General features: G+C 34.5%; 8 protein-coding genes across 19 annotated transcripts in view; 3 read left to right on the forward strand and 5 right to left on the reverse strand.

Moving 5' to 3' along the window:
* Nucleotides 1-3,179, reverse strand: part of LOC112519458 (splicing factor U2af small subunit B-like) — a 5,032-nt gene extending 1,853 nt beyond the window's left edge. For 7 of the 8 annotated variants that reach the window (XR_003069923.1, XR_003069922.1, XR_003069924.1 and 4 more), the window contains exons 1-5: nucleotides 2,861-3,179; nucleotides 2,156-2,242; nucleotides 1,991-2,072; nucleotides 480-606; nucleotides 1-387 (exon numbers count right to left, since the gene is read on the reverse strand). The exon at nucleotides 1-387 is cut by the window's left edge and continues 82 nt beyond it. Coding sequence is in view for 3 of the 8 variants with exons in the window: in XM_025127586.1 (XP_024983354.1) it covers nucleotides 1-387; nucleotides 480-606; nucleotides 1,991-2,072; nucleotides 2,156-2,242; nucleotides 2,861-3,097 (920 nt within the window). In the remaining 5 variants the exon portion in view is untranslated. The remainder of the gene's footprint in view (nucleotides 388-479; nucleotides 607-1,990; nucleotides 2,073-2,155; nucleotides 2,243-2,860) is intronic. The other variant, XM_025127584.1, reaches the window with a different exon arrangement.
* A 1,671-nt stretch (nucleotides 3,180-4,850) lies between these two features.
* Nucleotides 4,851-9,220, reverse strand: LOC112519258 (enolase). The gene is made up of 17 exons (XM_025127283.1): nucleotides 9,155-9,220; nucleotides 8,329-8,392; nucleotides 8,029-8,093; nucleotides 7,822-7,869; nucleotides 7,611-7,697; nucleotides 7,449-7,529; nucleotides 7,255-7,356; nucleotides 7,094-7,174; nucleotides 6,911-6,985; nucleotides 6,755-6,817; nucleotides 6,516-6,593; nucleotides 6,198-6,392; nucleotides 6,030-6,080; nucleotides 5,865-5,953; nucleotides 5,729-5,780; nucleotides 5,466-5,522; nucleotides 4,851-5,231 (listed from the first exon to the last, which is right to left on the reverse strand). The coding sequence occupies exons 1-17, from the start codon at nucleotides 9,218-9,220 to the stop codon at nucleotides 5,151-5,153; spliced, it is 1,335 nt and encodes a 444-aa protein (XP_024983051.1). The 3' UTR covers nucleotides 4,851-5,150.
* Nucleotides 9,221-12,208: 2,988 nt separating this feature from the next.
* On the reverse strand, nucleotides 12,209-16,363 carry LOC112519544 (histone deacetylase HDT1). Its single transcript, XM_025127733.1, has 10 exons — nucleotides 16,268-16,363; nucleotides 15,321-15,391; nucleotides 15,019-15,242; nucleotides 14,848-14,864; nucleotides 14,713-14,757; nucleotides 14,429-14,619; nucleotides 13,883-13,948; nucleotides 13,715-13,805; nucleotides 12,746-12,875; nucleotides 12,209-12,517 (listed from the first exon to the last, which is right to left on the reverse strand). The coding sequence occupies exons 1-10, from the start codon at nucleotides 16,278-16,280 to the stop codon at nucleotides 12,463-12,465; spliced, it is 903 nt and encodes a 300-aa protein (XP_024983501.1). The 5' UTR covers nucleotides 16,281-16,363; the 3' UTR covers nucleotides 12,209-12,462.
* Nucleotides 16,364-19,398: 3,035 nt separating this feature from the next.
* Nucleotides 19,399-32,404, reverse strand: LOC112519832 (serine/threonine-protein kinase CTR1). 5 transcript variants are annotated; one of them, XM_025128129.1, is made up of 17 exons: nucleotides 31,702-32,404; nucleotides 30,205-30,506; nucleotides 29,968-30,112; nucleotides 29,297-29,397; nucleotides 28,626-28,834; nucleotides 27,374-27,532; nucleotides 26,767-26,807; nucleotides 24,567-24,638; nucleotides 24,334-24,434; nucleotides 23,686-23,770; nucleotides 23,256-23,354; nucleotides 22,690-22,758; nucleotides 22,471-22,602; nucleotides 20,482-20,576; nucleotides 20,337-20,391; nucleotides 20,222-20,260; nucleotides 19,399-19,663 (listed from the first exon to the last, which is right to left on the reverse strand). In XM_025128129.1, exons 1-16 carry the CDS (start codon nucleotides 32,326-32,328, stop codon nucleotides 20,234-20,236), a joined length of 2,319 nt encoding a protein of 772 aa, XP_024983897.1. In that variant the 5' UTR covers nucleotides 32,329-32,404; the 3' UTR covers nucleotides 19,399-19,663; nucleotides 20,222-20,233. The 5 variants fall into 5 exon arrangements, 4 of the variants coding, with proteins under 4 accessions (XP_024983897.1, XP_024983899.1, XP_024983898.1 ...); XR_003069952.1 differs by having other exon boundaries at nucleotides 20,222-20,391; XM_025128128.1 differs by lacking the exon at nucleotides 19,399-19,663 and having other exon boundaries at nucleotides 20,213-20,260.
* A 1,323-nt stretch (nucleotides 32,405-33,727) lies between these two features.
* LOC112519833 (heat stress transcription factor A-3) lies at nucleotides 33,728-35,855 on the reverse strand. Its single transcript, XM_025128132.1, has 3 exons — nucleotides 35,523-35,855; nucleotides 35,004-35,260; nucleotides 33,728-34,604 (listed from the first exon to the last, which is right to left on the reverse strand). Exons 1-3 carry the CDS (start codon nucleotides 35,635-35,637, stop codon nucleotides 33,807-33,809), a joined length of 1,170 nt encoding a protein of 389 aa, XP_024983900.1. The 5' UTR covers nucleotides 35,638-35,855; the 3' UTR covers nucleotides 33,728-33,806.
* Nucleotides 35,856-40,887: 5,032 nt separating this feature from the next.
* On the forward strand, nucleotides 40,888-42,381 carry LOC112520182 (PAN domain-containing protein At5g03700). Its single transcript, XM_025128484.1, has one exon. It carries the CDS (start codon nucleotides 40,888-40,890, stop codon nucleotides 42,379-42,381), a length of 1,494 nt encoding a protein of 497 aa, XP_024984252.1.
* Nucleotides 42,382-46,666: 4,285 nt separating this feature from the next.
* On the forward strand, nucleotides 46,667-52,727 carry LOC112519618 (3-dehydrosphinganine reductase TSC10A-like). The gene is made up of 4 exons (XM_025127829.1): nucleotides 46,667-47,210; nucleotides 48,885-49,032; nucleotides 51,101-51,392; nucleotides 52,395-52,727. Coding segments are annotated over exons 1-4 (975 nt in total). The 5' UTR covers nucleotides 46,667-46,676; the 3' UTR covers nucleotides 52,396-52,727.
* A 4,169-nt stretch (nucleotides 52,728-56,896) lies between these two features.
* Nucleotides 56,897-59,556, forward strand: LOC112518986 (fructose-bisphosphate aldolase 6, cytosolic). Its single transcript, XM_025126835.1, has 3 exons — nucleotides 56,897-57,001; nucleotides 58,057-58,284; nucleotides 58,510-59,556. Exons 1-3 carry the CDS (start codon nucleotides 56,974-56,976, stop codon nucleotides 59,328-59,330), a joined length of 1,077 nt encoding a protein of 358 aa, XP_024982603.1. The 5' UTR covers nucleotides 56,897-56,973; the 3' UTR covers nucleotides 59,331-59,556.
* The last annotated feature ends 6,020 nt before the right edge of the window (nucleotides 59,557-65,576 follow it).

Genomic DNA, 65,576 nt, shown 5'->3' on the forward strand with positions numbered 1-65,576 from the left:
TCTCCATTCTGTGGAGCACCATCATCATTGATGCCATCATTATTTTCGTTACTGGAAGCAGTTTTAGGACCTGTTTTTGATTGTTCTTTTTCTCTGTTCCATTGTTCGATCTTTGCCCTTCTTTCAGCACTCCCTTCCCTAACTGGACTTCGGTTTCTCTTCCCTCCAGGGCTTCTGCTACGCCCCGCTCCTCTTCGTCCAGGACTCCTACTTCTCGGCCTCCTGCCCCTACTGTCATGGCTACGATGATCAGAGTAACCACCTCCTCTTCTCCCAGAACCACGACCACCACCTTGTGGACGCTCGTCATAATTCCGATTCCTTTGAGGACTACGGCTTCTGCTTCGACTTCTCCTACGTCTCCCAAATAACTGCCTCCTCAACTCTCTGAAGAAAAATATGCATGGATCAACTAGTCAAACAAAAGGTTGGGATTGAATCTTGAAAGTGCTAGATGATAAATAAAAAAACCAACTCACTTGCTAATCTTTTTAAGATGCATGAAGTTGCAATAACCCCCTCTATTGCATACATTTTCTTCATACTGCCTACACGTAGCTTCACGAAAATCTGTCACTGGAGAGAAGTCCACAATAATGGGGCGGCCTGAAAGAATAAACATATCTTATGTTAGGGAGAAAATGTCCAACTATTACATTGTCCCTTAAAGTATTGAATGGAGAACTTGATGTCTTGGCAACTTGAAGAAATAAAGACCAAAAAAAAAGATTTAGACCTAGATGCAAGTGGGAGAAAGTTTCACATTAGACTAGGAAGATTCAAAATTAAGCTTGGTAATCACTTCGAATGGGGGCCTAGGATGATCTATGAAAAGAGTAGACATTTACACTATCACTACACAATATCAGTGGTGCTTATAAACCCAAGTAAGAACCAATGGATATTAGGAAATTATAGGGATGAAAAGCTATAAATCCAAGTAAACCTCAAATACATAGTCATTATAGTTGGACTCAATTGCCCTCTCGATAAAAGCTCATAAATTTTCAAAGAAGAAGGGAGAAAACATCCACAATTATAACAAGAGCTGACAATTGAGAATCATATGGATGTTGATATCGTTAAATTAGAAAATACTAGGCAGTTCACTCATCACTGTAGGCCTATCATTAGTGGTGGCAACTTATACAGGTAGCTAAGTTCAGTAATCTTGTGTCAGCCACATACAATGCAAAAAATGGGAAAGCGTTCTTAAGTTTACAGAAAGACCATAGATACATTTGCATATATGTAAGTTGCAATCCCTTTCATGGAACAACAAAATGGTTCTCTCAAGTTTGGCTTCATAAAAAATAGATCCAATGAATAACATAGATAGCAACATGATGTGATAGTTGTGTAAATATAAGCTACATTACAAAGGGGCCAAATATTACTGATAATGAAATAATAGCGTTAGACTGTGCACATGGTTTTGATAAGATTGTTTCGACCACCAGCCATACTACTAAAATACCCTTCTATGGTAGAGAAAAGTTGTGGAAATTAATATCATCAACAATTTGATGGACAAGAATACCACTTTAGCACAAAATTTAGAAAAAAAAGCAGTATTGCTATTACTACAAGACGTCTTCAAATTGAAGTTGTTGCAACACTCATGGGTTAAGAGTAGTAATTAATATCCCCTTGGTTAAATATAACAAGTACACTGTGACTTCTGAACTCAAATGAACTTGATGCTTAGCTACAAAATTTGAAATTTTTGACAACTAAATCCACAACATATACTAGTACTATATACAAGAAAATGATGGTCTTAAAATGCATTTAAATCCGTGTTTATATCAGCATTGAAAGGTTCGCTTGACATCAAAGTCCATGACCTCTTTGAAACAGATGCAAGGTAAGGATGGCCATGTAATAAAAAATAAGCAAGAATCATTGTACGTGACTACATTTATGATGTGCTCTAGAAGCACAGAAGCATATACATAGAAAATCACACAGTCAAGAAACAGGTATATACCTGCGTAAAATCTTCCACTTAGATTCTGAAGAGCAGCTGCAGCATGTTCTTCTTCCCTAAACTGTGCGTATACATTCCCCACCTACATATAAAGAAGAAACTTCACTGTACAGGCATTTTAAATAGCAAACAACCAACCAATTTGAAATGTAAAAACAAATATACCATATGGTCAGCCAAATTATCACATATGTTTAAGCTTTCAATCTCTCCATATTTTCCCAGCTCTTCAAACAGATCTTCATAAAAATCCTGCAATTACACACAAATTTAGAGGTAAACAAAGGAAGCACGAGCACGACAACTAAAATAATATTGAAACTGTTGATGACAAAATCAAGTTTGCACTTTGCACTTTATACAGGGATAAACATCACGATGGTGCAGCCATTGCAGGTTGCATGTATTCCTCATGTAGCAACACGTAAGATATAGTATACATGAATAATTCATGCTTAAAACTGGAAACTATCATGTTCTTTAGAACGCAATACGAAGAACCCAGAAACCGTCAGAGTTCAAAGTAACTCATAATCCATGGAAAACATCTAACAATCAATAGTGTTGCCCTCACCACCACATTAGTAACAGTTACCAATCTCTAGGAGACACCAATTACTGCCTTATTCTGAGGGATCAAATGCTTATCTTCGTCGAATTTCGTGATATAAAAGAGCAAGCATCAAAACAATTACGTATTCAAAAAAAATCTCGCCATCGGGTAAGATCTCATTATAAAAACGTAGACAAGTAAAACCAGAGCACAAGTTAACAAACAAGAAAGCAAATGGCAGCCAAGAACAACTTAATATACAAACATAACTGAATTTACAACGAAAAAATAAGAAGAATTTAATCAGGAATGAAAACCTCGAAGTGATCCTGGATTTTGCTAGGGTCAAGGGGCTGACCCTGAGGATCAACACCTGGAGTGATCATATCGGGACGCTGGTACATGTTGGACAGCAATAGGGTAGGGCTGATGCTTGGTTTGGTATGGAGCCTTGAGCATCGGTCTCCATGCCGACAAGCTCCGATCTTGAAGTAGAAAGGACAGTTGACTCGATCTTTTTCCGTACCGAATATGGACGCCAAGTGCTCCGCCATTCTTCTCTGCTTTCAAGCCAGCGGCTAGGGTTAGGGTTTCTTTGATATTTGGGGGAAAAGTGACCAAAAGAGGACAAGCTTCTGTTCTGCTCTTTATATATATCAATTTTATTGGGTTCAATTGAGAACAAATCGATAGCTTAATTTTGCCTCTTTTATGAACAAATTTCTTGTTTTTATAAAATAAATAAATATCTCAAAAACCCAACATTCTCGAAAAGAATTAAATATATACAGCAAAACAAATGAATAGTAACCAAACAGGTGAATCATATATAATTCTACACTGAAGTTACGTGTAAAACCAAATGTGATTCATGCGACTTTGGCTGCGACCGGGGGTCATAGGCTAGGTTGTTCGCTCACCCTTGTGTTATCGTGCTTCGTAATCGTATATGAAATCACATGTGATTTGATTGTTTTCTTATTATCTTATTTTGACTTTATTCTTGTTTGATCATCCATCTATACCATAAATACAACAAATAAATTCATATATCATTCTCATATATGATGATATTTGAACTTCTGGCCTTTCAAATGGCCAAATGCTCGGATATTAGCAGGTCAAAAGACCTTTAGTAATCTCGATTTATTTACAAGTCTCGTCACATATTTATTTATTAGTATTACACATTCCAACTAAAGATTTGCATATATATTTTAAGAGTATACCTTGTTCATTCTTGTATATAAATACTTGCATAAAACATTTGTTAAAATCTTGTTATGAAATGGTTACGAAATACTTATGCAACCTGTTACAAATTGCTTAAACGTTTATGAAACTTGTTATAAAATGGTTAGGAGTTATGGAAAACTTTGTACGTCGTGTTTGTGTATGTTTACAAAAGAATGTGAAAAGTTGGATACATCCATCTCATTCTCGTTTATTAAAATATTCAACAAAGTATATGTATTTTTCTAGCTCTATTGCTCTTTTTCCTGCAGGAACAAAAACTATGGATATTAAAACCATTGTCAAAGTTTTGAAGAAAGTTCAATAAATTATCATTCATATAGAAAATGACAATTGAAGGTGAAAGTCAATTGCAAGGGACAAAACATAAGGGACTAACGTCGAACATATGTTGAGGTAGGTAAATAGGAGTAAACTTGAAATAAAAATATTTCTGAAAATGTATAGAAAAAGACTACAACAATGAAATGTAATAATGTCTTTTTGATGTTATGATAGACATACGAACTTATATAATTATATTTCCTCTTGTATATTTATATTAATTTGAGGAGTTTGAATTATTTTCCTACTTATGAAAATCAATAAGATCTATTTCATATATTTATAATAAAAAGAAAAGAAAATGTATATAACTCGATATTATCTTTTTGAGGTTAATATTTATTTTCATATACAATCCAAAAATTTCACTTTTAATATTTTTAATTTCATTATTTTCATAAAACTTCTAATAAAAAAATATTTTTGGTAAAGTTTGTCACTGATAATCTAAAAAGGTTAGGTTTAGATTGAGGTAAAAAGTTATATATATAAATGAGAAATGGTAAATTTAAAAAAAAATATTGAGTTGGGTTTAATTGTCGATAAATATGATCTTAGGTTACTTGTCATAGTCATAAGTAAAATGAACACCACTATGTGATTATTAATGTCTTATGATATTGATTGTTAATTACATTTTATGTGACTATATATAATTTATGGTTTATTTCTATATGTTCAAAATTAATTTAGATTTGAATTTAAAATTGTTGAACTTATAAAAAGTCATGGATCAAAAACAGTAATTTTGATGCTTCATATACCACTGATGCAAATAAGTTGAACATCAGAAAAACAATCCAAGTTCCATTTTTAAACCACAAAACATGGTGTGACAAAAAGATCAACTACCACAAAACGAACTCCATTTTCAAATACAACTAACTAAAAAGTGAGAATTTCTCTCGTGTCTTGCCTCCGTCATCAAAAATCATGGATCTTTCACTGGTCATTGTCCATTATTTACGAGAGGAAAGAAGGGTCTATTTTGCACTTCCCTTGGTTTTTTATTTGTTGCATATACCAAATCTAGTAGGGTTCGACGGGCTTTCGGAAGTTGGCTCCGGCATAAACCGCCTCTGATCCCAACTCTTCTTCAATTCGCAACAGCTGAAACACAGATAAATTTTATCAACAAACTGCTTATAAAAAACACCACCATGAATACGTACTCCTTTTCCTTCACAGTGTTTTGCAGTGAAGATTCGATGTTATATGTGGTCTCCCAAGTCTTACGAAAACCGGTTGGTCTCACATGATCCAAGTCTATCTCTATATATTAATATTTTTTGATTGTGCAATAGTTCATTGAAAAATGTTGTATTTAAGGTGAGAAAAATCAACCTGATTGTACTTGGCAAGACGCTCGGACCTGCATGGTGCTCCAGTTTTGATTTGGCCCTGAAATGGGATGTATATAAGATTGTGAAGACAAGTGAGTTATTTGTTACCCTATATATCTGTACATGTAGATTGATGATTACAAAAGGGTCATTGCCCCAACCGTATCGGGTAACTCAACCTTCCTAGTTCCAATCTCACCAAAAGGTGAGCAGTGTGTTGGTTTCATTTGGCTTATATAAATATAATATACTATTGATGATTACCGTTGCCAAACCCACAGAGAGATCAGCAATGAAGGTGTCTTCTGTTTCCCCACTGCGATACAATAATTAATAAAACCAAAAATTATTATTCAACTGGGAATCGAATGACTAGTTACTGTTAATGGACTTATCATACCTGCGATGACTGGCCATCACACCCCAACCAGCCTGCTTGGACATTTTCACAGCTTCAATGCTTTCAGTCACAGATCCGATTTGGTTAACCTAAAGATAAGACCACAAAATGGGTTAGATTGGTGCGTCAATTATCAAGCAGATGATTGATGGCATATTGGCATACCTTGAGGAGAAGGGCATTGCATGTCTTCTCGGCAATTGCCTTCTTAACTCTCTGTAAACACAGTCCAAGAATGATTAAATTATGTCAGATTGGATATTGAGAAACTTTAGATCCTGACTTTTGGATTCTCATGGGTTGGATCTTTTGGAGTTAAGTGGGAAATCTAACCGTAGGGTTAGTGACCAAAAGATCATCTCCAACAATCTGTACTTTATCACCACATTCTGCGGTCATCTTGCCATAGTGCTCCCAGTCATCTTGGTCAAATGGATCTTCAATGGATACAATAGGGTATTCGTTCACGAAGGACTTGTAAAGATCTTTTAGTTGGACTCCTGAAATCTTTTGTGAACCATTGTTGTTCTGCATTAAAGAATCAATCAATCAAACATGAATCAGAAAACAGTTATAGATCTCTGTTACATCACAAGGCTTTATGTCCAAAAACAGGAATAAAACAACAATGACAATGAATGAGAAACCCACCTCTTCCTTGAAGTTCAGATCATACATCTTGTCTTTTCCGTAAAATTCAGATGCAGCAACATCCATTCCGATCACAACCTATGGGAAAGTAATATTAAGAATGTGTACACTGGTGTAATTTGGTTAACAGTATTCAAGAAAGGTATAATCCCGCATAGGTTCATATATTCCAGGAAATCATGACAGCATGATATCCATCCAAAAAGATTTCTTCAAGAGAGTGGCTTTCAAGTAATCACCTTTCCTGTGTAACCAGCTTGACCAATGGCTGTCTTGAGCAACTCAAGACCCTCCTTGTTTTCCTAAAGCTCAAGATAATACAATGTTAGGAAGCAATAGAAAAAACTTGAAGTTGAATGGCAAAATTATATATGCTAACGTGAAACTATGCTTACCTGAATATTAGGAGCAAAGCCACCTTCATCACCAACATTTGTTGCATCCTGGCCATATTTCTTCTTAATAACAGACTGCAATCAGATGGAAGGATTAGCGATCACACACAAAAGTACAATATACAAGTTTTTGAGTTAATGTGAATAGTGATTAATGGAGACAAAGAAACATGTTTTAAGCACCTTCAAATTATGATATACTTCAACACCCATCTTCATGGCTTCCTTAAAATTGGAAGCACCAACAGGAAGAATCATAAATTCCTATAAAAACAAAGATTGTGAGAACAACTTCATCAAGAAGCATCTATATTATCAAGAGCATGTGTAATCAAGGCTTATACCTGCATAGCAAGCTTGTTTCCAGCATGTGATCCACCGTTGATGACATTGAATGCTGGTACTGGCAATACTAATTTCTTGTTGCCAGCCAAGTTAGCAATATGCTGCACACAGTTTTCCAGTCAAACATATCAATTTATTATACATTTGGGATGAGCAAGAAGATTGAATCTTATGGATCCTCTATAAAAATTACCTTGTAAAGGGGAATATTGAGGACACTAGCCCCTGCTTTGCAAATGGCAAGAGACACTGCCAGAATGGCATTTGCTCCAAGCTAAACATAGTTCACCCATAAGTATGATCAACATCAAGATTTGTGCAAGAAAAAGGATCAATCTAAAATTTGAACCTATACCTTTTGCTTGCACCAACCCCACTCGTTTTTAGTTCCATCAAGTTGTTGAACCATGTAATTGTCAATACCAGTTTGATCAGTTGGGTCCTGTATAACGAACATATATTCTGATCATGTATACGATACGACTCAAAACACCATTCTTATGGGCCTCTACACCCAAGCGATAATAATTAAATTGATATTGACGGGTAAGGCTGATGGAACAAACCTTGCCTACAATAGCAGGGCCAATAACAGTGTTCACATTGGAAACGGCCTAGTCATAGAATGTAAAAGTTAACATGTCAGCATCATAGGGTGTCATATATATATATATATATATATAGATAGATAGATATAGATATAGATATAGATATAGAGATATATATAATATACACACAAACGGGCATCAACATTCCAGAAATTATTAGCTCACCTTGGAGACACCTTTCCCAAGGTAGTCTGAGCCACCATCTCTTAGTTCAAGTGCTTCGTAGATACCTACAAGACAAGAATTTCATGTATATCATATAATCACATCCAAAATCCAAACAAAATTCTGATGCTGTTTACAAACCAAGTACATGCATGCTCACCATCAATAAACAATATCAAAAGGTTATACCGAACAGCTTCAAAACAATTTTGATCAAAGTAGAAAGACATGCGAAGGACGATTTAATGACATTATTCAAACAGAAATTTTCAAAACTTTGTTTCAAGACAAGGATCTTACCAGTGGATGCCCCACTGGGAACAGCAGCTCGGGTCCATGTACCGTTTGATAGAGTAATATCCACCTATATCACAAAAAATAACATCCAAATTTCAGGAAATGCTTATCACATCCGAAATAAGAATACCGAAAACACCGTCTCTATAATATATGATTATGAAGCCATTGTTTATATTAATATACTTGGGCTTCTTTTTCATGACTAGACAGATCATACAAATGATTACTCCAACACATGTAAGCCTTAAGTATTTGCGTCCGTACGCTTGCCTGTTCATACATTTTTATCTATAACAATTATCCAAAAGGAACAACCACGATTACTTAATCATCGCTTCACCTGCTATGATTCATTGATTCATATCAAAATCCATCAAAATAACGAAGATCAATTACAGTATTACAATACAAACCTACATTAATCGAAAACACAATAGAGATCAACGGTTGTGCATGTCTAATGATTACTTAATTATCGTTTCACCTGCTATATTTCATTGATTCATATCAAAATCAATCAAATTAACGAAGATCAATTACAGTATTACAATACAAACCTACATTAATCGAAAACGCAATAGAGATCACCGGTTGTACATGTCTAACGATTACTTAATTATCACTTCACCTGCTATCATTCATTGATTCATATCAAAATCAATCAAATTAACGAAGATCAATTACAATATTACGATAAAAACCTACATTAATCAAAAATGCTAATAGAGATCACCGGTTGTGCATATCTAACGATCTTAATCCAATAAAAACAACGGCGAAATACGATTAAGAAACAAAATGAATCGATGGAAATTAAGAAACAAACCTCAACGGTGGGATTGCCTCTACTATCGAAGATTTGTCGTGCCTTCACTGTCTTGACTGTGGCCATTCTGCTTCTTCGTAGAGTCGAACAATGTTGCAGAAGATGTCAGAAGAAGTGAGAAATTCGAGTGAGACAAGAGGAGAGGAGGTACGCCATGTATTTGTAGGAGGTTGAGCTATTTATAGCCCTCCGACTTTCATGATGAATAAGTCATGAGAATAATACTCCCTCCCTCGGTCAAAAATGAACTTTTGAGTAAATTACACTTTTTGTCCTGTAGTTTTCTTAACATTGTGAATGTTGCCCTTTTACTTTATACATTACGTTTTTAGTCCCTATAGTTTGAAATTCTATCATTGTTTTCGTCCCTAATGCAATTTATTGCAATTAAGTATAGGGGAAGAAAATAATTCTCCCTCCCTTCGTCCCAAAATAAATGTTCACAATGAAAACGACATATGGATTTAGAAATGTGTAATTTTTATACTTCTTAAATAACTAAATGATAATTTTACCTTTGATAATAAAGAGATTAAATTTTTTTCATCACATAATTAAGGATAAAATGGGAAATTGAAAACTTACTTTTGAAAGTCGACATTTATCCCGCGAGAAACCAAATAATAATGTGAACACTTAAATTGGAAGGGAGAGAATAATAAATTGTAAATCATGGGAACGGAAAAAACAATAAATTGTAAACTAAATGAATGAAAATAACAACAAATTGTAAATGACAAATTGCATTAAAAAATAACGTACTTTAACTTGATTCTTATTTTTTGTAACATAGATGTAAAGTTTTAAACATTTAAGTACTCAGTTATCATGCTGATGTGACGAGTGATGTGGTATCCAACTCAGTATTATTTACTGACGTGGTTGGTGACATGGATTTTTTTTAAACTAAAACTAGTCTTCAACCGGTTATCCGGGTACTTAAATGTTTAATATTTTACATCATAGGTACCAAAATGAAAGTTTTAAAAGTAAGTTATCCAAAATAAGAATTAAGTTAAAGTACGTTATTTTTCATGCAATTTGCCCAATTGTAAACTACAAGAATGATAGTTTTATGATTTTAAAAGCATAAGGACGAAAATAACAATAAACCACAGGGACCAAACAACCTAGTTTACTCTAAACTTTTTTTTTTTATTTAATTAAACATTTTTAAATGGTTTTTGTTAAATTTATATTTGTTTATAGTGGATAAATTTGTCGATAAGAATGGTTCACAAACTTTTCCTTTTTGAAAGACAAGCAATTTATTATGAAACGCAGTTGAAATAAGAAGAAATAAAAGGATAAGCTTTTTGCAAGACATAAAAAGTCAATCATCAAAGCAATCATGCAAAACAAACAAGAGCAACACGAAGCTCAAGAGACTACAACAAGATTACAAAAACTAAAGGACGATAAGAAACTCTACGAGCACCCGAAAGTGAAATTAATCCAACCACGCCCAACTAACTCGTAAACAACAAATCTGATGCAACCCACACCTAGCCATCCACTATTTTTCATCTACATCATTCCGTTCAAGATAACTTGAAATCATTTGCACGCTTAAGAACTCCATTGACACTCCAGAAGTTGGACCACGTAAAGATGGTCGATTTGGAGATTAGTCCCAGAAGAAAAACTTGTGTATTTAAATGTTTAAAACTTTACATCTTATATACCAAAATGAAAGTTTTAAAAATACGTTACCTAAAATAAAAATAAAGTTAAAAATACGTTATTTTTTTTTTACAATTTAACCTTTATAAATTTAGTTAAAACTTTTAGGTAAAAAATAATTCTTAATGGTGATTTGTTTGAGCCGAATAATTACAAACCACTCCCGATTTGTTAAGTGGGATGCGAATTAATTGGCATGAAACAACTACAATTATTCACTTAAACAAACATACGGATATGGTGTAAGCAATTGTGGCATGGGTCGGTGCATATCGAGGGTTTGACTTTTTTTTCTCTCTCCAATTTAAATATGCTAATTATTGAACTAAATGGCATATTTATAAATACTGTTACAAACGTACATATTTTCATTATAATGTATATTAAATAAGTGTGTATTTTAAAAAATAAGGGTCTATTTTCTCATTTTGTTCTTTGTGAGAGTTGGTGCAGAATAAATAAGTAGTCAAAATGATTAAAAGACTCTCATTATATAATATAAAATGAAATATATTAGATAATTGTTTATAATAAAATTAGAACGTTGAATGGTTAAGGAAGACCCATAATACAAAATCATTAAAAGAGTTTTAGAACCATTAAAAAACAAACTTTTTTTGTCAAACAAAATTCACCTTTTAAAAGATTTAGATGTTGTATCTTTATAAAACTATTAAGAGGTAAACAAACAATTAAAAGATGAAGAAGTTTTGTTTCTCTATTATTAGGGTAAAACTATCATTAAAATTAAGTAGAAACGTAATAATTGCACATTCTTAAACTATGTCTTTTTTCACTATTTGAAACGAAATAAGTAATAAAACATGCAAATATTCATTGCGATTATAATAAAGGGTGCAATAAATTTTCAAGCACTATAGGAGTGAAGGGTGTAGTAATTGGTACACACAATAATAATGGAATGAGAACTTGTTAGACAATTGAAGACGTCCAATTAAAATCTTACCACGTATGGGTTTATCAGTTGTCTTTTATTTAACCAAATGAGCATAAATAGAACCAACAATCTTACTTGATATGGGGAACAAGACCAAAAACCTTACGATGAACAACAATTCATTTTCATAGCCTTAAATGTTACCCAAAGGGTAAGTGAAGTTGGACAGCTCTTGCTGGTTAATGCTTACCAGATAAGTGTTCGGTAAACAGCCCCTACCACACAATTGTTTGCTAAAACTTTCAAATGCAAGCTAAAATGAAATTTCTAGTCCCAAAAGACCTCTAGCTTTTTTCCTCACCAACCAACATATAGTAGGGAAACTTGCATACCCTTTTTCTAATGCAACAAAAATAATGTTGTAGAAGAGTTTAATTTGGAATTGGACCATTTTCCATGCAAGTAAAAGAGCGTTTAAAATCACAAACGAGCAAAATGGATGAATATAGGTGGTAGACACTTCAAGCAAAACTACCATAAAAATCCAACATGTGGGTAGGTGGTAGCACAATTGCCATCTTTCAAATGTAACACCTCCAAAAGACAGAATTAGGATGGCATCTTTTTTAATAACTAACAACAAACCTACTAAATGACACCAAATAAGATTCTACCCTCACTCTCCAACAAAATCTGCCACCCTGAGTCTGAATCCCAACTTCACCATTTACTTGTGCTTGGCCTGGTTATGAGACTGAAGTGCACTATCTGTTTTGAAGCTCCTGCATACAACCATAATAATATATATACACACACATCATCTCCTGCTTTTCAATTCCATTTATCAACATAATCTTTTTTAACGTTGTGTTCTTGAATTTTCAAAGGAAAGAATTCTCTAGACTAAAAAACTCGAGAACACTATTTTTTCTTTCCCTCCTACTTCCCTTCCTTTCTTATGTAAAAAAAAACTCGAGAACACAGCATAAGGGAACAGGAATACAACATACCGGTTGCAGGACTTGCAAGAAACCGCACCCTCGGATGCCGGGCTTTTCTGATTTGACTTGTTTGCCGGGGTCTTAGCTGCAGCCTGCTTTGATGGGTGAGGTGTGGCTACATGACCACCTTTCTTACCTTCTGTAAATGGATTTATCATCAATATATATGTAAGCAAGTATAAAATTTACAATTTCAATATCATACAGCATTGGTTGCCAAAAGCTAGACTACTTAGAACTATGTTGTTAAACAGAGGAGAAAGATAAAGTGGTATCACCCCCTCTGTCCCCATATGAGGATCCATAAATGAAAAGGGCACCCAATTCCAAAAATGTGTAATTATTACACTTTTTAAGCAAGTAAATGACAAATTTACTCTAAATAATTATTACACTTTTTAAGCAAGTAAATGACAAATTTACTCTAAATAANAATGACAAATTTACTCTAAATAATTATTACACTTTTTAAGCAAGTAAATGACAAATTTACTCTAAATAATTATTACACTTTTTAAGCAAGTAAATCACAAATTTACTCTAAATAATTATTACACTTTTTAAACAAGTAAATCACAAATTTACTCTAAATAATAGAGGGAGTAATGGATTTCTGCATCTCATATATATGGGTAGATTTTGGAAAGTAGAAACCTACTCTTAAAGAATGGACACTTATTTTGGGAGAAACTAAAATAAAATTCTGGACTCATTCTGGGATGCATGGAGTATACCAATAAACCCAGTTTGTCGATCTCACAGATATGTACAGGCACCACATTGAAGTGCCTTCCTAGTTGGTACAAACAATATAATGTCATAGGTTCAGAACAATTGTAAAGGCAATAACTTATTGCAAGCAACAACATGAAGACTTCTGTAAGTAACGGGCCCAGTAGAACATAAAGTTTTAATTTGCTCACTTCATGTCGAAACGCCATTCCAATTATGTAATTATAGAAAGCAAGTAGTACTAACCAGTTTTTTGAGGGGTAGTCAGTTTTGCCTTCTTGTCAGTGCCAGGGGTTTTGATTGCAGACTCATTTGGTCTCTTCTTTCCAGATTGTTGCTACCATGGCGATAACAAATTAAATAAGTCAATAAGTACTTAAAATGATCGAAGCATTAACAGATAATTTCACTAACCTTCTTTGGTGTCTCTTCCTCCTCATCACTGTCTTCTTCCTCATCATCAGATGAATCCTCGTTCTCCTGGAAAAGCACCAAGTATGAAAATGCTCAACCCCTCATCAAAAAAGACAAATTTCCAAGAAGATGATGTGCCAAGTAACTAGCAAATTGCATCAAACTTCAATTCAACCAATAGGTAGAAACAAGTTTTTTGATACAAACACCTAGAAAGCCTAAGTCACAGCATCCAAAAAAAATTTGAAGCATTTGTTTGATCCTTATTTTGATTATTGGTACAATGTCTAGATGCATGTCAATAAAGACAAAATAAAGATAACTTTGAGTTTGACCTAAAATAAAAGCATCAATACAAAACTTCTACAACTGTTTGCTACATGAAACTAACCAATATGAAGTATGAGCTATAAACCATCAAGAAACAAAATAAATCATATAGATATACTTGCAAGGAAAAACTGTACTCACATCCCCTTTTTGAAGCAAAAGAGGCAAAACCCAAAACTTACAGAAGCATAATAGTTTGCACAATAGTCTAAGTACCTCATCATCATCAGAGTCTTCAGACATTGCATCAGAGTCATCACTGTCATCATCGTCAGAATCATTTCCTTCAGATTTGGTGTCCTTCTCAGGTTCCACAATCTTCACATGCTGCTTACCAGGAACTTTGGGTGCAAGATCCTTCTTATTTGGTACCACTGGTTTCTCTTCCTTCTTTGCCTCCTGCTTTCCTGCAAATCCCAAATTAACAAAAATAAGTGAGGCTAACTCAATGATGCACATTCTTAGACATTCGACAAAAAATTACAGGCTACATCTTGTACCATTAGGAATTGGAAGTTGAAGAGCATCTTCTTCTTCTTCAGAATCTAGACAAAAGAAAGTGCATATAAGTAAATAGTTGAAAAAGAGTTAAGCTGAAACTAAATAAAGAAAACAGGATGCAGATGCACACTAACCAAATTCTTCAGAGTCAGTTCAGACAGCAGACAGCAAGTTGGTCAAGGAGGCAACAGCACCAAACTCCAATATTAACAAAAATATTTAAAAATGATAAAAACAAAATACTGGCTGCAGCTATAATTAATTCAGAGATTTGAAGTTAAAAAACAATGTCACGTAAAGGATATTCATGATCATCACTGGGTTGATCAGCTTTGTATCCATAGAAGTAAACACTGCCATTTTTCCAGTTATGTGACAGCTTAAAGTCTTTGTCAAAAACCAAGTCAAATAGTTGCTGAGGCAACCTCTCAGAATGAAGTGTTCCTAGAACAAGCTTCTTCTCCTCAACAGTGATATGCAAGCAAACAGACTCGTTTGATTTGTCCTTCTTGATTTCTCCAAGACAAGCCTGAGTACCATGGAATTTGGTATGTTATAAATCAATGCAGCAAGGTAAACACAGTCCATGGTATCAAGTTAGTTATACCTGTGAAAGATGCAAAACCTTGCCTTCACCAAGGTTTACCTCAAGCGGCTGACCGCTTTTAACTTCAACACCTGCATTAAAACAATATATGAGTTTGCAACAAAAAGCATAACCAAAATAAAGGTCATATAATTGTAACACACACGGTGATAGTTGAAACCATAGAGTAAGATTGTTGAAAACAATTGATATGATCTCTGAACATCCATTAGGGAAAACGAAATGCTGAGTCAAACAAGCTTTAAACACTAGTCCAAATGTTAACCCACAATAACCATTTTCCACCAGAGCAAAGACATCGCCAGATGACCATCCTTGAATGCAATCTTAAAAATCCAGTCTAATGCCCTTTCATGATCCCAATAATTATAAATTCAAATACACTAAGATGTATCCATCAGGGCACAAATACAGGATCCACTCCATACCTTAAAAGTATTGTGGCCGTTGCATATTGGTTACTAACATCCTTCCTTTTACCAACATATAAAAGATATAGCAAAACATTAAACATAGACTATCATCTTCACATCCTTTTACGACAAGTATAAAAACTCTCTTCAAACGAGATTGAACAACCAGAATCATTCGAGGGATAACATCCCATTCAATAACACATATATAACCATTACATTCCCATCAATTCCCACGACGAAAAACCAGCTCAGTTTATAATATGGAAAGGAAAAAAAGAAACATATACGAAAAACAAAGGCACGTAGACACATACATACAAAGCAAGTCCACAGAATCACAAAAGGAAGCATAAAAACGATGCATAACATCACAGTAGGATGATTGATTCGTCTTACGCACATGATTATCAGAAGCGAAAAGAACGTCTAGTTTTTCATCGGAAAAAAAAACCCTAACGACAGAAATGAAACCGGAAACACAGATACACATGAAGATATCAACAAACAATAGGAAGAGAGGAGATTTGTTACCCCAAAACTCCATTGTTGCTGTAGATTCGAGAAAGAAGATGAGCGGCAGAGTGTAGGCAGAAAAACAACGTTAGGGTTTGTGAGAAATGAATACGGAGTTATAAAGCGAGAGCGGGACGGAGGAGGGTTACGCTACAACGCAGACTACCATTAAAATTTTCAAAAATAGATTTGAATATATTACGAAAATACTCCCTCTACTGTTCGTTATCTGCAGGTTTGGTCCAAATGAGTTATTTTTTTAACAATTCGGTCCATGAATCATTAAAAGTAACGAAATTTGAATATTGTTGGTCACGTGCATGTCACATGCGTTATGAAAAGTCACATTTTTTGTTCTTTCTATCACTTTTTAGATGTCAACAAAGAGTAAACCATAATCTTGGATCTTATAACTTCGTACCCATCGAAGAATTATTAAGAAACGAAAGACTACTTAAATGCTTATCCGGTAAGTGTTTATTATTAGAAGTTAACACTATAATTTATTTTACTGAGTAAGATTGTAATACATCAAAACGTATTTCATGCAACAATTTGTCTGGTAAGCGTTTACCCAGGTAAGAGTTGTCACCTTCACTTACCGGGTAAGACTCTCCATCTTTATCATCGTTTTTACAAGATAAGATTCTTGGCTCTTGCCATGTCCATCCGGTGAGGGAAATTACCCAGTAAATACTTATCAGGTAAACGTTTCGTAGACGGCCCCTAGGATTCTATAGCTAGTGTGGTTTCATGTAAAGGGTGCGATATTTTTTTTTTGTAGGTTGGGGGAGGGATGTTAGAGAGTGGACAGTTAAAACTAGGAACAAAGTTTTCCTTACTTGTGTTGTTTGTGCACAGTGTACTGCCTCACTTGCTTTATTGTATTTTTTTTTTTCTTGCGTTATTTCTTGTATGCTTTCAGTGTACCTATTCATAACCTTTTCTAGTTTTTTTTTTCCTTTTCCTTTCTATGTTCACCATATGTTAAGTCTTTGTTTTTGCCATGTGTATTGCACAAGTCATAGATCTTCATGGAAACAACTGTTTTATGTTTTTTTTTATTAACTTGGATATCCAACCCGCTATGCGAGCCGACTAATCCCAGGACGACCACCTGCTTTGCAGATAGCTCAGAGTCACTGCATTTGAACCTCCATGGCCACAAGGGGATTTTCATTCCTCTTTAGATTTGAATATGGGACCTCCTGGTACTTTACACCTTTGGAGCCAAGCTCAAACCAATCAGACACCACCCTTGTGGTTAACTGTTTTATGTTTGCAGTAGAGGTCATATCTCCATATATCTCAACCCCCTCCCTGACCCTATGTTCAAGTGGGGTTTACTTGATTGGTTCGACTTAAGATTTTGTGGTTTATTTGATTATGAGGAATAATGATAACGGAAGGAGAAAAAGTGTTTGTAGGTTAGTCATTTCTTCTTATTACTGGTGGTAGATGTCAACAGTTGGGTGATTTTTCTAGGTTTGAAGGACGAATGTGCCATTAAGGAAACTTGTAGTTAAAAACATGGTTGAAAGAAGACATCCAATTTACTCCGATACAGCTAAAATTTGACTTAACATGATGTGTTTAACAAACGTAAAATCGTTAACTAAATTGACAAACAAACAAAAAAAAAAAAATACTTTCAAATTACATAAAACAAAATAAGAGACTAAAATTTGCATATCTGTCAAATTTCTTCAATACCCGACTTTTTTTCACCAAGTTCGTTTTTAAGGTATTGTTTGACAAAAATAAGCCAATAATGAGCTTGTCATCTATCAGCTAATTTATCAGTTACTAACTATTTTATCAGCTAGTTTGCCAATTATAGCTTAAGAATAGTAAGCCTTACAAGTGATACAAAATTTTAACTAGGGATTAGAACTTTAAATTCTTATTTAATGATATATTAAGGAATAAATAAACAAGTGTGCATACTAATTTAAAAATAGATGCTGCCTATTTTTTAATAATATTGAATAAACAAAACAACATATGCCGAGAGAAGAGAGTACGTGAATGATCGTGTGAAAACGAGAGTTAAGATGAGAAGCGTGAAAAAAATTGGACTCCTGACCATCTTTAATATCAAATCCACCCATAAATCACGTTTGATACGTGGACTAATCCGGTACATCTCAGTGCATCTCATCATAATGTGCATCGAATGGTGGAAATATCTTCTTACGATTCACAACTTAACTTTCATTCTCATCAAAACTCAACCCAAAGGAGTATATATGAACAAAAATATTGAAGTTATGATATTCTCTGTATATTTAATAATTTTCTAAAATAAAGAAAATAAATACTTTAGACAAAATTTTACTCCATCAATTCTTCAAAAAAGAGAAATTAAAGAGAGAATGTGAAATGCTTCAAATTTGAAGAACTTTTAATAAATAATCGAAAAACATATCCAATAGATTTTATAAAATAGAAAATTAAAATTAAAAAAAAAAATCAACTCCATCAGTAATTATATTTTTAAAATATTAATTATACATAAAATTTCATGCAACACACCACTCTTTAGACAAAGCTTAGTTTTTTAACACATGTTAATATGGAACTAAGTGACCGTTTATTAAACGTTTAATCGGGTAAATTTATCAAGTCACATTATTGTATCAGATGAATATGACAAAGACTGAAAATTTACGGAAAGTCTTCCTCAGCAAGCGACGGTGACGACTCTTACCCAGTTATCACTTATCAGATAAATTGTTACATATGATGTTGTTTTTATGGACCAAAATTTTATCCGATAAAATAAGTGATAAAATGTCGAATCCTAACCATAAACGCTCATCGGATAAGTATTTGAGTAAACAACCCCTAAAATATACAATACACAAATGTTGAAAAATGCATCATTTAGTTGGTATTTTTTTTTTAATCTATAGTTCACCACCAAATTGTTAAAAAATTATGAGCCCTAGAAAATATCTAAGACTGAATATGGAAGAATGAACCATCGTGGATAATAGATATTAAGATGAGAAACATAAGAAGAGATTTGAACTTTTGATACTTTTAATCTCACCGCACCCTATGAATTGCACTTATCATGAGAATTGATCTGTTGCATCTTAATTTATTGCATTGTTGATCTTCAATTATAATTAATCTAAAGATGTAGATCTCTTCTCACTATTCTTACCGTAACTTTCATTCTCATTGAAACGGAACGGAACCGCATATGAAATAACTGAGTGTCATATGATACAATAGATTTCAACATCAAAGAAAAGAGAGCTTAAAGCTTTTATATTAGACGAAGTTTCAGTTCAGCCCTCCTAAAAAAAGTCCTGTTGCTCCGCTACCCTTCCGAATACCTTTTAAGCAAGGCACAGTCCTTCAACAACTTCAAAACAGCCAAAATGATCCTTCAATTTACCAAACCTGCCAAAATACGGTAAATTATTCGATAAATGTCAAGATGGTCCACCAATCACATGCTATCTTAAGAAATAATTCTTAATTATTTTAGTCTATTTTTGAATTTCGAATTTTTTGCTAAATCTGCGAAAAATAGACCCTATAAAGTACTTATTTCTGTGAACTTGGAATTTATTATGGAAGATTGTTATTTCAACACTAATAAACAACTAAAGTCATTCCTTCAAAGAAAAGAACAACTAAAGCCAGCTTATTAAATCAAGGAGGAAAGTTCCGTTAGGAACCCAAAATTAACTAGGAACCCGGCACGCCACATGTCTCTCTTTAAGATGAATAATCATCATGAATCACACATTCATGATGAATATGGACGTTTTATTCATCATGAATCACACAATTATGATGAATATATTACAACATTCATGATGAATACATTACAATGTTCATGATGAATATGCCACGTGTTGAGCTGTGGACGGTTCTCGGGTTCCTAATCAATTTTAGGTTCCTAAAAGAGTATCTGTAAGATTATCAAACGTGAGTTTTTTTTTAAAAAGAGACCTTTATCAAAGATTAATCCATCGATGAATCTCCACATATCTGCATATTAGACATAATACCATCAGGGTAGTACTGAAGCATCCACATAACTTGGTTGACGAGTAAGAGGTTTTACCAATGGTTTCAAAGATTCCATGATACTGGCAAAGGACGGGCGCTTCCATGACTCACTGCAGTATCAACTTTTGGTTCAATACGACTAATCTCATTGTGGACCAACAAAATATCATCATTCGTAAACGAAATATCTATGAACTCACTGTTCCCAGCAGGCTTCCATCAAGGCTGCTAGTTGACGATTTATATCACGAGGAATCTCGAGCCTTTTGTGCCTATAGCCTACTGCTGCCACAACCTACAAGGATATAAAGAGATATTGCTTTATTAGAAGAGGTGTTTTAGTATTTTTGGGGAATTATTCTGTTCGCAGAAGGGGACTTTGGGTCATATCTAGAATAATCTAGAATAGTCCTATTATGCTAGTAATATCAATTAGTGGGTCTGGTTGTGGGAGAGTCATGCAGAAAATTAGTGGGTTCTATATGGGAGAGTTCTAGCCTCTCGAATGCTAGTTTGTTCTTCTTTTTCCTTGTTAATTGAAGCATTTGACAGTGTCCTTATCACTTGGTTTCTATTTCAGTTGTTCAATCGATTCGGTTCATAATATATGATCATCTAAACGATTGGTGTGACTGCATAAGAAAGGCGTAGATGGCATCAGGATTCCAAGGAGATCACAACTCTAAATTCTTCATTATTAATGACCTACAAAATCTAAAATACTTCTTGGGGTATTCAAGTAGCCAGACCTCGAAAGGGCATCTTTGCATTCCGTCCTCTGAACTAGATTGCATATGTAACTCCCTCTAGATAGAAAGATTGAGGGGGTCAGATAGAAATCCTACTGTATTACAATTATATTCATATTCTTCAAGCTGATCCCGAATCTCACAAATAATTTCAACCCAATCTCCAGAGATACAATTCGGTATGTGAATCGGCCATTGTGCATTCAACGGCGCTGACTTTCATTATCTGGGTCTTTTCGGGTGGAGAAAGTTTTACATCAAAGCACGTTGAAATGTACTATCCATATACCCAAACTTCCTAAGTTCATATAGGATTTCACCTCTTTGCAATTTCTTGTGGCTTAMATTTTTAGCCCACACAACTAGTTTGGAAGCTTCTAGTTGTTGTTGTTGTATCTAGGGGTGTTCATCCATATTGCCAAACCGTGTTTAGAACTTCCATGGTGCGTTTTGCAGTTTGTATTTACCAAACCACACTATGTGGTGCGGTTTGCGCTTTAGAGTTATCAAACCGCACCACACATTCTATATACATATATTTTTTAATTTATACTATTATATATATATATATAATAATTAGGCTAATTTACGTAATATTTTTAGTTTTCTTGAACTATCTTGAATATGTAATACTTTTACACTATTTTTAATTATGTAATATGTATTTGGAGATCGGATGTATTTTAATTTATTGGGAAAAGTTCAAAAAACCCCAACAAACTTTGCATTTTAAATGGTTTAGTCCCTAAACTATTTTTTTGAATGAGAAAACCATTAAACTTTCTCATTTGAATGATCAAGTCCATGAACTATTTTTTTGAATGAAAAAACCATTAAACTTTCTCTTTTTGATTGATTAAGTCCCTAAACACTTTTTTAGAAATAAACCATCGCACTTTTAGAAATTGTTTATCTACATTTTTTTAACCCAAAAGGATTACATTAACCGACTAGTAAAAGTTCGATAGTTTATTTATTTTTTTGAAAAAATTCAGGGTCTTAATCATTCAAAATGTGAAAGTTTAATGGTTTTTTCATTCAAAAAAATAGCTCATGAACTTAATCATTCAAAATGAGAAAGTTTAATGGTTTTTTAACTCAAAAAAATTGTTTAGGGAATAAATTCAAAATGAGAAGGTATGTTGGATTTTTTTGGACTTTTCCTTTATTTGATTGGATTATGGTCACGTTATCGTTGATTTTATAATAAAATATGCTAGATATAAACAGCATAAACCGCACCACACCACATTTCATAGTGCGGTTTTTGGTGGGTTGAGATATCTGCGGTGTGGTTTGCAATTTGGAAAATGCTCAAACCGCATAAGCAGTGCGGTTTGTGGTTTGGCCCCAAACCACACCATGAATTCCCCTAATACAGAGCACAAATAAGTGCGTAATCTAGTTTTCAACAATCAAAGACTAATTAAAGGTACAAACCTGAGGAGCATTTAGATAACTCCAAGGCTCCTGCAAAGTAACCAGCTCCCACAAAATAACCCCAAAGCTATACACATCTGATTTCTCATTTGATGGTTCATCATTTAGGACTTCTGGTGCCATCCACTGGGGCTGTTATAACACAGAACATAATCAAAAAAAGATAAATTCTATTTAGTTAAAGACAATAGAAATATAGTCGAGCTAAAGAGAACTCACAGTCCCTGCGAGAGACTTGGACGAAAGAAATGTATTTGCTTTTAACCGTGATAAGCCAAAATCACATACCTGAATAACAAATCAGACAGGTTAAAACATCAGGATAACTCACTTATCAAGTAACTCCATGATTTAAGAAAATAATCCAACACAATGTAGCCAAGACATAACACCGGGTTAACTCGCTTATGAAGGCCGAAATGTACAAAGCAGGCCCAGACAAGTCCATACAGAAGGAATGAAATACAAATTTTGCGTAGTTTTTGATATAGGATGAGGAAAGGAATCCACATCATCATAAATCTTATATTTCACAGTTCTATACCCTCATAATTAATATTTTATTTTTGTTCAAAGGATACATAAATACAATATAATTCATTGTTTATTAGACATACAATGTGTACATTGTAAAATTTATGCCATGGATTCAATAAGGATCTCAGACCCATCCACCCAAGTATTCTGGAGACTAAAAAGCAACACAGCATCGTTAGATTTGCAAAAATGAATGCACTACAAAACTTTTAGTAAGAATTAAGGAAAAAGAAAAGCTGCAGTTTTACCTTGACAGTATAATTTTCATCAACTAAAAGATTGGGAGATTTCAAATCCCGATGAACAATGGGAGGATTGCGTTTGTGAAGATAATTCATTCCTTTCGCCTATATAGAAAAGCAGTTAACTATATTAGACGATAATAAAAACACTGAAGAAATGAGTGGGCAATAGAAATTAGAACGCGGAGATACAAGTTTTTAACAAGAAAAAACAAATGAGACTGCGTACTTCCTATGGCATGTGCACCAAAAGGATTTCAGTCATCGTTTTTATTTATTATTACTATTAGCATCATTTTTACAATTATAATTGCCACTATCACTACTCACTGTCAATACTACATGTTGAAGTGCCCACAGGCCACACTCCTTTGACATCTGAAAAAAAAAGATAACAGGTTTGAATACTCTGCTGTAGAAGGTGTCAGGCAATTACCACATCAAAAGCCATCCGTAGACGACCACGCACATTCAACACCTCTTTTGGACCAGGTTTGTGCAAAAGCCTAAACAAACTACCTCTGCAGTTCAAAATAAATACCATAAAGTTAGGCCATATGAGAATTTTGAATGAATAATCTTCTTCTCAATGATTAATTCAGGATATATACATGATATGGGTTAGGTTTAGGGGAAAACTGCAAAAACAAGAAGAACTGAGGAACACACTTCTAACCGTACCCTTGTAACCGTTCATCTGGACGGTATGCACATGTATATAACATGCACACTTACATAAAAACCAAGAAACAACTTCAATTACTTGTATGCACATGTGCATACCGTCCAGATGAACGGTTACCAGTGTGTTCCTCAAATTTTCATTTTTTTTGGGGTTTTCCCTGAACCTCTCTATACATGATATATACGCACTTCTATACAATTTGAATAAGAAACTAATTCCTATAAAATTGTGCATTAACATATATTAGAACTATTTGAGTTTGCTAGTTTTGTTGTGTCCATAAATTAGGAAACTAGTTCTTAAATTGTAGATATATTCAACAGAACATATAATCTGACTCTCTTCACTGATAACATAAAGGTCATGCTCAGACTGATACCTAAAACTGTAGATGCTGACCTTGATAAATATTCAGTGACTATTGACAGATTCGGGGGTTGAGTAACAACACCCATAAAAAGAACGATATTTGGATGATGCAGGCGCCTCATTATTGCAACCTAACAAACAGTAGCAGAACAAAACAACAGTCACTAAAGACATAATTTCAACCAAAATATACAGAAATAAGAAATTTCTTATAGCCTAGATCCAAATCAACTGGGAAACATGGTTAGGAGCCTAGGACTTGCCTCCTGCCAGAACTCGTTGAATCTCTCAGGATGAAAATCTTGTTCCATGAAAAGAGTCTTCACAGCGACGTCCTAGAAATAATGGAGTTCATAAAGTTTAGAATTTTAGGTAAGATACTTGACATGAAGTGTTATCAATCACTATGAACCAACATACAAACTGCCAATCAAGCAGGAGGATGGGAAACAAAAAAAATGTAAACTCGTTCCCAGTGGCACCTTCAAAAGAAGAAAAGCTGATTCACGACATGATATATAATCATTGTTAAAGATTGAATTTATTAGTTCCAAATGGTTTGTTCTAGCACAACAAAGAACATGAGAACTACCTGATACAAACAAGTAGGGTGACAAGGTATGAAAATTTTGTCTTGTTATTGTTGGTGGCGATTCAAAAGTAGGAAAATATTTCAACACAACAAGATATGCAATCATTAATAAAAGCTGATGATTTCTAGATGGGTTTTTCTTAGCACGAACAAGAGACATGAAAAACCATCTGATAAAAACAAAGTCAATTTTATAGTTATATTTTCAAAGCAAGCAGAGTCAAGCTTCTCATCAGCTTTATAGATTCAGCCACAATAACTAATGAAGTTTTAATAAGGGAGCATTTCAAGATCTTAACAAAGGCTTGTATTACAAACGAATTCAGGTAGACAAAAAATGACACGGGTTAGTATTATAAGCAGTTAACCATGACAAAAGAGGTTAAGCCAAGCCTTAAAAGATCTCCAATCAGCCAATTCGTTTTCTTATTTTTGTTACCTGTTATGAGACGAAGTAGAATTAATATGATAGTCTCTTCTTGTTTAGTTTGTTTTCTAGTGCTACCAGCAGACATCTAGCCTTAGCTACAAACTTCATTCCATTTCTTTTCCTTTCTGCTTTGTTCCATTGTTTCCATCCAGTTATGTTTGTTTCCACCACACTTCAGAGATATTTCCCAAGGGATGGGACAAAATCATCTAACCCTCTAGATACATTTCGTTTTGCTACTTTTCACCTGGTTATCCTCCTAGTTCCAAATCAGGCTCCATTTTGGTATCCAAATGGTTTCTGTCACATAAGTTACTATCCCATACATATCTCTGATGGCATTACCAAATTTATAGGGGCTCTCTCTTTTTCTATAGCCACCGCATGACTCTCATGGGCGCTAGCAAAAACCTTCTCTAGGTCAAATAATAATATATCTTTTCATTAGCTGGTTGGTCAAAACATCGTGCCAATAGTCAATTATTCAAAACAAAAATATATACTTCATTTTCTGACATTGTAGCATCAATTCCTTTGCCGAATCTTAGCTTCAATATGGCTCACAAGCTTGAAGTCCAACAATTAACAATTAAGCCCACATTCTGTATTTGCTTAAAACGTACATACCCACTTAGTTTCCTCCAAGCACAAGATATTCAATCTCCAACATTATCAACCAGCTCCCTTAGTTTCGATAGCGAAAATCAAACATTCAAACTATCAAATGATCTCCTTCGTTAGGAGAATGAAAAAACAAAGTCCATAATCACCTCCTCTCATACCTTATTCGGTAATGTAAAGGCTGTCAAATCCAGATGGTGACACGGCTATATATTTGTGTCATTGTTGGCACATCATATTGCGCCATCTCTTCCACGTCTTTGTACATACCAACCCAGTACAACCTGCTGCCATATGGCGATAGGTCTTCAAGACCCTGGAGTGCCCACCAATTACACTCCCATGTAACTCCCCCGACAAACGTTGGAATGTTAAGATAGAGGTGCATGGTAAGACTAGCCTTCCACGAATCCTGATACAAAAAGTCATTGTCCTTCCATGGTGTAGCCAGAATTTCTTATCCCCCCTCCCACTAACGCAGTCCGAATGTGTTGCAACCCCTAATTTGGAGAAAGAAAAATCTCTACTGACTAATTTTATTTTTTCTTGATTTTTTTCCTAATAAAGTATATTGGTAATCTTCATCTCTAATAGTGCATCCTATGGGTTGTACAATGTAAGTAATTCAATAAAGTATTCTTCACAATCTCCTGGCATTCCCACTCTCCTTGTAGACGATCTCATATTCAAAATACCCAGATTGCCCCCGTTTACTAATTTTAATACTTACATTTGAATAAAGGGTAAACTGTTTTATACCTAAAAAATTGCACATTTAGCAAAATTAGCACATAAAAAAAGTTAAGAGTGTGCTACTTACAAAACCATCCCAAACAGCACGACGAACAGTACCAAAAGAACCTGAAAAGTGCACCAAGTAACTTTGTCATGATTGGATGTATAATAGACAACATGGCTAAGCACGGTTGAGCAAAAGGGAGTCGGAGAGTTCTTTTTTTTTTTCCTTTTGTTGGGGGCAAAAGGGGTTGGAAGTTAATCTCTCTTAGTCTAATGGAAAAGGGGTTTTCCCATGTAACTTTTTTTTTTGGGGGGGGGGGGGGGGGGGGGGGGGGAGAGAGGGCCGGAAGTGTAGGCTAGGTTTGTGTTTTTCCCTTGCTTGCACTGTGTATGTGCTGCCTTGCTTTGTATGCATTTCGCCATACCTTGTGTTTGTTTTCAATATACCTACTTGTTATCTTTCTTTCTTTTTTTCTTAATTTTCTCATTCTACCAATCTGCTCACACTCTTGCATAAGCCAAGGATCTTTACAGAAACAACTGCTATTACATCTCACCCCACCCTACTTTTGTGTGGGATTTACTAGGTTTTGGTTTGGTTTGGTTTGGTTTGATAACAGACAACATGGCAAGGAATGTGTGGCCTTCCAATACAGTTCACACCATCCAAATAAGAGAAAAGAGGTTACCTTCTCCAATTTTCTCTTTTAAAGCCATATTGGTCCATGGAATGTCAAAAACCTCCACGTCGAGGTTACCTTCGTTGTTGATTGGACTAACCATATCAAGATCAACGTAATTTCTATCAGATTGCCGAGGAAAGAGAGCACCCCCAAAAGCTCCATCACCTGCAATAGGGAAAGGAAGAACCAACATTTCCCATGACATATCTTGCTTTTGGAGGCACACTTAGCATAATGCTTCTTCTGTTCTCTGTTATTAGTCCTATTTTGATCTTGAATGTCGAACTTGTATTTACCAAAAGTTTAATTACTGCTATCTTGTTACAATTTTAACACCAATTCTTCTTGTACAGTTCCGGTTTTTTACTTTATCAAACTCAAAATATGAAAGAGACAACAAAAAATTACAATTCTTCCAACATTTCATGTATAATAGTGAGTTATCATTTGAAGGCATCAAATAACAAGCTTGAAAACCAAACACAGACAAAATTGCATATGTAAAATCCTTATTTCGTGTCAGTTCTCTAAAGATCTCTGCCTAAGGCTACGTAAGTGGTTGCCCAGCCAATAAGCTTTGCCGCCACTAATTCAATTAGTTTGAAAAAGATGAACCCATACACAAAATATTATGTATTCTTTGTCAAGTCATAGAAAAGATTAAGCTGATAGATGGCATGTCCAACAGTTATATCTACCTTCAACCTACACACGTATACACATACATAAACATGTGTATAAGTATATGCATGTATGTATATCTATTTGTATGTAAATTATCTTGCTATATACGTATACATGTGCACATGTATGTGTGTGAGTGTATATATATGTATATGTAAATATAGATTAACAGGCTTGAACACTTAGACATCTGTGTCACACCAAAAAAAGGCCTGTCTAAATCCTGAAATTTTTTAAAACATTGAAGGTTTACAAGAATGATTGTCAGAACTCTAAAAAGATCTTCATTTAGCTTATACGTGTGGTAAATAAGTATAGGACACACATTCTCCAGGTTCTTCAATTTCAAGTAATTGGTGTCCCTCACATGATCATGTTTTCATCTAGAAATGTAATCCCTAGGTGCAAAGTGCATGAAATTCACCCCGCGGGAGCGGGGAGTGGAAAAAAAACACAGGCCCTAAGTAATCTAGCATAGAGATGAATACACTAAAACCTTTTAATGGTTTATCATTTCCTTCACTAAACAAAGAGAGTTAATTATTCCACTGAAAATATGTCCAAAGAAACTTACTAGTAGGTGGATCTTCAAACACCAGATTTAATGATTCACAGTCTACGAAGTACCGTCTGGCGAGGGACTCAAAATCAACCACGGAGTTAATATGTCTAAATCGCGGAAAGTGCAATGGGGAAAATATTGAGATGGAAGATGGACCATTTATTAGAGAGTCAGGTTCACAGAGGCAACCGGGGTTTCCAACCAAATCAACAAGGACCTCCCTGCAATTTGGACCTCAATTTTCTTAGATTGAGAAAAAAAATGATGTCATAATAAGCAAGATGCACATATACATACACTGAACCATCATAGAGATTATCTCCACTGGGTCTTCCTTGCTAAGGGATACTGCCGGAATGGTAATTTAACACAATATTTGCAACCAATATGAATCACCCTTGTTTCTTTTTTATTGTACCACACCAAGTCTTTAACTACCTAACTATAATAGCAGAAAAGAAGATGATAAAAGACCTTCCAGCCTAGTGGTAAAGGCTTGGGCATGACATAGTCATGAACCCGAGTTCGAGCCCTGGGAAGGGAGTGTTGGCGACATTTAAGTGAGGCCATGTTTAGCCTTCAAATTTGCCGGGGGTCAGTCGGGCTTTGGCCTGGACACCCTTACAAACAAAAAAAAAAAAAGATGATAGATGCTAGGCATGGCTAGAGCTCCCAAAATTTACCTGTCGCCAAAACGAACAAGGCAAGATGAGGCATCATCTCTTCTGCAATATTTGCAACCCTTGGCTATTCGACATGGTAAATCAATGGTGTCAGCTAAGACCTGTAGAAGCCATAATAGAAGACACGTAAAACTTACCTAGAATTCTAATTAAAAAAAGTTCAACAATAATAACAATAAACACATCCTACGGGTCTCCTATTGTTATACAACCATAAAAAGAAATACCCAAGGTTAATCCAGCATAAGGAATATGTTGCAAACTGATTCAAACCTCAAGTTCTATTGTGAAGATAACAAACTAAATCACCTATTTGCTATCGAATATGGTAGTGTCACCTGTTTTCAGGTTTTCTAAAAGAGTAGACCAGTCATTCCTACATCATTCCTTAGACTCATTTGTCGCAACTTGTGCTACAGAAGAGAGGGGGACGTTGTTTGGACACAATAGAAGGAGCCACTGCTTATTGGTTTAAGGTCTTCCTATTGAAACCAACATACTTCTAGTAAAGTTAGAATAGCAAACTTGCTACTTTCAACAGCAAGAGTTTTACACTGAAAGGTCCTATAAAAAATGAATTGTTTAGACAGATATCAGCAAGTTACAAAAACAAGCAACTAAAGTTTTGACGTAATTTTTAGCAGAGCAATTGGTTCATATGCATAACATACTTTAAACAGTAGAGCCCGATGTCTGCAGAGGCCAGCAGAGAGACTACCCATTGGAAGTACAACAGATCCTAGACGTTCCTTCAAGTCATTACTGCACTCCTTCCACAATAGAACCAAGTCCTCTTCTCCAGCTGAAGCGGCACCTCTTGTGAAGGCAACAAAATCAATTTGTAAGATAGTACAAAAGACGCCGACACTTCTGGAAGTTATATATTAAAGAACGAGCTAAAATCTCACCCCATTTTATTGCAAATGAGTTTTGCAAGTTGGTCAACAACGTCTGTTGTGGTGCCGCTGTTACAGAAAATGCTACGAATACGGTTCTGCAGTTCCCTGAGGCTGGAATCACCAAGTCTGTCAATCAAAACGACTTCGATTGCAGATTCAGTTCGAGCATTAACAGCTTTTAGTGACTCAAGTGATGGAATTTGTCCACTCTGTTGCCGATTACTGCATACCGCCCATACATATGGATCCATTCCATGGATAACGTAAAACCCATCTGGGACCTTGTCAAAGTAAGATAAACAACCATTTGCCTGATAAAAAATAACCCTTAAGAGTTGGAATACATCAGGTTAGATCTTTCAAATACATTTGACAACTTTATTACTCTGCATTCGTTATTAGATGGTCCATTCACAATATATCACTAGAAACGGAAATATGCATTGAGGAATATTATAAACTAATAAACAGGGCAACAAGACAACAATCGTGATCCTAATAACGGCCTACCAAAGGGCTTTGGCCTAATGGTATTTGGGCCATTGGCCTCCCAGGAGGTTAAGGTGATGAGGGTGTGTGAATTCTTTTGTTGTATTTTTCGTATATAAGTGGCCTCCATGGATAATGTTCTATGTAAAGTTTGGTCCTAAAACCTCCTACAAGAGAACCCAATGCCTTCTTTTAAGAAGCCAACATTGTTGTATACACGGTCTTCAAAGTGAGATACATAGCGAGGTTCAGCCCCACGTAAAAAGAACAACAGAATCTTACTTGTATCTCTGAGCTATATATACGAACTTTAGGCATATCATTTATCCCACATTGGAAGAGTGATAAATTCTTCTTTGGTTTATAATTTCTAAATAACTTGTAGAGTTGTTTAAGAGATTAGGTGAGCTGAGGATGATCGGCCTTGTTTGTGTGAATTTAACGCATGAGCTTCTGGAGTTTGTGCACTCGAACAGTACCTCCTGCAACTTAACCCGCCAGAAAAGCCACTTCACTCGCCATTGGATGAATTTTTTGATCGTTTTCTTACAGGTTTTTTCTTTGTTCTCTGATTCGGACATAATTTAAATTTAGTTAACCTTATCCAAACCAGTTATAAATACAATCCTAATCATCTTATATCGCATCTCTTAATCCTCTTCCTCTCTACATAGAAATTTCTGCATAACGTTAACTGGAAAAATATATTTAGTTGTTTGATAAGTTTTATTGATTAAGCAATCCTGGCGTGTATTAAGCTTTAACCGAAACAACCTTGATAGTGGGGCTAATAATATCCTAAGAATAGCGTTTATTAACGTCCTAATCATTGTTTTACTGCACTATTTCTCCTTCTAGTATTGATGCATGTGAGGACAAAACCATTAGGTAGGGGTGACAAATATGCTCGAATATACTCATAGCAGTCAATTTCTTCTAAGAATTAGTGCCGGTTACCAACTAGAATCATGGTGCTATTGAATAGAATTCAAACACAAATTGCGCGCAACCACATACCCAGAATCGACGTGACAAATCTTCTGCAGAAGAAGCAGAAGCCATAGATGATCGCGAGGTCGCAGTTTCATCCAGAACGGGATCCAGTAAATTAGGATCATCCGTACACGTAGCTTCTGACGTAAGCCGTAGCGCCAAAGCCAACTGCAATTTATAACCCTCCTCCGCTTGTTGTGCCCAACTTTTCAACGAAGAATACCATCCGTCACCATCACCTGCCTCCGTCAACTCCAACCTCAACAACGGCTGGCCGTCACCGCCATCAGATAAGTGAACGTATGCATCATCATCGCCGCCGCCACCACTACTTGTCGCAGCGAAGGACGACGGAATGAAGTAATCATCTGATAAAGAACTTTCAGTATAACTACTCCCACTCGATTGTCTCTGCAAACCACCAATCGACGCGGGAAAACTCGACTGCCGATTCTGCTGCATCCTCTGATCAGTGATCAAGTTCGTCAACTCCCAATCAGATTCTCCTCTTTCCTCCTCCTTTTCTCCGGAGTGAGACTTTTGAGATGACTCGCATCCACCGCTACTAGCTCCACCGGAAAACTTATATCGGAGGTTGTTGTTGTCGGAAATACGAGTCAAAAAGGTGTAATCCGATCGTTTATTGGGCATATCCAATGATCCCTGTGTGATTCCACCCTCAAAGTCACCATTGTAGATTCTCTGTTTACAGAGAATTTTGTTCCTGTTTTCATGGGGGAGGAAAGGGGGGATGTTTCTGAGGGCAAAATCGTAAAACCATACAATTTTGTCTCCGTTGGAGCGGGGACACGTGAGGGTTGATGGAATATTGAACGAGAAAAAGGGGAATGTTCCGAGGGCAAAATGGTAAACTCGATCGTTTTGAGATAGAAAACTCTAATTTTGGTCCTTGTAGTTTGTAATAATTTCGAAAATGGTCCTTTAAATGCAAAAAGTGCAATAAAATCCAAACATGAATTCCGGGATATTGCCATCCAACATCAACAAGATCAACAGTTCCATAAGTTTGGGCCTCTGTTGCTAACATAAAAACAGTTCTTTCATGTACTTTCGTCCACTCTCCTCTCTTTTACCCCCGGACTTCTTCGACCACCTCCTTCCCCTTCCTTCTTGGGTTTCTTCCGTATATTGTCACCGTTGATCGTAACAGGCAGGCCCAAGAGGGGCACTGTTCTTCAAAACCAAAACAAAAACCAACAAACTCTATCATAGTTCTTCAAACCCAGACTGAATCATCATTCATCGTTCCCCTTCTATATGTTTTTGAGGTGTATCGATGGTGGTGATTTATAGAAGCATCTAAAACATACACATTATGACCATTTTTGGATATCTGATTTCAGACTTTTAATATCAATTTAATCTTTATTCTTCTAATACTTTTTTCACTTCAAGAAATCTCGACAAAGTTTGGGTGGTTTAAGAGGTTACCCACAAATTATTCTTTTTAGACAACCGAAAACAAGCATAAGCGTGTTTAATGGTAGTTCAATTGCATAAAACGGATTTAATGATAAGTTAAAGTACGTCTCTCGAATATAAGTTGTGTTGTTATAAGTTATACCACAACACATGGACCTAGAAGCATTTTCATCATAACAGTATTGTTCGAAGTGTGCAAAAAATCATCCGATCTAATTTAAACCAACTGGTCCAATTATAACCAATCGATCATAATCAGACATCCAATTGTAATTGGATCCACAATTTCAACATCCAAATTAGATCGATCGGTTCTTGAATAACAGTCCATAATCCAATAATACCAAATCAATCTAATCCAATTATCATCTAATTTCCCATTCAACCACCATCCAATTATTAAGTACATATAATTATTAGCATTTTACGATATATTTTACTTGATATTTATATGTAATTGTTTTTAATAAATTAAGAAAATATATGGATAATGGTTGAAACGGCTGATCCAATCGATTGAAAATTGTATCAAAATATTCGATGCATGATGTATCTAATCTGATCCAGTAAATAACCAATAGTAATATAATATCCAACAGATCGATCTACACGAAATCTAGTTTAATAAAAAAAAAAATTATTAAAAACGTTCAATATTTTACGAGTTGGAATCCACAAATCAACCCCTACGGATATCGTTGCGTTCCAATCTCATCATCGAAACTAATATCCTCACTCTGCCAATTATCACCACCTGAAGTTCCTAAATTCCATAATTCCGACAAGTCGCCACGGCCGGCACCAAACTCCGGCAACTCATAGTTTCCAAGATCGGTCCATGTCTCTGCATTCGTCTCAAAACCCATGCTCCAAATATCCTCTTGTTTCACAGTAATGTCTTCAATCCCACCGGAAATGGGCTCCAACACCTTCTTCCCTTTAACCAAATCCGCCGGCGGAGATAAGTAGTCCTCCGGTCCGGCCTCCGATTGCATATCTAACATGGTTTTCCCTTTCGAATCGTGATCATGGGTTTCTATACCGAAATCAAGATTCGAAAGAGGAATCAATTCATGGGGTTGATATTCAACGAACTTTCGAGCAGTTCTCGGAGCCGAAATACGAATCTGCTGTTCTTTCTTCGCTCGTAAAGAAGACAAGAATGTTGGTTTTCCAATCACTTTACCCAAAAACGACACCATTTGCTTCTGACTGTGTTCGGCTGCTTTGAGTTTTTCGTTTACGGATTCCATATACCGATGCGTTTCACGCTGTTCATGTTGTAACTCGATAACTTCTTGCATCATTTCCGTCTTTTCTTTCCGCAATCGTTCGACTTCAGCTTCGATCGACTGGTTATTTGCTTCGTCATTTGTAGACTGATTCGATTTACGCCTTTGAATGTTCTTCAAAAGATACCGCTTTCCTTTCAAGAAACTTCCGTGCGCAAACTCCCACCTGTCTGTATCAATCTTGCGAAATCCCTGAATCGAATCACATGAACCAGTAAAAACAAAAATGTGCAGAAGATGATCAAACATTTTTCATTCAACATCATCAATCGGCACAAGAAAGTAAACTAAATCGAGGTAATCGAATTAAGAGACGAAATCCACTTCAATCTGCATCGATATAACACGAAAAGAGCAAATACCCAATTCGAAAACCAGTTCAATTATGCGAAAATCGATCATTTACAGAGCAAAAAATGTAAAATTTACATCGAAATTATACAAAACGCGAGTAAGAAAGACGAATTACAAAGAGGAAAGAACATACAGATGAAGAATTGGAGAAGAAACAAGAAAAAAAAGATGAGGATTTACATACAAACTAACACAGTGACGCCATGATCAAGGGTTTGAAGCTTAATAATTACCCACATATGTGTTAAGTTGTCGAACAAAGCTCGAGAAATTGTTGTGTTTGAAGTTTCTGGGTAAGATTATTCGGGCGAACTCTATCGGATCCCAAACCACGAAGCTCTGCCCATTGCTACCCCATGAGATAATCGGATCTAGATTCGGGTCATCCACAAAATCAAAGGTTTTGGACAAGAATGGCGGAATTTGTATCCCTTGTAGACACTCCAACGGTTGGGGAACCACTTCCCTTTCTCCGATTGTCGTCATCATCGCATCTAATCAATATCCATTAGAAGAAAGAAAAAGAACACATCAAATTCTAATCAAAACATGAGAACAAAAATCCATCAAATTCGAATGAAAATTCTAACAATTAAACAAGTGTTCGAGAGCAGGGGATTGCGAATTTGGAATCGATTCGGTTCAATTCAAAACTATGAACTGATTTCGATTGGAATTTGGGTGCACAAATACACCAAAAAACAGAGTGAATTGGGGGAAAAGAGTAAATCATTGTTAAATCTAAAGAATACCCACCAAAGGCCACTGAATTGGGAACCGGCTGCTGGTGTGAGATCGGAAAAGGAGACGGAACAAGTGGAATGGAATCGGAGGCAGTCGGAGAAAGCGAAGAAGAAGACGGAGGATGCATTGAAGATGAATTGTCGGTGGGGGAGATGGGGAAATTGGGTATATATAGGTAATGTGCATAAAAATCTGGTGAGAAAGGCGGTGGAGTCCACCAGTGTTTCTGGGCGGCGCATCCATGGCCGACCTTAATAAGTTCTATGGCATATATTTTTTGACGGGGCTTTTGGTTTTCAATTTGGACAGTTTAAAAGGGGAAATTGGTGTGACCAATCAGGTGTTAGATCCCACTTGGCAAAACTTCCTTATTAAGAAACTAATGACGAGTAAATTACAATTTTAGCCTCCTTTGTTTTTCTTGGATTGGGTCCTTAAAAAGAATAATTACAAGAAAACCTCTATAATATGCAAAAATGCTTAGTTTTAGTCCCTTATATCAACGGCTGTTAATTACATCGGTTAAGCAAAGGGTGATTATGGTATTTCTCCATCTTTATTTCATTTTTTTTAAATAATAAACCATATAATTTATATGTGTATATGAGAAAGAGATAAATGTAAACACGGGACCACTGATCAACTCCCTAGTCCCTCTTTTCCGATTCAAATCTCATAGCTACCATTTCATTATTGACACCTGCCCTCAACCCTATCACATGCCCTTCTCTTTCTTTCCTTTTCTTTTTCAATCAAGGTCCAAAGACCCCTTCCTTTCCTCCTGCCTCGATCGATCAGTCACCTCTGAGCAGCAACACCACTTTATCTCTCCATCGCTAAGAAAGACGAAAGAGCTTTGTGATGGATGAGTGAAGGGTTCGCGAAACCTTAAGAAGATTCCAGTGAGGATGCTTTTTGATATCCTCTTCAGTAAGCTATCATCGCTTACTACCCATTAGCTTATTTATTTCTTCACCTCTCAAATAAATCATCTTTGATTCCTGATTTGGCTATGGTTTATAGAGTTCGATTCACGGGGTAATTTGTGATGTAGGTTTGACTTTTATTTTGTTTTCGGGTTCCTATTTGACTTTTATTTAGTGTTTGGTTGCGGGTTTGGGCTTGAATTTGATTTAAGGTTTAAACTTGAGTTTTGAGTTTGAATTATGGCTTATCGTGTTTGTGTTCAAGCTATGTAATTATATTTTGATTATTGAAAACTGAATGATGATTTTATGATTTAGTATTTTGATTTTGATATCTTCAATTTTCATGTCCATGCTTAATGTTTATATATTGCTTTAAGATGGTTTCTAATGAGATATTAGTGGTGGTGATAAGTTGAAATGTTGGTCGTCATGCGATGGTGGTGGAATCAACTACAAGTGGCGGTTAAACTGTTGGTACCATGGGTAGTGGTCGACTGCACTGATGGGTGGTGGTGTAGTAATAGAAAAGAGTTAATTGCAGGTTTTTAGAGAAAATGAAAAAAAAAAGGTGGAAAAGACAAAATGACCTTTACTTAACCAATGAAATTAATAGTCGTTATTACGAGGGACCCAAACCAAGCATTTTTACGTACCATAAGGTTTTTTAGAAATAAAAGTTTTGTAAGGACCCAATTCAAGAAAAACAGCAAACCACAAGGACTAAAATTGCAGTTTACTTGAAACTAGTTGATAAAATAAAGGACTAAATTACGATTTTATTCCCGATGGTTTGTTTAAAATTATAACTTTTGTCCTTCGTATTTTTAAAATTATGGTTTTTGTCTCGATGATATGCAATTTATTGCTATTTTTGTTATTGAGTCAATTCATTATAAAGGATAAAAATAATAATAAATCGTAAACCATGTAGATTAAAAAAAGCAGCTAATTATAATCTACAATAATGAAAATTATAATCTCAAATGCCCAATAATAAAGATAGGAATTTCCAACAAACCACGGGAACTAAAAACGTACTTCGCTCTAAAATAAAGAGTAAATTACGTTTTTCAAATTTAAAATTGACGATAATATATTTTGGTTAAAATGAATTGTTAGATGTGATTTAGGGGTCGTTTACTAAACGCTTATCTGGGTAAGCGCTTACCAAGTAACATTACCTCACCGGATGAATATGGTAAGAACCAAAAATCTTACCCGGTAGGATCGAGACAAGGACCAAGAGTCTTACCCAGTAAGTGAGGGCGACGACTCTTACCACAATAAGCTTTTACGGGGTAACTTGTTGCATACGATGTCGTTTTTGTAGACTAAAATCTTACCAGGTGAGAAAATAATAGTGTTAATTTACCGGTAAGCACTTATTGGGTAAATGTTTGGTAAACAGCCCCTAGGTGTTTAATTAAACAGCCCCTCATCACGACTTGTCTTAGACCGGACCCTCTTATTAAATACCAACCGCTTTTCAAGTATATAAATATATGTTATATAGTATGTATCGAATCCCAAGTTTAAACTTTAGATAGTGAACTAGAGGTGGATAAATCATTTGAGGTTTTTAAATTAAAGAAAGTATATATTTTAAATGATTTATATAAATATTATTTTTAAATATAAAATAACTTTTCATCATTTAAAAACATTAGCTCATGAAAGTGGTGGCCAAATCGGTCCGGCCTGGAACCAGGACCGGCTAAGGACCAATTATGGTTGGTTATGAGAAATTTGGGGATCGGTTGGGACCGGCCCAATCTGGGACCTATTTTTGACCATCACTAGCTCATGATAAAACCTAACCTACTACATGATATGTATACAAACAATTTATAGAACGGGCTTAATTTTGCTATATCCAATCCAACCCATAGATTAACATGAACATATGTTCGGTTCAAAGCCCAAAACTGACCACCTCCATTTCAAATTATAATATTATTTGGGCAAAATTTATATCTATATATATAATATTAGGGGTATGCAGAAAGTCATCTAATCCAATATCAACCGACCGATCCAACTTGAATCGGCCGACCATCATCGGATATTCAATTGCAATTGGATTGGATCGGATCCGAAATTTCAACATCCAAATCGGATCGATCGGTTATTGGATTGACAGTCCAACATCCAATAAAACCGAAGCGATCCAATACGATGACCATTCAACTAACATCCAATTAATAACTATATATAATCATTAATATTTTATGATTTTGTTTTTTAATTAATATTTTTATACATGGCTTTTTAATAACTTAAGAAAATATACAAATAATTGGTTGAGTATTTGGATCGAAGGATTGGATAAATCAAATACGATCCAATGGATAATCAATAGTAACATCCAATGGATGGAACCGATCCGATCTAATCATCTATTAGATTTGAATCGGATCAGATGTTCAATGTTAATCGGATCTGGATGATAAAATGATTGGACCGGATCAGATCCACCTAAATTCATCGGATCTCAACCGATGAACATCCCTATATAATAAATACTCTGTCATATAGTTTATGAAAGGGGTTGATGTTGGTGAAACAGTTTCATTTCATATTTGACTTGAGGCTGAATAATTAGTTTCWTGATGAAACATTTTTATTTAATTTTATATGTTATTAAGGTTCATGTAATTCATCATTGTTCAAAGGTTTCATATCATGAAGCTGGTGCATAGTGATTTATGAAATAGACATATCATGAAGCTGGTGCATAGTGAAAAGGTTTCATTATGAAATAGTGTAGCAAATATTTTGATGTTGGTGCAACATTTTCATTATGTAATTTATTGGGGATTGATGAACTAGTTTCGTAGTGAACACAGTTGCATTGTATTTAAAATTAATCCGTTTAGTTTGTAGAATGAAATAAAACGGGTGCGTAATGGAATTTGTTCTTTTAGAAAATTGACTCATATGCAATGGAAGTATTTGAAAAAATAATTTCATAATGAACATGCTAAAATAAAATAATGAATATTAATTTCCTAAAATAAAATAATGAATATTAATTTCCTAAAATAAAATAATAAATATTAATTTCCTAAAATACAATGGGAGTATTTGGAAATAGGAAACGAGGGTTTTTGATATGAATACCGATTCTACCCTTTTTTCTTAAATAAAATAAAATGAATATTAATTATTTTTTATTTTTTAATTTCCTAAAATAAAATAATACAATCTAGGGCATTAATCAAGAAAATGGACGGATGAGATTGGTTTACACGGTTTACACAAATGGGTCAAGTTTTCATTTAAACGCTCCTCTATATATATATGTATATATATATTGTGTAAAAAATTATATAATATTCGTTAAGTTTATATTTATATCTCTTTTTAGAAACATTACAAAGTTTTTGCTGAAACGTCTAAAAACATATTATAAATCTACTGGAACACTTCTAGTTAGAATGTTTTATAGTATACTTACATAAACTTACGTTTTATAAACTATTTCATTTGTCAAATTTATGTAACTAATAACCTGTCAACCCAATGTAACCTGCCTCAACATCTAAATATTGGATTGGGTAATACTTTTGAATGAGTCGAGTTGAGTTATAATTTTAACGGAGTTGGGTTAGGTTAGGTTGGGTTGGGTTGAGATTTTTCTAAACCGCCACAACTGAGTTTGGTTGTAAAAATATCGTAAACAAAACCCACGTACACCCCTAATTACGCAACCATGAACGACCCCACACGAAACCCGTCTCTAAACACATCAATGTGATGAGACATTTTTAAGCTCACTCAGTGACTAAAACTAGTAGAGAGCCCTGTTATATATCAAACCCTGAACCTATCTCATATTTAAGCAAAGTCATTCCACTATTTAACCAACTAAGCTAAACGTCAATTATGCTAATATTATTCAATAATACTTAACATAAATCATTAATAAGGGGTTATTTGTTTACATCTTAATAGTTTTATTAAGAGACAACCTCTGAACTGTTAAGAAGTGAATCTTGTTTGCCAAAATAAAATATATCTCTTAATGGTTCTAAAACTCTCTAAATGATTTTATATCATGGATCTCCCTTAACCATTAAGAGCTATAATTTCATTGTATACAATTACCAAATAATTATATTTTATTTTGCCTTATATCATGAAAGTCTTTTAATCATTATGACTACTTAATCATTATACATCAAACCATTTAACAATTATCAAAAACATCTTTTAAGTAGTTTAATTAAAATCAAATGAAAATAACCACCTTAACTTAGATTATAAAATATCAACAAAACAACCAATATTATTTCGCATCAATGATCAAAGCAACCAAACATTAAATAAGCATTTATTTCCAATTGCCAAAAAGTCATACCTCATCTTAGACCAAATTTTAATATTTTTCTTCTAGTGGCACACTTATATTATTTTTCCATGCAAATCAACCCCTCTGAGCTCCAACTATGAATACATACAAATATAAGCACTATATCATATACTCTCTTCCACCTTTCACCATGTATGGATTCCCAATCATCTACACAGCCATTCTCCTCCTCCTATCTCCGCCCAACGCCGCCCTCCAAGAGCTACTGAGAGGATTCACCGCCACCCCAGATTCATCACTACCAGTATCATCATTCCAACCTCTACTCACTGATTCCATTGGTAACTACTCACTGGCTTTCCTCCGAGTTGATCGAACTCACCTTGCTCTCGCCGTCATCCACGTCTCGTCACAGGTGCCACTTTGGATCGCTGGAAAAAGTCCTTTGGCTCCATGGTCGTCCCAGACTCGTCTCTCGTTCAATGGCAGTCTTGTCATTTCACACTCGCATACAGGGGTATTCTGGTCAACTTACACAGACGGCCACCGTGTACGCCTCTCCAACACCTCCAATTTATTGATCGAGAGCGAAGGGGAGTCTCCGGTTGTCGTGTGGCAAAGTTTTGACTTTCCCTATAATACCCTTGTGGAGAATCAAAATTTCACTAGTGCCATGAAACTGGTTTCTTCAAATGGGATGTATTCCATGAAGCTGGGATCCGATTTCATCGGGTTCTACGCCAGATTTGCAACTAATTCGGGTCCGGACTCGGATCCCGGTCGTCTTTACTTCCAGCATAATCCCATGGAAACCAAAGCTCACATCACGAAAGGCGAAGGACCCATCCACGCTACGCTGAGCCCAAACGGCTTCCTCGGCTTGTACCAAAACAGCTCGAATCAGGTCGACTTGCAGCCTTTCAGCAGCTTCCAACAACCCGGAACTGGTAACCGAATAATCCGACTTGAACCCGATGGAAACCTGATCGGCTACTACTGGACCGGATCCTCATGGGTCGTGGATTTCAAGCAAATAGCTAACCCTTGTGATCTACCCAGCTCATGTGGAGCTTATGGTCTATGCCGGCCGGGAAACAGCTGTTCTTGCTTAGATAACCGGAGATCATACAGTTCCGGCGACCAGTGTGAGACCTCCGGCGACGATTTCTGCCGGAAAAGATATCGGGTTTTGAGAAGAAGTGGTGTGGAGCTAGCAAACAAGGAGATAATGGCGTACACGATGATGAGTTCTTTAGAAAAATGTGAGCGTGCATGTGAGGAGAAGTGCACATGCTGGGGTGCGGTGTACAGTAACACATCTGGATTCTGCTACGCGATAGATTATCCCGTACAAACATTAGTCGAGGTTATGGATGAGACCAAGATGGGTTATTTTAAGGTGAGGGAGGGTGCAGGGAAAGATAAGATGGGGGTCGGGTTATGGGTCGGGTTGGGATCATTGTGTGGGGTAGTTTTGTTAATTTCGGGAGTTGGAGGGGTGGTTTTATACAGAAAAGAAAGTAGAGGGGTGAAAGGGTATGAAGAGGAGGAAGGGATAAATGGTGGTGTGGGTCCCTACAAAAATCTGCGGTCGGCAAGTTCCAAGTCTATAGAGTTAAGTGAGAGGTGACCTAAGCAGTGACGTATTTGGTTTGGGATAGATGAAGTTTCACTTTAACCAAGGTTTGACTCTTTGTTTGTTGGTTCGTGGGTGAACATCCGTGAAAAAGACTAAATGGATCTTATGGGACCAATCGCGTTGGTCACGTGGACAATATTAATTTGGCCGTTTAATATTCCCACTTGTTTGATCAAAATGGATTAACCGTAAATATTTATGATTTGATAGGTGTTTATCGGGTTAGAGTTATCACCTTTACTTATTGGAGAAGACTTTCGATTCTTGTCTTTCTTCTTACCGAGTAAGACTCCAGATACCTGTTATGTTCACATGTAAGGGAAAATAGCAGGTAAGCATTGACCAAGGAAAATGTTTATTAAACGGCCCTGTAGTAAAATTATATTTGTTTGATACAAAGTATTCTGAAATATAAAATTTTTAATTCCTTTTAAACCTGTGTACGTTTTTGTCTTTTAGTGCATATGATTGGTTTTCACAATCCGTAGTTTTAAAACAGCGACTCTATGTAGGTACAAAAGTACATTATCAGAATCAACTTTATGTTTGTTCTTCTTCAATATTGTAATTTAAGGAATTTCGACTTGTCACAACTATTGATGCATATCTCCATGCAATTCGATAAACACGTATATTAACTAATTTTCAACACACCTGGATGGGTTTAGCAGAACAAAAGGCAATACAAAAAAAATGCAAAAATACAGAAATATTAATCTTAGTAAAAAGTAAAACAATATTATAAATAGTAATATAGATCGCTTGTAAATTGTAATTTTGATTCAACCAAATATGTTCGACCAAGTCGGAGCGGAGTTAACGATGAATTTCATTTGAGAAAATCTTAGAATTTTGTTGAAAATGTTCTTGGAATTAATGAGTAGAATATTGAAATATATGTGTTGAATTATCTACCTGTTTATTAATCCAATGGATCAACATGTCAGTGTCACCTTTAACAATCATATTATGCAAAATTATGCATGTATACATAATATCCCTTTAAATCCTTATATAATACTGATGGGCCTTTGATTATTGACTAACGAGATTGAAGCACGCCAAATCAAGCTCAACATCTTTTCTTGCACCTTTTTGTCGTTGTTTGAACATGCGAAGAATAATATAACAAGATAAATTAAAATTAAACGTGTGAAAATTAAACTAATTAATACATAAGATAAAATGGTTAAGAAGTAATAAATAAAATAATAACAGAAAATAAATATATGTAATAACTTGGGTTCTTGTCCAACCGTCTGGGTTCTAATAAGAACTACGACTGGACAAAAACCCTCGTCCCACGGTGGAGATTTTTATAAAAACCTCAAGAAGAACCTCATCAGGAACCTCCATTGTGGATGTTGTAAGCAGATCCTGACCATTTTGAACTATGGTCTTTGATGCCTTTTGCAACATATGTAGTGTCGTATTCTTTCATATTTTGATGACCAAACAAAATGTACGAGCGGATCCAAGATTTTTGGTGATGGATTGTTAATATAGTTCTGTTTATTTCATATGGATCGTATGGAAGATCATTCAAATCAACTTTTCTGAACATTGAAGATGTAAAGCCGAGGTTGGTGAATATTTCAAGAACCAGTACCTCTACGATCCGGTTCCAAATGTTGGTGATTTTATTTTAAAAAGTCTTTCAATTTTCCTTGCGAAATAGAACAACAAATAAGAATTGATGAAAAATTAACGATTAAGCATTAAGTAAGGTATTGAAGTGAGATTTATAGGGGTTGTTTGTTTACCTTTTAATAGTTACATTAAGAGTAATCATCTGAATCATTAAGAAATGAATATTGTTTGGAAAAAAAGTTGTTGTCTCTTAATGGTTCTAAAAATCTTTTGAATGATTTTGTATTGGGTCTTTCTTATCCATTCAACATTCTAATTCTATTGTAAACAATTATAAAATAATTATATTTTATTTTGCACTATAACAAACAGTCTCTTAATGATTCTATACCAAATTATTCAGTAATTATCAAACAACTATTAAAAAAATGTAAGATAAAACCATTTTATAGGGTCAAACAAGATATTTGAAATAAAATATAACATAATATAAAAAAATGAAAATTTATGAGGGGGGTTTGACTCCATCCCAAAGTACACAACCGCCCAACTACCAATCAACCAATTTTTATATTGACTTTTGAAGTATAATAAATATGTGATTGGTCACCATAAATTGATATATATATATATATATATATATATTTTATATTGACTTTTGAAGTATAATAAATATGTGATTGGTCACCATAAATATATATATAGGTGGAGGTTCAAACAAAAACACATTCATTTGATGAGAACGCGAAAACACTCTTATCACATGTGATAATACGCGTGAGGGGACCTGGTGGTATGCGGAAGAAGTGTTATACGACTTAGGTCACGCCAAATGTTGTATGCGTCTATGATTTAGCATCAAATGTGATGGTCTTGATGAATTATAATATTATATCAATAACACTCTTATCACATGTGAGGGACTTAGTGGTGTAAGGCGACTTGGCCCGCAACCAAGATCGTGCCGAAAATCTCCCACGTCTCTGATTTAGTATTACATTTGTATCATATGTGATTTGACCTCACAGTTACCACAAACTAATTATTTCTCATATGATTAGGCCCATAATTTAGCCTTTCATATGGTCAAAATCAAATTTAATAATTGTGACTTTGATTGAACAATAATTATGACTTTGACTGATTAATAATTACAGCTTTGATTGGTAAAAAATTACGGCTATATGAAAAATAAAGAGGATGGTTTCGTAACTTTTACATATTAGGGACAAACGGGTTCATATACGAACCTATATGATTCTCATATGAACTAGTGTAATTCATATATCAATTATTTTAACTGATTCACATGTGAACTAATTGACTGATTCACATATGAATTAGTGTGATCTCCATACAAATTAATTAACCGATTCATATATGAACCTGTGCGTTTATATATGAATCACTTAAATAGTTCACATATGAATTGATTAACGAGTTCACATATGAAAATATAGTTCATATGTGTAACATATGAGTTCACATGTGAATTTGTTTGCTATCTATTTGTAAAAGTTATGAAACTACTTATTTATCTTCCGCATACCAATGCGGTAAATTATCCGGTGCTTTACGGTCAAACCTGCAAATATTGATCAGATGAAGTGCTAAGATCACTTATCTACTTCTCAAATGAACCTTTCCTTATATATGTACTAAGGCCTGGTTAAGGGTATTTGTAACCGGTCTCGTGTCGGGACCAAACCGATCGTATATTAATTTTTTAATTAAATGTGTGTGTATACACCCCCCCCCCCCCCGATTAAGAGTACTTGTAACCGGTCCCAGGCGGGGCCCAACCCGGTCCTATATTAAAAAAAAATACATTTTTTATATTTTTATTAAAAATATATTTCAATGTTATTATAATACACTTTAAAATATCTAATTAGATCAATGAAATACACTTAAAAAATACGTTTTATTGTAGTTTTTATAAAAGGTTTTTCACTCGAATACACTTAAAAATTACGTTTTATTATAGTTTTATAATTGATTTTCAATCAAATACACATAAAAACTACGTTTTATTATAGTTTTATAATTGATTTTCAATCAAAGACACTTAAAAATTATGTTTTCTTGTAAATTTTTAATTTGATTTTCAATCAAATACACTTAGAAAGCTATAAATACATTGTTTTTAAAAATCGGGTCGGTCCGGATTGGGCCTATAACCGTTATGGGTAGCGTCTATTGGGTTGGAGATCCTGATGGGCCATATGGATTCCTGGGCCGAAGTTTGTGTTAGTATTTTCTGGGCTATTTGGGTTGTTAACAGATTAGGCCCAAGATTTTATTCGGATTCAATTAATTATTAATGGGGTGAATTAATTTGGGGGATTATAATTCATTAATTAAATTGGTTTCTTTTTTAATTAAATATAATTAATAATCTAGAGATTAATTATTTAGAAGCGGTATTTTTAATTAATGATCAAGTGATCGGCATGATTAAATATTTTTCATAATAAAATATAAAATAAAATATAATTATTTACAATAAAATTAAGACGTTAAATGTTTAAAAAGTCCATGATACAAAATCATTCCGATAATTTTAGAAAATTTGATTTTTTTTTACAAACAATAAAAATAGGAAAAAAATAGCAGGCTGCTGTCGTTTTACAGTTTGATTTCTCCGCTCGATTCTCTAGATCATTTCCCGTCGATCTGCTCTCCTCAGAGAATCCATGGCGGACCCCAACCTCTCATTTCTTGCTCTCGCCATTCTCCTCCCAATCTTCTTTCTTCTCTTCCTTAAACTCATCGTCCGTCCTCGCCCCATCAGAATTCCAATCAAATCTCGACATGTCTTCATCACTGGCGGATCCAGCGGCATCGGCCTAGCTCTAGCTCGCCAAGCCGCAGCTGAAGGTGCCCGCGTTACTATCTTAGCTCGTAATCTCGAGAAGCTTGAGGAAGCCAAGGCCTCTATCCGCCTCTCCACCGGCATAGATGTTGCTATTATTAGCGCTGATGTATGCGACTTTGAAGCCGTCAAGGAAGCAGTGGCGACTGCTGGTCCGATCGATGTTTTGGTTTGTAATCAAGGCGTGTTTGTAGCTCAAGAGCTTGAGAATCAGGAGATGAAGGAGATTAAGGGCATGATTGATGTAAATTTGATTGGGAGTTTTAATCTGGTTAAGGCGGCATTGCCCGGAATGAAGAACCGGACTGATCGGAAGCCAGTTTCGATCGCATTTATGTCGTCTCAGGCCGGTCAGGTACTGTGTTTGTGTGTTCTTCTAGCATTATTACTTTCAGGCCGATTATCTTGTAGTACAAGGGTTTCTGAATTGAAGTTGTGATTTTCAACGAGTAGAGGGTTTGGTGATTCAAGTAGTTCTTACAATTTGTTGCCATTAGAACTTTGGTCCAATGCTATCTATCAATTTGCAAAGTGTGCAAAAGTTTCCCCTAATTGAGCTTAGTTTGACTAAAAATAAGAAAAGATAGAACACAGTGACTTCAAAATTGCAATTTTTAAGTGGTACAGGTTAATGACAGTACCTTTGTTCATATAACAGTAACTGTTTTAGACTGGTATAAAAGCAAATTGGTGAAGACTGGTGTGTGTTGTATTTTGCACATGGAGAGGTGTGATAAACAATGTTCCATGTGTGTAACAAATACACCAATAATCAGTCCAGGACACCATCAAGAGAATGTGTTTGCAAGAACATGTAAACAAGAAACAAAAACTTCAGAGGAATGGCACCAGACTCCATCCCAGAATCATGAAGTGATTTTACTAAAACTCTAAACTACTATCCTCAATAGCTTCTTGCATATCTTACCTAAATCTATGTTGCAAATTTTTCATACAAAATGTTCAAGCTTAGTTTTATTTCTGTAAATGTGGCACCAGTTACACTCTTTATTTTAACATCATACACAATGTTGAGGTAAAAGAAATTGAGATCAATTAAGTAATTGATTGTCCTTTGTTTGAAAGTAAGGAATTTAACATGGTATGCAATGTTCATGTATGAAAGCAGAGATAAGTTTTAATAGGTCCAAGATGGAAGCATTGAGGCATTAACATATCACGGAGACAAAGAAAGATACCATACAAGCTTCACTACTATAGAACCTCATTCTTTTAGCCTGCTCTGCTTTTGGAATGTTTGCATCCGTCTCTTATTACCAAATGCATTGGCAGGCCGTTCTTCAACAATCTCAAACCTAAAATAGAAAATAGAAATTGAGATCTTTGAAATTTCATTTCAAGTGTTCAAAACTAATAAAGATAAATATTGCATAATGCTAGAGCACTAGCAAATCATGTATTTTACTCTATCTTGGGGTTAGCAAGTAGATATTTTTTTGTGGTATTTTGGTCCAAGTAGTCCAAAATGAACCTGGCAAACTTTAGGGGTTTTTGCCATTGACCCCAAGGAGTTGATGAGCTATTGGAATATCGAATATGACAACCAGCTCTCAAGCATTATTGGCTTTCCAACATGCCTGTACTTAGATGACTTGGATTTGAACCAAGACATCATTGTTCACATTAAAAACTATATCTCATAAACATCACCTTCTCTCTCTTGTTTCCTCTTTTCTTAGCTGTTGTGTAACCATAAACTATAGTTTTCCACCCTACTGTATTAGAATTGTTCTTCTGTGTAAGTTGTTACGACTTCTACTGTATTATGGTTGTTCTTTTAGCTTTTTGTTTTGCGTTACTTCTGGATTATCTTGCATCTTTATGTTCGTGGTTTGTGTATCTGTTATTCTATTTCACCTCTTCTGATAAATTGACTCAAGAAGCCTGGATAATTGTTCGATTCAATGCTTTTTTTTTTGTGTGTGGTTATTGAGTACTAATTTTTCTCTTTTGGTTTTTAATGCTTTGAAAGATTATTATGATTCTTGATGCACTTTTTCAATTTTAGGTGGGCATTTATGGTTATACAGCATATTCAGCTAGTAAGTTTGGTCTAAGGGGATTGGCAGAAGCGCTGCAACAAGAAGTTGTTGCTGACAACATTCATGTTTCGCTTATCTTTCCCCCAGACACGGATACACCTGGTCTTGTGGAAGGTTCAACCTCTCTCTCTCTCTCTCTCTCGGCATTTAATTGCAATCTTTGAGTTGTGGACTGTGGAGCCTTCAAACCCCCTCGTTTACAAAAAATTCCGAGGTAAGTTTAGTCCATGAGCCCATCAGCCATGCAACTCATCCTACCAGATGCAGGCACCTTTAAGGGTCATTTCAGCAACGTCTACCTCTTGCTTTTAGTATATTTTACAGTTCTATACTTCTATTACTGATTTACTGTCATATACAAAGCTTGTCCGATTTTCAGTACGGATAGTAACATTGATGTCAAAAGTCAGTGGCGGACCCAGTTCTGAGCGGATGCACCTTTAAGGTCAATCAGAGGCCAACAAAGTTACGGTTTAACCCAGGAAAAAGTCAACACGATTTGACTCGAGGAAAACTCGATTGTGTCAATTTAATACAATACATTTTTACAAATGAAACCAACCTTGATTTTTTGAGCAAGACGCAACACCAAGTCTTACACTCGGTGTGTTCTCGGCCGAATTCCACCTTTACGAGGGATTTTTTTTGGTTGATTTCGTAATGGTTGACAAAATGCAACAACAAAATATAATTTTATAAATTTCTTACATAAATATGTTCGATGACATCATGGACAGAGGAATAATAACCGATTTTTAAGTATTATAAAAAAGATTAAGAATAAAAAATCATTCAAAGTATGAATTGTTAACTATAACCAATTTAATCTTTTTTTCAAGTTATTTTGGATAAACATGTATTGCCATTAGAACGCTACAAAAAACAAATTTAAGATTAATGAGTAAATAGGAAGAAAAATACTAAAAAAGAAAGAGATAAAAGTAAGATTGAGACAATTATAAATGAAAAATAGTTGTAGTTGATTGGTAAGACTTTGTTATTTTATAGTTGAGTTCTTGAGTTCAATTCTTTTGTTGTATATTTGTTTGCCTTTCTTTTTAAATATAAAAAACTATAAATTGTTATCAAAAAATATTTGAACCCATGACCTTAAGGCAAGTAGTGTCCCAACCATTCCAGCAACCTCATTCTCCTAGTTCAGGTGTCCTGTTTTAAAAACATATAAGAGCACACTTCATAATTAAGCGGGTGAACAATTACGACTGGTAAAAATTTCCATTACGACGGGACGATCGAGCGGGTTCCCGTGCACCCCCCTACTCTATGAGTAGGTCCGCTTCTGTCAAACGTGGCAAATGCTTTCAATCCTTTGTCATTTTAAAAAATGACAACTATAAAAAGCCATGAAGCATTTAGCTTGGTTGTACTTGGCTCATTCCGTATGTGACAACATCTTGGAGGTCATGGCTTCAAATCCCTCCATGCCTTCTCTAAAGAAAATGGTTTGTTATAAAATCTGCCACTTTTGTTTGCAGTTTGCCGAATGCCCCTCCCTCATTGTTATTAGGTCTCTTTGATTATCTTTATCTTGTGTTGCTGCTTTTGCTTTAGTTATGTTTTTTCTTGGCGAAAAGGAGTAATCAAGATCATGCTCATCCACTGACATGTCAGAACTTTGGGATTCTTTTTGGTCAAAAACTCGTGCTTTCGCTTTGCTGTCATCCATGTTTCTCTGCCCTGTAGTCTCTCCTTGATCTCTCTTCTTGTCTATCCTGTTCCTCCTATCTCTTCCACAAATGAGAAAAGGATATTGGAAGTGGTATCTGAACATATAGCCTGTGAGGCTATGCTAGGAAGCCCAGTCTTGTTTGTATCTTGAAGTAGCTCTATTGAATTTATGTCTTTAGTTTTGCGATCCTAGTATTTTCAGCTCAAAAAGTGTGATGATATCTATCCTGGAGAAATGATGTTTTATGGCGGTGTCCTACTTAGGGATCCCGTTGGCTTTGATATTTCACAGAGAACTCAATTAACTTCTAGTGGAATATAAAGTTTATATATGATAATTTGGTAGTCGGAGATGTATATTAGACTAGAATATGTTCCTAAGATGATTCTAGACAGTTTTTACATTTTGCAGAGAACTCAAATAACTTTTAGTGGAATCTAAAGTATCTGTAATAAGAATTTGGTCTTTTTCCTTCATTTCTGGTTATTGCAGAGAACAAGAGAAAGCCACGATTGACAAGCATCATAGCAGCATCCTCTGGTGCAATGCAAGCTGATGAGGTTGCAAAGAAAGCATTGGATGGCATCAAATCCGGGTGTTTTATGGTCCCCTGCAATTTGGAAGGATTCTTATTGTCCATAGCTACTGCTGGTCTCTCTCCTCAGAGATCATACCTCATGGCATTTGTTGAGGTCATTTCAGCTGGTCTATTACGTATTGCAGGATTGTGTTTTCAGTGGACCTGGTACGGAAGCATTGAAAAGTGGCATGCACAACAGAAATAGTAAGTATTTGATTTAGTACTTAGTAGATGTTATTAAAATGCACGAGTTCATATAAGAAGGGTTATATGATAAAATCTATTTCTCAATATATATATATATATATATATATATATATATAGAGAGAGAGAGAGAGAGGAGGAGGAGGTTCAGGGGAAAACCCCCAAAAAAATGACAAACTAAGGAACACCCTAGTAACCATTCATCCGGACGGCATACACATGTTCATTTTAGTAATTGAAGTTTTTTGGTTTTTATGCACGTGTGCATGTTATACACATGTGCATACCGGACGGACAAATTGCTTACAAATTACTCGTATGCACAAGTGCATATCGTCTAGATAAACAGTTACTTGAACCTATATATATGTTACATATATATACTCTAGGTCCTTTGGTTAAATGACCTTCTGACAGATTTGAGAATGCCACTTAACTAAAAAATGCCACTTTCTTACACAAGAACATCTAGAAACCTGTCAGGTCATGGATTTTAAAGAACACATCTCAGTTAAATAACCCCTTCTTTACTCCCCTGTGTGGGTCCGTTTAATCTTGGGACCTGATAAACAGTTCGGGTGGCAATGTGTTGGATAAACCGATGATAACAGAAAGCTATAAAACTTGCATTACGGTAGTTTAAAATAATTATATGGGTTCTAGAACTAGAAGTTGCTTCGAGAATTTGGAAAGTCCAATTTTTGTTGTTTTTAATTTCTGGACCGAGTAATCTTGTTTCTTTTTGAAGTATATAATATTTATATACAGCAGATACAACAAATAAACTTCCAAACCCTCCTCACCTTTGGTGAAGTTTGTATCCCTGACCTTCTACGAGGCCAAAGACCCAAATACCACTAGACTAAAAGACCCTTGACAAGACTGAGTAATCTTGTTACTGGCATGGTTCACATTAATTGCTTGATTATGAACTCAAGTAATGAGTTGGAAGTTCCAGTTTCAACAACTATTAATTTGAACTAACATTTTATTGGTTTTTAGGAATTTGGATGCATATTGCGGCAATGAACACGGATCCTATCTCCTGGACTGAATTTGACACGATAACATATGATGCCGGATTTTCAGCATCTGTAAGCACCAATCATCATATTCTTGCCTATTTGCTCCATATTTGTCAAGAATCTGAAGCTTTCCTAACGTGTTCTTGATGGGTCCAACCATTTCCATCGCTAAATTTAGTGACAAATTTGCTACTTGAGGCTCAATCATTTTCGGCAATTTACGTTTCAAACTTCTCTTGTTATGCATAATTAGTCTTTTATTAGCTTTAAAGCCATCAGACAACTTATCAATTAACAACCAGCTTATCAGTACGACCGTCTCTAGAGATGGATCTTGAACTGGATCCAAGTTTTTAGTCGGACGGAGGGATGGCTGGAACTTGGAAGTACTCATAGATGGCGGCGACAAAGTCAAGAAGCAAAAAATAGTGTAGTACATATAAGAGGTATATAGAATGCATAAAAGTTCAAATAAGAAAGACAAACGTATTGATAACGTACTGGTAAATGTTTTATATATGTAAGTTCACATGTAAAAATCATATATGAATAATTGGTAAAAAAGTAGGTAAATTAAACGTGATTTTTTTTTCGATTTATTTGATTCACATATGAATAGTATAAACCATTTCTCATATTGAATAAAATTTTCTTCAACCAATTAATTGCTTTCAATATGACAAGTTATACGTTAAATGATTGGTCGAAATAATTTAATTAATTAAATAGGGTTCTAATTTTGACATATAGACTGCCTCTTTTATAATGCAACCCTTTTTTGACCTATGACATATAGACCGCCTCTTTGAACTTCAACGAAGGGTTCACGGATTTGTCAAAATTCTTTAAAATAGACAATTAAGGGATTGTTTACTCAATTTTTTTATCAAGTCTTGTATGAATAAATTTATCTATTTAGATAAATGGGTGTTGTTGTTTATTTTTTTATCTGAATCAACCGTCTGAATAACATAAATGATCGATTTACCCTCCAATATTAATTATTTGAACATCAAAACAAAAAACCATAAAGAGGTTGACGATGGTGTCTCTCGTTTGGGAAGGAGGTGATGCTTTAAATAAGGGGTAAGAGTGTCATTTTTGTGGCTGAATGGGGAACAACACACCATTTCTATTTGTGCGATTAAGCCATGTTCTGTGCGAATAAGCCGTAAGTAAACAACTCAAATGAGCTATGTGAATAAGCCAGATAGACCAATAAACCTAATTAAGCCGTAAGTAAACAACCCCTTAATAATTTACATAGAGAATCCAATATTAATTATAATATTAAAATATTTCATTCGTCTATTAATATATTATTTTTCTATCTAAATATTTATTTTTAAAGTTTTTTCTATTAGTGGTCTCACTTGATAATTATTTTTGAAGTTATCTTTATATTTGGAGAAAAAACTTTTCTTTTCTATTTTTTCCATTTAAATATAGTTTTGAGAAAGCTATTAAAGCAAAATATTGACTCAAAATTCTGATTTTTTTTATTTTATCTATTTAGAGAAGTTGTTGGAGATGCTTTTAGCATTCCCAAACAATTATATTATTTAAATTTATAAATTTAAGAAAAATTTGCTGAATAGAGATGATGAACAAATCTTTAAATATAGAAGAAGAGGGTTGAATAATATACCTGTTATAAATGCTCTAAATAAAGGTTTATGTGAACAAGTCTTTGACACCAACGATTTTTCATTAATGAAATTAAAAATATTAATGTCATGATGAAAATAAATAGATGAAAAAAGATAACGAGTCTTATAGTATGTTATTTTACGTATGTATTTGGCTTTTGGTTACTGTAATCAAACAAATCCATTGTGTGAGATTTTAACGGGTAAGTGTTTATCGATAAAATTTAGCACTGCTATTTACTTGCCAGGTATTTTAGTATGCTAATACGATATTGTATGTAACAATTTATCCGGTAAGCGCTAACTGTGGTAAGAATCCTCGCCATCATTTACTTGGTAAGACTCTCTGTCCATGCCTTCGCTCTTACCAGGTAAAATTTTTGTTCCTTACCATATTCATTCGACAAAGTAATGTAACTTGGTAAACGCTTACTCACACAAACATTTGGTAAATAGCCCCCAAGAAAACTATATGAATCCATGTTGCTCTTCCAGTGAACAAAACACCACCTCCTCCTACAATATCGACGATCATGAGATCGTGTTAGCAATTGACATATCGAATGTGTGCGGTTTTCCTTTCTCCATTAGATCCCTTTGAAATTTTTCATACATCCAAATCAAAACTCAGTTTTTTGCTAATATCATAGAAACATAAATAAAAGTATTGTAATATTAATTGGTATAAGTTTAACATTTAAAGTCAAAGTATGACGGCTAATAATTATCTGAAAATTAAGTAACATTTTAATTCAAATACAAAATTGTCATCATATATCATTAGGGTTGGGTTCCGGTTATGACAAGAAGCGTAATAAGAGATATTTATTTTTGGATCAATCATAATTGAATGTTAATACTAATGAGGTATCGGATGTACCAGATCAATTCTCTTATAAAGACAATTCATGAGTGGACATGAGATTAAAAATGATCAAAACTTTATATCGTTTCTTATGCTTCTCATCATAACTTATCTTCTAGCACGATCCTTCACCTATATCATTATTACAAAACTAAACCAAACAAGTTTAGTACTATATCTCATTCAAAAGCAGTGTTTGAAGAAATTAAAAAAAAATAAAAAAAAAAAAAAAATATATATATATATATATATATATATATAAACATTATCATCTGAGCACCTCTAACAGTTTCTTTAAAGGAAAATTAATTAAAATAGTCATTTTTCATGATGCGTTTCACCTCTTAGTCATTTATATCTTAAAAATAACGAAAATAACCATTGGTTCGTAATTGACAGGTCCACAACTTGCGGATGCATCAAAATGTAAAATATGTCAGTGTTTTTGCAAATTTACATATGGTCTATGGAATTGCGAATTTGGTTCAAATTTTTTTTTCTTACATTTTGATCCCTCCATAAATTGTGTACCTGTCAATTACAAATCTACAATTATTTTCATTATTTTGAAAGAAAAATGACTAAGAAGTAAAAACATACGGTCAAAATGACTGTTTTAATTTATTTCTTTTCTTAAAAAATAAATAAATAAAAATTTTGAAATTTATTTTGTTCCGACAAATTTCTAAAATGTTTTATAAAATAAAGAAAATAAGAAAAAATATAAAATCTTCCAAATATAGAAAATTATTAAAAAATTAATTAGAATAACGAAATATATTTTTAATTATTTACCTTTTTTTTCTCCTCACTCTCAAGTTTCCTTACAAATTTGTTTTAAATATTACATATTTTAATAATATAATTAATATTAAAATTTTTAAAATATAAAATTATTCAAATAAAATCCTATATTTTTCGAAAATTTAAACTCTCAAGGGTTTATAATCGTACCGTGTACATTTTCTAACAAGAAAATAATTAGAAAAAGCTTTGTTTTTTCAGTCATTTGTTTTAAAAATATTACAAATTTTATAAAATACAAAAAGTCAAGATTTTGAAGATTCTTTTTGTTTCCAACAGATTTTTTAAAATATTCTATAAAATCAAGAAATAACAGATAAAAAAGTAAAATTTTAAAATTTTCCTTATTTGTTACAATATTAAATAATTATATGATATAATTAATATTTATATATTTAAATATAAAAGTATTAAAGTTGAATTTATTTTTTTCCTAAGATTTTAATTTTTAATTTATATATTTTAAAGAAATCTTTGAGATTCAATGGAATATGCTGTAAATCCTGTTTAAAAAAGACGCTTTACTTACCAAAAAGTTTTACGGTAAGAAAAGAAAAACCGCAACACCACCTACTTTTGAAAGATAAAACATAAGGGCAAAATGGTCAAAGGTCAGGAAAACACACCACCAACTTTTGAGAAAGAGCGGATTACAATAGTGGTCCCTATAGTTTTCTCAATATTTAGATTTGATCCCTAAAACAAAACCATCTTCTCCTTAACTTTTCAATTTTATGACACTCAAGGTCCTTGGAGTTAATATCGTCAATTAGTAACCGTTACGAAGAACAAATTAGTTTTTTTTTTATCATACTATAGGGATCAAAAATGTAATTCACTCTAAAATTAATTATGATTTATCTAAGAACTGATTTGTCTTTTTCTAACAGTTGCTAATTAACGGTGTTAACTTTAGAAACGTCGAGTGTGATGAAATTGAAAAATTAAGGACCGTCAATATAGACTGTTTGTTTTAGGGGCTAAATCCAAAATTTAAGCAAATCACAGGGACCACTAATGTAATTCACTTTTTGAAAGAAAAAAACCAGAAGGGCAAAAGGGTCAAAGGCCATGAAAACCGCCTCAAGACGAGATGCCAGATTCGGGGCGATGATACCGATGGCTATCTCTCTTCTTTATATGTAAACCCTCACTCCTTTTCTTTGACTCTATTCCATTTCACCATTTCTTCACAGTTTTCTCTCGAATCGTCTTTTTTAGATCTAAATCTCATCGACATGTCTTGCTACAAAGGAAAGTATGCTGGTATGATCTTCATCTTCATCTCTCTCTCTAGTTGATTCGGTTTTAGATTCTGTATTATATCTTTTTGCCGTTGAATTTTTGTTCAGATCTACTGTTTGATCCGGTTTCTTTTATGTTTGTAGTTTGAATAGGCTATTTGTTTGTTAATTTTTGGATCTGATTTGTGTTTTCAACTTGTTAATTTATTTTTAGATGCAAATAGGTTATTAGTACTATTTGCTACCAACTTCTTATCTGATTCTGCTAATCGCTTGGTTGAATGATTTCCTATGACTATTATACATGAGATGTTTTGTAATTTTCAGGAAGTGGCGATTTGGTTTGAACTTGGTGGATCTGTTTGTATCTCCTTGAAAACTATCGATTTACTCTTTGAAAGCATTTCTTGTTGATCTGTTATTGTTCTTCAGTTGATTTTTTTTTTCTTGTGATGAAATAATCTGTAGAGCCAACTGTTTCGAACCAGATTCGTATGGTTGCACATCCCGTCATGTCACATACTTTTCAAGGCTAAACTAATGTTTCAGAATTGTGGTTTACCTGCTCATCGTGCGGGCACACCACTAGTGTTAGTCATATGCATAAAATGATTTTTAATTGAGATTTTTTTTCCATTCATCTTGTTTGACTTTTAACCTAGATCTTTGGCTGAATGAATTTACTTGGTAAGGTGATCTGTGGTTGATGCTTACGTTGCTTTTCATAAGCAGATTTGTGTCCTCGTTCATAAAACGTGCTTATTATAGATATACCGTAGAACTTGTCTTAAACTTATGATGTTTTTTTTCTCTTGAGACTGGTGTTCATCCTGATGATACTGTATTGTTTTATGTAATTTTTTTTGAACTGTGCTCTTGGCTGATATACATCAAAAGATCTGCTGATATCACAGCCTTGATGATTTTGTACATCTCAAACTTGAAATTTTACCTAATTTTTTAATCGTTAATCATTTTGATAGCAACAACTAAGATTTGTTGATGATATTTTAATACATCCTTTTCTTTCCATTAGTAGTTGTAAGAAAATGTAATAAATCCTTTTCTTTCTATCAGATGAGCTTATTGCCAACGCTGCTTATATTGGTACCCCTGGCAAGGGTATTCTCGCTGCTGATGAGTCAACCGGCACAATTGGGAAACGTCTATCCAGCATCAATGTTGAGAATGTTGAGTCAAACAGGAGAGCACTTCGTGAGCTTCTTTTCTGCACTCCTGGTGCTCTCCAGTACCTCAGCGGAGTTATTCTTTTCGAGGAAACTCTTTACCAGAAGACTGCTGCAGGTATCATATTATATAAAATTTATGTGGCATAAAATTCTCCAAGTAATCTTTCGATCTTCATAAAGTTCCTTTATTCAATATAAGCTGCTGTTCGCTTTTTATGGAGCCTAGATGTGTTTCATTTCTTCATATTTTCTATTGGTTTAAAGAAGGTTTGTTTTGGTATGTTCATCTTTAGTTGTTCCTATTGTCCTCTGATTTTTCCTATTCAAAAAATTGTTGCAGGCAAGCCATTTGTTGATGTCATGAAGGAAGCTGGAGTCCTCCCTGGTATTAAGGTTGACAAGGGTACCGTTGAACTTGCTGGAACCAATGGGGAGACCACAACCCAAGGTCTTGACGGTCTTGCCCAGCGATGTGCCCAGTACTATACAGCTGGTGCTAGATTTGCCAAGTGGCGTGCAGTCCTAAAGATTGGTGACAATGAGCCATCCCAGCTTGCCATCAACGAGAATGCCAATGGCTTGGCCCGATATGCCATCATCTGTCAGGAGAACGGTCTGGTCCCCATCGTTGAGCCAGAGATTCTTGTAGATGGATCCCATGACATTAACAAGTGCGCAGATGTGACCGAGCGCGTTCTCGCTGCCTGCTACAAAGCTCTCAACGACCACCATGTTCTTCTTGAGGGTACCCTTTTGAAGCCTAACATGGTTACACCTGGGTCTGATGCCAAGAAGGTTGCACCCGAAGTAGTGGCAGAGTACACAGTCCGTGCCCTGCAACGAACCATGCCACCAGCTGTCCCAGCTGTTGTGTTCTTGTCAGGTGGTCAGAGTGAGGAGGAGGCTACCGTCAACCTCAATGCCATGAACCAATACAAGGGAAAGAAGCCATGGAGCCTATCTTTCTCGTTTGGACGTGCCCTGCAGCAAAGTACCCTCAAGGCTTGGTCTGGGAAGTTAGAGAATGTGAAGAAAGCTCAGGATGCATTCCTTGCCAGGTGCAAGGCCAACTCTGAGGCTACTCTTGGGACATACCAGGGCAGCGCTGGGTTGAGCGAGGGTGCTTCCGAAAGCCTCCACGTTAAGGACTACAAGTACTGAGGTTTGTCATCCGATTTATTCGGTAATTCTTCTCTGATTTATGTTTGTTTTTCTGACAATTTTGTCTGAAAGAGGTGGCTTTTGTGCCCTTAAAACTTATTTCTAGCTTTGTGTTCTATTTTGAAGTTGTGGTGTAGGGATGGTTATAATAAGCATGAGAAACATCTGCATGTTTGAGGTTTGATTATATTTTGAATGGTTTAAGGCTTTCATGCTTATTTTGTTCATTTTGTTTTGAAGTTTTTTTTTTTTCATAAATGGAACATGTATGTTTTTAAATTGGGAGGGACAAGTTTGAAAAAGAACTTGGTTTTTTATATAAAGCAATCTTTTGGAAGTTTACTAAATAAGCCATTTTTTATATCGTTAAATCACAAGTAAACAATAATACGGTTTACTGAATTAGTTGCATGTCCCATCAAGTTCATTAAGTTGCTAACAAACGGGTCGTAGCTCAATAGGTTGAATTGGTCTTTCTACATTATTTCTTGCTTTATCGCCTGATTGTGTTATTTGTGCCGGAACCCCAAGAAATTGAGGTGATATGTAATTCCCAAAAATCTAGTTGAAGGAAGTATACATTATACTATGAAATTTACTCGAAGATAATATAAATTTGTACCATAGTTTGTAAGCAGAATAACTGGAGTATACACCAAAGATCTCATTTATTTCTATAAATGTGATATAAAATACTTCTCAACGATATGCATTCATTGGCGAATTGGCGGGTTACCAACGGTTACTAGTTATTGAGAGAAGTTATAAAGCAGTTAGGAGCATTTAAGCATTAGTGCAACGACCCTGTTAACGGCTTAACCCCTATTGTATTATCAGTCTATCTTAGCATTATGCATCTTATAATTGGTATTATAGTTTCAAAATTCATTCCATCTCTTACAAATCTTAATTACACCAAATTGAGATCACCAACATATCTCAATAACTTGATTGGCATCATCTAATATGGGCTTGGTGATGTATGTGCTAAGTTAAACTTCCCTACAATATCCACATATATTTTATTTGATGTTTATAACTACTTCCATTTCTGATCTTTAAGAATTGTTTTTATTGTCTTTATGGTTTCCATTTCGTTTCATTTTTCGTCTCTCTGAGACTAATTTTATTAAATTTCAAAGGGTATTTTCGTTTTTATAACTAATTTGTATTAAAAATGTAATAATAATACATTATACCGTTAATGCATATCCTCTTGCCCTAGAAAACCTGTTCTCCTCCTTTCCCTACGGCAACCCTCCCATTCTTCTTCGGCACCGATGAATATGCTATCATCACCATCTCCATCGTTGGGTAATTAATTGTGCTACGATTCACCTTCATTTATGCCTTCATTACATCACCATCTCCAATGGTTGATTTCTTTTAACAAGAATACTTGGAACGCCTTGGTGGTATCTGTCCAAATCTAAACTAGTATACATTTGGAAATGCTAATATGTTTAGTTAGAGTTGCAAAATGCCATTTTTGATAAAAATACCCATCAAATGTCATCTTGGACCAAATGCTCTGGATAGATTCCTGGTCCATCATCACCCCATTTGACAATGGATCTCTTGTTCCCCCAATTCTGGTTATTGGTTTTGTTTATGCTCATGGATTTCTGTCTGTTTCATCAATCTTCATTTCTTCCATCGTAGGCAACTCTTTCTTTTTCCCAAATCAAACCCATTGATGATTTGATGGAGGTAGGCAACCCCCCAAAACCAAAACCAAAACCTTTTGATGGTGCTCCATGGAAGAAAAAGGGTGGAGATCTCCAACAAAACCAGTCGAAGTAGTGGTCCTTGGGGTGTATGTGTTCTCCGTTTGGCACCCATGTGGTCATCGGTGAGAAGAAAGTGAAAAAGGTGGGGGTGGTGGGATTATTCTCACTAGAACCCAACTCGGACCGAAAATCTTATGCGGTAAGATTTATAAGAAGTATTGAGACTAGCCCTCTAAATGAGGGAAATAATCTTACTCCGTGAGGGAAAAGATTTTTACTTTATAAATGCTTATCATGTTTAAGATGTCTTCTAACAATTCATTTTAATGGTCGTGAATATTATATTATAAAGTAAATGGGGACGATGTCTCTTGCTAACAAATGTTTACCAGATAAATGTTTACGATCTTACTTGTTTGTTTGCGACATAATAATTAAACTAGCAGCCAATTAGGCATGATTTGCACAATCCTTTATGTTAGGTGACACAATTGTCTTTAATTAATTTCGAGATAACAGAATTGCATTTAACATGCTTTTCAATATTCAATGATTAAATTTTTTTTATATATCTTTCACGTGTTATCTATGTTATATTGTAAAATATTTGACAAAAATTCTTAAAAATCATTTTATATATATGAAATATTGTTTATTGACGTATATTACTTAAAATTTAAGATTACAAATAAATTGTGCATTAATACAATTTATTAAAACTTCATGTTTGGATTCATGTAACTAACTGCTGATACATATAATTAAATGCAAGATAAATATTTTATTTTAAAAATCTAAAATATAATTAGAATAATCATTGTGTTTTAATAAAATACTTAATTATTATATTTATAAAAGTTTATATTATTAAATCAAATCATTGAATTAAAGAAATTACATAAAAAAACAAAGAACTTTTAAATAATAATTTTAATACTACTATCGATATATTTTTCAATTTTTTTTATGATTTCTTTAAATTTATATTTTATTAAAAAATAAAAACATTATCGTTTTCTCAAAACTACATAAAAACGTATTATAACGTTGACAAAGAAAAAATAATATGAAATATTAAAACCAAGATATATCTCATTATATTACGCGAATACCATTCTAATACTTCCTATAATATTAATAATATTTATTTTGATTTTCCAAATTTTTATATGTTATCTATGTTTTTACACATTTTTAACGAACAATGTATTGAATTGAGTTTTGTATTACTTGATAATTAATGTCTGTAAAAAAAACATTTACAATTCAATTTTATTTTTCATTTTACTCTTTGGATATTATTATATTGTTTTTCAGTTTGACAACAACTGATCAAACCAAATCACAAAAAGACACTTTAAAAGGATATTCATCGGTGAACACTTCAATAAACACCTACATTATTTCATTATATTGTTATGAACACATGTTTTTATGAAATCGCTTAGTTGTAACAGTCAATTAAATATGTTTCAATCAAGACCAAAAAGAAAAATAACTAAAATCATGGAACATGAATCTTTTTGTAACCGTCGATTAAATGTCTTTCAGTCAAGACAAAAAAGAATAATTACTAACATACCCTTAACATTAATCGCATAGAGAGATATGAACATCAAGTATAAAGGCCTTTTGATTGGTCTATAAACACCTATGCACACCATATGGTTATGAATACCTATGAACACCATATGGTTAACAAAAGAGCTTGAACACCTATGAACACCATATGGTTATGAACACATTCTTATGAACACCTATGAATATAATTAAATACCATAAAAGTAACTTACACATAAAAATTTGTAACATATCATTAAATACCATAAAAGTAACTTACACATAAAAATTACTTATTTGCGCTTCATGATTAAATCAAAAATTTAAAGTAACATCTACTAAAAAAATAAATTTTATTGATCCAATAAGTTGGGAAAAGTTCAAAAAAACCCAATGGACTTTACTGTTTGGAACGATTAAGTCCTTGGACAATTTTTTGGAACAAATAAATCAGTGGACATTCTAAAATCTATTAAATAAGTCCTTGGACTTTATAAAACCTATTAAATAAGTCCTCATTCCTTAGAATCGTAACCTGTAACCTAAATAGAAGGTAACTTAAATTAAAAAAAACTTAAAAAATCCTAAAAACTCCTCATCTCCCTCCATCACTCCTCCCTTCCCGTCTCCTTCTCCCTCTCGCACACCGTCATCTCCATCGCTCCCTCCCCTCCCGTCTCCTTCTCCCTCTCGCACACCGTCGTCTCCCTCGCCCCATCGTCGCCGCACCACCTCCACTCATTGCCGCCGCACCACCTCCGCTCGTCACCGCCGTATCAGCTCGTCGCCGCCCCTGTCGCTCGCTAATCAGGTTTGCTCCAGATTTCTTTTTTTTTTCTTCTTTGGTTTCTTCTCCTTCCATGATAAGGTCTGAGAAACTGCTGTTCAATGTTGAATTAGACATTGGGATTATCTTTTTTATCTGAATTAAACACAGCTGAATTAGACATTGCTGAATTAGACACAGCTTCATGTTGCCAAGTGACAGCTGAATTAGACACAACTTTTCCTTGGGATTATCTTTTCTTCCTTGGGACTCTTAACACATACAGTTAAAAAGATATACTTGGGCCCTGTTATCATAATCGGAACCTCTATTACTCCTATATGGACCTAGAGTAATGGTCAATACATGGATATCAAAGAGAGATAAAGAGATTAGTTTAACAAGTTGTTCAGTGCAGATAGTGAGGGGAATTACTTGAGCACATGATGAGTTATTTTTTTATGACATTAACAAGCTCTGAACGAGAATTTAAGTAAAGCACTTGAAATGAAAGATGCTTTAAAGAATCAAGAAGGGTAGGATTAAGTTATTGTGGCCTTATCTTATTACTTTAGTTATGGACAAACTTCAATGGTGTATGTTTTTTTTTTATCAATGATGCAGTGGTAATTGATGAGGCTGTAGTTTGGGTACGGCCGCACGGGGATAGTCGCAAGACGACAAGAGGCAAGACGGGTCTCACGAAGTCACGATTAGATAGCCCTACTACTAGCGCCAAGCAAGCCCGTATACAAAGGCCCAACGTAACATTAACTGCGTTCTTTTACCTAGAAAGATCGTATATATATATATATGCATACATGCATACATGCATACATACATATAGGATGGAATCTAATATGGTCTTCTAGTTCCAAAGAACCTATATCTGAATCTGATTGTATAGACTCTTCTAAACCGCATAGTTCCAGAAAAAATAAAGTATTTTTGTTTTCGGATGGGTTCGGGATGATACCATCATATGTAGGGGTCACTTATAATCCAGTCACGGGAGAAGCAATGATTGGGGTAAGCCATTATTTGTTTTTTTTTTCATATTCAAGTAACATTTTTTATGACTATTGCTTACACTTTATTTTTATCATTAAAGACATCTTCAGGTGTGCCACAACCAGCATGGCCCGAAGGCATCTTACCGTATTCAATTTCAAGAGAGGCTGTTGTTAACGATGAAGACCATGATGAAGATGATACTACTGTTGGTGATGAAGAACATCATGAAAGTGATGATGTTGTTAGACATCAAGAAGGGTTACAAGAAAGTCAAATGACTATATCTCCACCAAAATTTAATAGTGCAAATGAACAATAGTTCATACCATGACATTGACATAAATTAGGCATTATTTTGGTATATTTTAGCGCAACTTTTGGTATATTTGGCGCAATTGTTAGTATTTTCTTTGCGCAACTTTTGTTACATACTTTGGTTCAACTTTTGGTATATATTTTGGTTTAACTTTTGGTAAAATTATGCCCAAAATTTGTATGCAGATTATTATGCTTTGGATACAACTTTTGTATATTTTACGAATAGTAATAAGAATGATATATTTGTTTTTTTTTTTTTTAATGTAAGTACTTTTTTCGTTCAAAAAATATTTATGAACTTGATCGTTCAAAATATGAAAATCCATTGTTTTTTCGTACATTTTTCACTAACAAAATGTATTTAACATATTTTAGAAAGTCTAAGGACTTATTTAACAGGTTTTAGAATGTCTAATGATTTATTTGTTCCAAAAAATTATCCAAAAACTTAATCGTTCCAAACAATAAAATCTATTGAGTTTTTTTTGAACTTTTCCTCAATAAATTGACAAAGTTAAGGTTATATTGTTGGTTAACAAAAATCTGAATTAAAATACCAAATCCCATTAATTTAATAATAAATTAAAGAAAGTAAGGGTTTGAAGAGAAGGAAAAAGATGGATTCCAGTTTTGGAATTCAGAGTTAATTTGCTGACACTTTGTGTTTCATTCACTTGTCAAATCAATTTGCATCATCAGCTCTGTTTAATACCTGCTTCCAAACTGCCACCTCATCTTTTTTACTTCCATTTTCTAATTCCAACCTTCTAACCATCAAACACTTTTAATCAACCATTATATATATATATATATATATATATATATATATATATATATATATATATATATATATATATA

Source organism: Cynara cardunculus (assembly GCF_001531365.2).
Source record: "Cynara cardunculus var. scolymus isolate 2C chromosome LG 10, CcrdV1, whole genome shotgun sequence".
Lineage (NCBI taxonomy): Eukaryota > Viridiplantae > Streptophyta > Magnoliopsida > Asterales > Asteraceae > Cynara > Cynara cardunculus.

What these genes read in the sequence shown, in the direction of transcription:
- LOC112519258 (XM_025127283.1), bottom strand. Translation starts at nt 9,220, where the DNA reads ATGGCCACAGTCAAGACAGTGAAGGCACGACAAATCTTCGATAGTAGA. An exon ending in TCAATATTCCCCTTTACAAG is followed by an intron (nt 7,357 to 7,448) that starts GTAATTTTTATA and finishes AACTGTGTGCAG; the next exon opens with CATATTGCTAACTTGGCTGG. An exon ending in AAGTATATCATAATTTGAAG is followed by an intron (nt 6,986 to 7,093) that starts GTGCTTAAAACA and finishes ATCTGATTGCAG; the next exon opens with TCTGTTATTAAGAAGAAATA.
- LOC112519544 (XM_025127733.1), bottom strand. An exon ending in TCAACTTCCAATTCCTAATG is followed by an intron (nt 14,620 to 14,712) that starts GTACAAGATGTA and finishes TGGGATTTGCAG; the next exon opens with GAAAGCAGGAGGCAAAGAAG. An exon ending in GACTACCCCTCAAAAAACTG is followed by an intron (nt 12,876 to 13,714) that starts GTTAGTACTACT and finishes ATCCATTTACAG; the next exon opens with AAGGTAAGAAAGGTGGTCAT.
- LOC112519832 (XM_025128129.1), bottom strand. Translation starts at nt 32,328, where the DNA reads ATGCCCAATAAACGATCGGATTACACCTTTTTGACTCGTATTTCCGAC. An exon ending in GTTATCTAAATGCTCCTCAG is followed by an intron (nt 20,577 to 22,470) that starts GTTTGTACCTTT and finishes ATATCCTTGTAG; the next exon opens with GTTGTGGCAGCAGTAGGCTA. An exon ending in TGGAATCTTTGAAACCATTG is followed by an intron (nt 20,261 to 20,336) that starts GTAAAACCTCTT and finishes TCTAATATGCAG; the next exon opens with ATATGTGGAGATTCATCGAT.
- LOC112519833 (XM_025128132.1), bottom strand. Translation starts at nt 35,637, where the DNA reads ATGCATCCTCCGTCTTCTTCTTCGCTTTCTCCGACTGCCTCCGATTCC. An exon ending in TCCCAATTCAGTGGCCTTTG is followed by an intron (nt 35,261 to 35,522) that starts GTGGGTATTCTT and finishes GATATTGATTAG; the next exon opens with ATGCGATGATGACGACAATC. An exon ending in TTCGACAACTTAACACATAT is followed by an intron (nt 34,605 to 35,003) that starts GTGGGTAATTAT and finishes GATTCGATTCAG; the next exon opens with GGATTTCGCAAGATTGATAC.
- LOC112520182 (XM_025128484.1), top strand. Translation starts at nt 40,888, where the DNA reads ATGAATACATACAAATATAAGCACTATATCATATACTCTCTTCCACCT.
- LOC112519618 (XM_025127829.1), top strand. Translation starts at nt 46,677, where the DNA reads ATGGCGGACCCCAACCTCTCATTTCTTGCTCTCGCCATTCTCCTCCCA. An exon ending in TGTCGTCTCAGGCCGGTCAG is followed by an intron (nt 47,211 to 48,884) that starts GTACTGTGTTTG and finishes TTTCAATTTTAG; the next exon opens with GTGGGCATTTATGGTTATAC. An exon ending in TACACCTGGTCTTGTGGAAG is followed by an intron (nt 49,033 to 51,100) that starts GTTCAACCTCTC and finishes TGGTTATTGCAG; the next exon opens with AGAACAAGAGAAAGCCACGA.
- LOC112518986 (XM_025126835.1), top strand. Translation starts at nt 56,974, where the DNA reads ATGTCTTGCTACAAAGGAAAGTATGCTG. An exon ending in CTACAAAGGAAAGTATGCTG is followed by an intron (nt 57,002 to 58,056) that starts GTATGATCTTCA and finishes TCTTTCTATCAG; the next exon opens with ATGAGCTTATTGCCAACGCT. An exon ending in TTACCAGAAGACTGCTGCAG is followed by an intron (nt 58,285 to 58,509) that starts GTATCATATTAT and finishes AAATTGTTGCAG; the next exon opens with GCAAGCCATTTGTTGATGTC.